Here is a 66,457-nt window from a genome sequence, read left to right on the forward strand (position 1 = left end):
TTCACAGAGGGCAGAGCTGCTTAGTGGAATATTTGAAAAAATCCAGTTGAGGTCTGGTGCCCATCAAATCCATGCCCAGTGCAATATCTCCGAGGTCATTGGAAAAACAATGAGAAATATATCCAGCGTTTACCTCTCAAAACAAAGGAACAACAAGGGAAGTACCATTTGTTTCTCCTGACACTTCTGTCCTGATGGACTCTGGCATGGCTCAGCTTGACACTTCAGTGGAAAACGAACTCTTCCTTCCAGAGTCTCCCTGCCTTTGCCCACTACAGAAGGAATCAGAATGTCCAGTTGAATTCAAAACAGGAGCCAGCACCTCAGGAAAAATGCTCTGTGTTGAAACTGTTGCTCACAGCTACAGCATTGGAGAAATAGCATGCATTGACACTGACCTTGCAAACACAACTCAATTTCCTTTGAATGAATTTCTCCCCTCTCTGGCTCTCCAAGGAAACACATTCACTTTGAGAGGAGTCATCCTCTCAAAGGCAGCGTTATGCACAGCAGACTGAATGCTGTGAATCAACACATTTTGGGGAACAAGTTTTGAGAAGCCCAGATCAAAAGGCAAATACATTTTGCCATTGTTTAATATTCCTGACCAGAAATAGGTTCTATGTTAATGTTTTTTGTTACAAGTTTGTGGATGGCAAACTATGCCATATTTTACCTGTGGTGATTTATGGAAAAGTTTTAGTTTGAGATGCTTTTTCAACTACATCTCACAAAAAGGAAGTTTGTATACCTGTTGTATACAAAACAGTAGAGATTCATCATTATCAAGTCACTTTTTTCCTTTTGTTGTGACCATAGAGCAGTGTGAAAAAAGGCGTTTTCATTTTTGGATTTCAGAATGTTTAATTGTTAACATAAAGTTAATTTTACAAATCATAAGTGTTTATTCTTCTTTGAAAGTATAATGTACAGGGGTTGGACAATGAAACTGAAACACCTGTCATTTTAGTGTGGGAGGTTTCATGGCTAAATTGGACCAGCCTGGTAGCCAGTCTTCATTGATTGCACATTGCACCAGTAAGAGCAGAGTGTGAAGGTTCAATTAGCAGGGTAAGAGCACAGTTTTGCTCAAAATATTGAAATGCACACAACATTATGGGTGACATACCAGAGTTCAAAAGAGGACAAATTGTTGGTGCACGTCTTGCTGGCGCATCTGTGACCAAGACAGCAAGTCTTTGTGATGTATCAAGAGCCACGGTATCCAGGGTAATGTCAGGATACCACCAAGAAGGACGAACCACATCCAACAGGATTAACTGTGGACGCAAGAGGAAGCTGTCTGAAAGGGATGTTCTGGTGCTAACCCGGATTTTATCCAAAAAACATAAAACCACGGCTGCCCAAATCACGGCAGAATTAAATGTGCACCTCAACTCTCCTGTTTCCACCAGAACTGTCCGTCGGGAGCTCCACAGGGTCAATATACACGGCCGGGCTGCTATAGCCAAACCTTTGGTCACTCATGCCAATGCCAAACGTCGGTTTCAATGGTGCAAGGAGCGCAAATCTTGGGCTGTGGACAATGTGAAACATGTATTGTTCTCTGATGAGTCCACCTTTACTGTTTTCCCCACATCCAGGAGAGTTACGGTGTGGAGAAGCCCCAAAGAAGCGTACCACCCAGACTGTTGCATGCCCAGAGTGAAGCATGGGGGTGGATCAGTGATGGTTTGGGCTGCCATATCATGGCATTCCCTTGGCCCAATACTTGTGCTAGATGGGCGCATCACTGCCAAGAACTACCAAACCATTCTAGAGGACCATGTGCATCCAATGGTTCAAACATTGTATCCTGAAGGCGGTGCCGTGTATCAGGATGACAATGCACCAATACACACAGCAAGACTGGTGAAAGATTGGTTTGATGAACATGAAAGTGAAGTTGAACATCTCCCATGGCCTGCACAGTCACCAGATCTAAATATTATTGAGCCACTTTGGGGTGTTTTGGAGGAGCGAGTCAGGAAACGTTTTCCTCCACCAGTATCACGTAGTGACCTGGCCACTATCCTGCAAGAAGAATGGCTTAAAATCCCTCTGACCACTGTGCAGGACTTGTATATGTCATTCCCAAGACGAATTGATGCTGTATTGGCCACAAAAGGAGACCCTACACCATACTAATAAATTATTGTGGTCTAAAACCAGGTGTTTCAGTTTCATTGTCCAACCCCTGTATATTACATTTTCAAACAGTAACCTGGTTATGCGTGATCTTAGAAGTCAAGGTTCATTACCTCTCTCAATTAATTAGAATAGAAAACCTTTATTGCTCCACAATAGGGACATTTGGGTGCGTCAGCACCAAACCATAAGGCAATGAAAGTACAGGTTCATGTTTCCCTAAAAAAGTAGGAAACTTACCCAAACTAAAAGCTATAAGAAACAACAGACTTATAGAAGATATGCAGCATCTTGCTGCAAACACCAAAGGACCTAAGCTTCCTCAAGAAGTACAGTCTGCTCTGTCCCTTCTTGTAGATGGCTTCACAGTTGCATCTCCACTCTAGTCTGTTGTCCAGGTGAACACCAAGATATTTATACTCTTCCACCACTTCCACTTCTTCTCCATGATACAAATAGTTTTTGACTTATTCCTGTTTCTCTTAAAATCTACAATCATCTCCTTTGTTTTATTCACGTTCAAAATGAGATGATTGTTTCCACACCATGCCACAAAGAGGTCCACCACCTTCCTGTACTCAGCTTCTTGTCCATCTCTGATCCACCCCACGACTGCAGAATCATCCGAGTATTTCTGCAGATGACAGGAGTCTGTCTTGTACTGGAGGTCTGAGGTGTACAGAGTGAAAAGGAATGGTGAGAGTACCGCTCCCTGTGGTGCTCCTGTGCTGCTGACTACCTGGTTAGACTCACAACCCTTCAGTCTCACAAACTGTGGTCTGTTTGTCAGGTAGTCTTTGATCCAGGAGATTGTTGAGGCCTCCACCTGAGTCTTCTGGAGTTTCTGACAAAGCAAATCAGGTTGGATTGTATTAAATGTTCTGGAGAAATCAAAGAACATGATCCTCACAGTGCTGCTGGCTTTGTCCAGATGACAGTGGGTTGTTGAAGCAGGTGTATGATGGCATCTTCAACTCCAACTCCACAGCGATAAGCAAACTGAAGGGGGTCCTGATGGTTTACTGTTTGCTTATTCAGGTGGGCCAACAGGAGTCTCTCTAGGACCTTCATGATGTGAGATGTCAGGGCCACAGGTCTATAGTCATTGAGGACTGATGGGTGAGTTTTCTTTGGTACCGGAACAAGACAGGAGGTCTTCCACAACACCGGAACCTTCTTCTGGGCCAGGCTAAGGTTGAAGAGGTGCTGCAGAATCCCACAGAGCTGCTCTGCACAGGCCTTTAGGACTCTAGGGCTGACATGATCTGGACCTGCAGCCTTATTCTGATTCAGTCTCTCCAGTTGCATCTTCACTTGACTTCTTGAGACACACAGGTGGAACGGGGAAGCAAAGGAAGCATCAGCATATTCTGATATGGTTGAAGGCAAACATGTAGAAGCAGAAGGTCCATGGCTGAGGTGGAAGATAAAACATTTGAGGTGTTACTGGACAGCTGTGGGTCCTGTGGGTCAAAGGAAGGTGGAATGTCTGTTTGGCTGTGAGCAGGAGAGGAGGATGCTGAGCTTGTTTCTGAACTGAACCTATGGAAGAATGTGTTCAGTTCATTGGCTCTGTCCAGACATCCATCGGTCTGATCGTCCTTCTGCTTGAAACCTGTGATCTTCTTCATCCCTGTCCACACATCTCTGATATTGTTTTGCTGGAGCTCGCTCTCCAGCTTCTTCTTGTACACCTCCTTGCTGTCTCTTATCTTGACTTTAAGTTGCTTCTGTAAACTCCTCAATAATTCTCTGTCTCCTTCTCTGAAGGCTCTTTTCTTCTTGTTAAGCAGGTCCTTCAGGTCACTGATGATCCAAGGTTTATATCAAACCATATTCATGTTTTAGAAATAAGTCTTTTTGTGGACAATCCATAAGATTTATTTGAACCATTATTACATCCTCAAACTGAAAGAAACATATTGACAAAACATTTGCAGGTGTAAAGAACCCAATGGTTCTATTAGTGTTGACTGGTGGGAGCTAAACACTTGTCTTTGAATCAACCACCCAGACCTCTCAGGTCTTCTGGCTCAAATCTACTCTGCAGAACCTGAACCAGAACCAAACATGGAGAAGCAGCTTTTAGTTCTTATGCTCCACTAATCTGGAATAAACTGCCAGAAAACTGTAAAAATGCAGAAACCCTAAGTTGCTTTAAATCAAGATTAAAAACCTTTGTTTAGAGTGGCCTTTGACTGGGCCATTTAGGCATAATTAGTTGCGTTTTCAGTCCAATTTTCCTTTCATTTTCTTATCCATCATTCTATTCTCTTCATTTTAATTTTTTAAATGACCTCTGTTGTTTGATTTTATCATTTGTTTTTCTGTCTGTTTATTTGCTTTGTGATTGTATTATAATTGTTTGTACAGCGCTTTGAGAGTCTTGTTGCTGAAAGTACTATATAAATAACCTTACCTTACCTAAAAAATGTAAAAAGACTTAAAATGGAATACAAAAGGGCGTGTCTCATTGATGTAATCTAGTAGCATGATTTACCATTGTTTTTGTTTCAATTGGTCACAAAACAAGGAATTATTTTTATTTTCCACGATTGTTTGGTTCGGAAACTTATTGACGGTCCCTAAGTGAACCACCGCGCGTCAGAAGGAGCAACAGAGAGCAGCTAGCCGAAATTGGAGTGCCTGAATCGGAACAACCGTGAGCTAGATGGCGCTAACTCCGCGGAGCTTGAATATCCAACTTCAAACTAACTTCACCGCGGTCCAATTTCTCTGCTAACCATCAATAAACTAAATCAAAAAAGAAGAAAACAGCACAAGCGAAAATTTCAACGACACAAACGAAGCACTAAAAATGAGACTCCGGTTCAATTTGGAGCAAAATGGGGGATGGCGACGTCGTCGGCCGAAATTAAAACTTATATCCCAGAAACTAAAACGGCGCAAACCTGCACAAATGAAGCACTAACCATTCTGTGTATTTGCCAGAATTTTTCATGTGGGTGGGCTGTCAGCTTCACGCAGCTCATTAACCATTGATTCAGGAGGGTCTTAATGCTCAGAAGAAAGAAGCACGTGCAACACAAAACTTGATCAGCAGTAACATCTTTACTTAAAAATAGAGTGAAATGACAAATAATACTCGTAAAGAATAAAACAAAAAGATGCATGCAAGCCCTGGGTTATACATTCAACACCCAGGATCAGACTAAATCTTTCCAGTGAAACAGAAACTCTCAAACAACAAGTGGAACAATTTAAACACATATTGACTCTTGTAAGGGATAAGTAGCAGAGTTACTCCCATTCCTCATCATCAGCTGCAGGCTGGGCCGCTGCCTGGCTCGGACCACCGTTATCTCGGAAGGAGCTCGTCTGTGGACCCAGATAACAAAGCAAAGATTTAAATACAGAACAAAGGCTAAAATAGTGTAAAAATACAATGGAAGGCAAGTCAGCTACCTTTCTGGAGTCTGTGGAGCCAAACGGCTTCCTGGAGGGATTGAAGTCAGACTTCCCATGGCCGCTGAATGCAGACTCCTCTAACCAGGCCGGCACCTCCTGCTGGGCCTGCCAATGGAGGAAATCAGAACATACGATGGTTTACAGGCAGACTTCATCGCTATCCTTCCACAATCTGACCTGGGAACAGGTGCGAAGGAGTCCTAACAGCAAACACAACCACTCACCTTGGACAGAACTGTGACCAGTGAGCGGGCCATCTGCCCATCGATATCCGGGTCAAAGAAAGACACCGCCCTCCCAACGTTCCCACAGCGGCCAGTTCTCCCAATGCGATGGACATATTCATCAATTTCTTTTGGGAGGTCGAAGTTCACCACATGCTGCACGTCTGGAATATCCAGACCACGAGCAGCTACAGAGGTAGCCACCAGAACAGGACATTTGCCAGAGCGGAACTGTGTTAGAGCCAGCTCGCGTTCCCGCTGCTCCCGGTCACTGCCAGAAACAGGATATCACCATCAACAACAACAGGTGATGTTAAAGAGAAGCAGCTGAAAGTGTTAAATACCCATGGATGCTGGTGGTTGGAACATCTTCCTGGCACAAGAAAGTAGCAATAAAGTCTGCTTGTCTCTTGGTCTCCACAAACACCATGGTGCGCTCCGTTCCTGCAGACATAAAGGGTCGTCAGTCCTCAGAAAGTCATCTCTGTAACACCAGCTGAAACAGTACATGTGATGGTTTAACTCTCTGGCCTCCAGCTGTGTTCCTTGGTCATAAAACGCCTCTTAAAGATTACCATCCAAGTGTTATGTTTGTCTGTATGCTTTCAAAATGGGTTTTTGTATGAACACCAATATAAAGTTCAGTCCCGGGACACAGGATGAATAAACCTGTTGCCTAATGACACCTGTGGTTTTGAGGATATCAAGAAGCTGCTCCCTCTTTGAGAACCTGCTGACTTGTACAAACGTCTGTTCCACATCACTGCATGCTCCGCCCACAATCCCCACCGCCAGGAACAGATAATCCGCCTTGAGAAAGTCAGCCGCCATCCTGTTTAAAGAGCAAAACATTACTGGACCCTAATCATCTCTGCAAACACTACAAGCCTCTGTTGTTCAGCAGACCTCTGGATGTCTTCAGGGTAGGTGGCGCTAAACATCAGAGTCTGTCGGTTCTCCTTGGATGGCATTCCAGGGGAGCCAACCAGACGACGCATGTCTGGCTCAAAGCCCATATCCAACATTCGGTCGGCCTCATCCAGCACCAAGTAGCGCACTTTACTCAGTCCCACCTAAAACACACCAACGCTTAGTTGCACTTTTAAATTTGAAGAACAGCAAAAACGTTTTCATATCTTTACCTTTCCTCTTCCGATCATGTCCAGCAGACGCCCAGGAGTCCCACACAGTACGTTACATCCTCTTAATATTTCCCTAATTTGGTATGCAGTGCTTACACCACCATAAACCACTACAGGGCGCACACATGTCCTGCAACACAAAGAAAAAGAGTTCAACCCCAGACTGCTCCTTTGAACTGCATTAAAGCCAGCTGGCTGCTAACATTCCAACAACATACCCATGAGCAAACTTCCTGGCTTCCAGGTAGATCTGGTTGATGAGTTCCCTGGTTGGAGCTACAATGATGGCTTCAGGTTCCTGCGTCTCACTGAAGCAACTGGCTGCCACTCCCCCCACCATCAGCTGCTGCAGAATTGGCAGCAGAAAAGCAGCCTGGAAGGCAGGAAGCTACATTTAGACTCTGTCCACATTTACACTTCAGCTTCAACTTCCAGTATTCCAAACTTTATCAGACTGTTTTATAGAGGTTTTCCTTTGGTTCTTTAGGACATTATAGACACAAGTACAATGCCATCTCCAAGGTTGTATTATACCCAGAAGCAAAAGGCTCTAGTGGTCCAAAAGAGATTTAACTGTAAAACGATCAACGGGTTGACCACAAGCTCAAGTCGTGATGAGACAAATCAACAATAAAAGTCCTTGTATAACACTCAGTTTTCATTTTCCCACACTTATCCAGACCTGGGAAATCATTAAATAAAATTCCATACTTTAAGACATGTGGGATTTCCTCTCATCTCACCGTTTTACCAGAGCCAGTCTGGGCGCAGGCCATCAGGTCTCTGCCTGCAGAGATGATGGGGATGCCGTGTTTCTGCACAGGGGTCGGCTTCACATACCCAGACTTGCTGATGTTGTTCCTTAGAGACTCACACAAAGCTGCCTCATCAAAGGTCTGAAGGGGGGAAAAGTCTTAAGGTTGACACAAAAGAAACCTAAGCCAGCAAAGCCAGAGTTCAGAGTTCATCATCAGCTGAATTCTGCCTGGAATTCTATTTCCACCTCTCACCATAATAGCCATGGGCGGGTTGGTGCCACTGACATCTACCAAGATGTCATCATACTTGTCAAAGTTGATTCCACTCTCATAGTGGGAGAAAATGGTGGCTTCATCATCAGGGACTGTTGGGGGAACATACGTGACCCTGGGTTCTGCGGGTCAGAACGAAAACACCAAGTTCTTGGTAGCAGAACATTCTGGGTTAAATACTATCAGGACGTTCACTTACTGTCACCATCAGCCTCCCCCTTCTTTGGACCTTTATCTTGTCCTGTTTCACACACTTATCAGATCAGTTACACTGAAAAACAGTTTCAGATTCAAACATTCTGATTTTTCAAACCTGGACTGAAGATCTCCTCATCTTTCCCACGGTAGCCTGCAATGACAAACACTAAATCAGCTCTTCCTCACAGATAACTCCTCAAGTTCAAGCTCTTGATCATGTACCTCCACCAAGGCCTCCTCTTCCAACCTGGTCACCATCTTCAACATATGATCATTGATTAATGTTTTCCTTCTAACTTCAAATTAAAACTACATCGGTAAGCAGAGACTCCAGCGGTACCTCGTCTGAAACCTCCTCTCCTACCCCGACCTCCTCTGCCTCGCCCTCTAAATCCTGTCAATCATAACAAAAATCAAGCAATCACAGAACAGCACATGAAAAAACTTTGTCTTTTATGTTCGTTCCTACCATTTTCATGAGCTCCATCAGCCTCTCCTGCAAATTAATCAGAGAGAAGATCAAGACAATATGAAACACTATGATCAACGCCCGCAGTTCCAACTCCTGACTCGCTACAGGGGCGCGTTTCTGAGTGAGATGGCTTTATATCTGAACTGTGACCTAATCATGTACCAAGCTGTACCCGTTTGAACCAATAGGAAAATTCAACTCCAGTAACCACTGTTCAACCCAAAGAGGGCAGCACTAAGACAGTTTCAGAACAAATATTGCAGAATAAAACAAGTTTACATGAAAATGTAAAAAATTGCACAGTAACAAAAGTAGGACCCTGAGGTTCCAATTTATACAGTTAACCTGGAAAAAAAAAGTTGATTTAGGGTTTAGTCCATTTTAAATACTTTGGAAGGGGAACCGAGACGTGAATACTGAAGGAACTGGGCTGTGTGTTACTGGTCTGAACTGGTCTAGAGAAGTGATTAATGTCTTCCACTGTGAATTAGTGCTATATAAATAAATGTGGACATTTATAAGTGGTTATATTTCAGCAGAGCGTTAAAAACTAAAGCTTACTTAATGTCTTACCTCCTCTGCCACTGAAACCATCTCTCCCGCCATCTGCGTTGTAACTCCAGCTGTCTCCATCTATGATGAAAAACCTGAAAGCTTAGGAACACTAAACAGTTCAATTACATCAAAGACATCTATGAAGATGTAGCTATGCAATAACTCTACATCCCAGGGTGAAGCTGCACAGACAATCCATAAACAACCCATTTTGCTCACTGATCCATGAAGATAGGCACCACCCTCCTTTCCCATGCACAGAATTTCTCAACTACTGAGAATGGATGGATGATCCAACCAGATTTCCAGTTGAAAATCTTCAGCAAATTTAAATAAAGTGTATGGAATAAGCACCTGAGATGGACGAGTCCCTAAATCCTCGGCCTCTGCTAAGGCCTAGAAGGAAACATAAAATCAATTCTCCGTAGATGTAAAACAGAAAGTTAGAGTTACACAACTTCCTTACTTCTTCCAAATTCACTGCGATCACCTTTCCACGAGTCTCTTTCTGTACCTTACATTCACCACAAACAATATAAACAGTTTAAAGCAGCAGACACTGATAACAATGAAACACTAGCTGACTATGTTTGCAGAGCATACCATCACTGGAGGTGGAGTTGGTTGCTGTGACAGTAGTTTCCTGTAAGAGGAGAGAAAACACGTTGATTGTCAGGAACCTCCACACCTGGCAGAGTTGGCAGGAGACGTATTGGTCCTCTAGGAGAGACATCGCTTACCTCTTCATCCCAGTGGTCCATATTTATGGAAATCTTTTAAATGAAACAAAGGGATAGTTTCACTTTTGTTAAACTTCCAGTCACATGTAACAACAAATGCTGCATCAGGGACATATTTCAATAAAATACAAATACCGTAAATTCCAGACTACAGAGCGCACCAGATTAAAAGCCGCATGCTCTAATTTTAGAAAGAAAACTAATGTTGTATTTGTACAGGCCGCACCGGAAGTTAAGCCACGGCTGTTCCACGTTGTAATATGATTTACACAGAAAGATATTACATGTGAGGAATTTTTAGCTTTTAATTTCATCCGTATGGTAATATAAATAAATGCATATTGCAAATGCTTTTGTTCTAACAGAGGCTAACACGGCTACCTTTAAATATACGTATGTTATCAGTAACACATGAATTTTGTTGCTAATGGTTTTTTACTGAACAGTGCAACAGTCCAATATCTCCTAACTGATATATACTGCAGCCTACCAGGTCAAAAGTCATTGATCGCCTTCTTCATCTTCTTCCTGCGCAATGAAACCATCAAAGTCCTCTTCTTCAGTGTCTGAATTAAACAGCCTCAGGATCTCGTCTCTCATTCAGCCTCTTCGTTGACGCTCTCACTTGAGCGTCCCTGATCCCCTTCATCACGCAGCCGTCCAGCCTTTCTAAACCCGCTGGTGATTTTCCATGTTGATGAGGGTGAATATAAATGTCCGATTTACAATACTGGTACCGATAATTAAATTGTGAAAGTGCTCTTGATTTATTGCACAAGTTCATTGGACCTCTTTGCAACATGTTTTTGGCAGCATGAAAAAACACATGCATTAGCTGCATCGTTGTAACCCCAGTGTTCAAAGTGTGGGAAAAAAGTAGCGGCTTATAATCTGGAATTTACGGTAGTTGATACTGCAGGTTGTATCAATTCACCTCATCAACTAATCATGAGTCTGCAGGATCATTTTCAAGCAACTGTGAGAAGTGGAAAGCACAGGAATGTAACATCTTCTATATTGTTGCACAGATGGCGGACAGGTTCTTTATTACTACAGCCCAGGGGAACTATCACCAAACACAGAACCTCACTTAAAAAAAAACCAAACTAACCCTTTAGGAGTCAGTACAAACATCTCTCTAGATGACAAACGACACAGATGATATGCAAGTTGACCAACTGTCTGATGGTCCAGTTCTCCTCAAGAGTCTGTTGCCTTCAAGAGGACCTGGCTGCAGACGCTGGTGCAGCTCAGCTTGTAGGTGGAAACGCAGGAGCAATTTACAATGTCTACAATATTATTTAGTCATAGCAGATGTGAGAAGGTGATCAGAGCACAAAATTCCATACAGCCAGAACTTTCTCTGGCATATCATTAAAAAGGACTTTAAACTGTGGCAACTTCTATTTAGTATACTTTAGTATACTGGCCAATGCCTAATCTAAAACACTGACTTCTAAAATCTGGATTGAAGGATCCCACATTAAATACAAATAACTACAATTATGGTTGTGAAAAAAAATAACGATCTAAGGCTTAGTTATCCAAGGACGGCCGGGGGCACCAGTTCCTAATCTTGATCCTTGTCCTGCATGTTTAAGAGGTTTCCCTGTTACCCACACACCTAAATTCAATAACCGCACCATTAACACACTTCTGTAGATTTAAGGGGCATGATGAGGTACGACTGTATTCATTTCAATCAGGTTAGCTGATACAGGATCACGTCTGATGGACTCTAGGGAAACAGGGCTTGGCCAGTGAGATGGCACCTTTTTCAAATTTACACATATTATAAGGATGTCAACTATATACATTTTCCAATGTTTTTTACACATACAGAAAAAAAAAATCTAGAAACACCATTGGAACATAAAATTGGACTCCATAATTTTTCAGACTATATGAAAGTCTGGTTCCATAGAAACTGAACTAGCCCTTTGCCCTTTGACCCAGCAACCACCGCGATAAATACACTACAGCTGTTCCACGGCGGGTTAGTTGCAAAACTTGAATAGAAATAAGAACCTGAAGCCGCCGACGTCTCACTGATTTGGCGGCACTAACCTCGCTGCAGCACCTTGGCGTTTTCCTGAGCAAGAACCACGGCAGCCATGTTGCTCCAACATCAGAGAGCAGCCTGCCGCGCCGCCATATTTGTTACAGCTCCACATGTTTCAATGCAGAAATAAAAAACTGCCAAACTATAGCTAAACGACTGACAAAAACGTCAAGTGGAACTAATTTTCTCAGAATCTCGTTAACACTATTTTTTTTAAACCAATATTTGAAGAAATTTGTCGTTTGCGCTTATTTTAACAGCAGAAACTGAAGAAACAAGACCTGTTTCCTAGCTAACGACATTAAATAAAAGGTAACAATTTTAAATATAACGTCTTTTTAAAACGAAGTGATAATGACATTTAAAAACGCTTAATATTGAAAGTTATGGCAAGATGCCATTAAAAAGACATTTTAACCGAGCCCTTCTTAAGACTATAGAAACTAGAGCAAAATGGAATTAAATGCCATTTTATTTCACTGCTTGAAAAAACGTACATTTTTCTGAACGTACCTTGGTAAAAAAGAGAAGAAAAAAGGATTAACTAACTAAATTTACCTTGTGCTTCTCGGTTAAAAATCTGTTGTTGCCGAAGCGTGATTTTCTCCACGAACTTCCCAATTACCTTTGAGACGAAGCGCTAACGAGCCGAGGTAAACTGCAGCAGGGTTGCCAGGTCTGCTGCTTACCCGCTTTACGGGAATATGTTGAACAGACACGGAGCAAACCGTAGCGTAAGCATCGTTGGCAGAGATTTTATGGATCAACAGGTCCTTCTCAAAATATTAGCATATTGTGATAAAGTTAATTATTTTCTATAATGTAATGATGAAAATTTAACTTTCATATATTTTAGATTCATTGCATACTAACTGAAATATTTCAGGTCTTTTATTATCTTAATACGGATGATTTTGGCATACAGCTCATAAAAACCCAAAATTCCTATCTCACAAAATTAGCATATTTCATCCGACCAATAAAAGAAAAGTGTTTTTAATACAAAAAACGTCAACCTTCAAATAATCATGTACAGTTATGCACTCAATACTTGGTCGGGAATCCTTTTGCAGAAATGACTGCTTCAATGCGGCGTGGCATGGAGGCAATCAGCCTGTGGCACTGCTGAGGTCTTATGGAGGCCCAGGATGCTTCGATAGCGGCCTTTAGCTCATCCAGAGTGTTGGGTCTTGAGTCTCTCAACGTTCTCTTCACAATATCCCACAGATTCTCTATGGGGTTCAGGTCAGGAGAGTTGGCAGGCCAATTGAGCACAGTGATACCATGGTCAGTAAACCATTTACCAGTGGTTTTGGCACTGTGAGCAGGTGCCAGGTCGTGCTGAAAAATAAAATCTTCATCTCCATAAAGTTTTTCAGCAGATGAAAGCATGAAGTGCTCCAAAATCTCCTGATAGCTAGCTGCATTGACCCTGCCCTTGATAAAACACAGTGGACCAACACCAGCAGCTGACACGGCACCCCAGACCATCACTGACTGTGGGTACTTGATACTGGACTTCTGGCATTTTGGCATTTCCTTCTCCCCAGTCTTCCTCCAGACTCTGGCACCTTGATTTCTGAATGACATGCAGAATTTGCTTTCATCCGAAAAAAGTACTTTGGACCACTGAGCAACAGTCCAGTGCTGCTTCTCTGTAGCCCAGGTCAGGCGCTTCTGCTGCTGTTTCTGGTTCAAAAGTGGCTTGACCTGGGGAATGCGGCACCTGTAGCCCATTTCCTGCACACGCCTGTGCACGGTGGCTCTGGATGTTTCTACTCCAGACTCAGTCCACTGCTTCCGCAGGTCCCCCAAGGTCTGGAATCGGCCCTTCTGCACAATCTTCCTCAGGGTCCGGTCACCTCTTCTCGTTGTGCAGCGTTTTCTGCCACACTTTTTCCTTCCCGCAGACTTCCCACTGAGCTGCCTTGATACAGCACTCTGGGAACAGCCTATTCGTTCAGAAATTTCTTTCTGTGTCTTACCCTCTTGCTTGAGGGTGTCAATAGTGGCCTTCTGGACAGCAGTCAGGTCGGCAGTCTTACCCATGATTGGGGTTTTGAGTGATGAACCAGGCTGGGAGTTTTAAAGGCCTCAGGAATCTTTTGCAGGTGTTTAGAGTTAACTCGTTGATTCAGATGATTAGGTTCATAGCTCGTTTAGAGACCCTTTTAATGATATGCTAATTTTGTGAGATAGGAATTTTGAGTTTTCATGAGCTGTATGCCAAAATCATCCGTATTAAGACAATAAAAGACCTGAAATATTTCAGTTAGTGTGCAATGAATCTAAAATATATGAATGTTACATTTTCATCATGACATTATGGAAAATAATGAACTTTATCACAATATGCTAATATTTTGAGAAGGACCTGTATTATGTTGGATATCACGAGTTAGCTTGAATACAAACAGCGAAATGAGAGCATTATATTATGAGCTTCTAAGTCTAAAATATTAACCGAAAATTATAATTGGGAAAAGAACTATCAGGTAGCTTAGCAAAAGTTAGAGTTGGACCATGTGAATGTATTTTCGGACATGTTTATTAAGGGCTTTGTAAATGTGAATAAATATTTTTTCCGAATACATTTTAGTTTAATAAATAAATGAATGAATATTAACAAAGACATAAAGCTTCATTAAATCGATTTATTAAGTCTACAACAAATAAAATATTCTTCTTGATTTTTGAATCTATTCTAGATTAAAGTGTTGGTGGTAAACTGGTTACGTTAGTTACCTAAAGGATCCCGCACGATGGAGCCATGTGATGGAAAGCTATTTTTCTATTAGCCTGACACTGTGAAAATTTGACAGTTTTGAAATTTGGAAGTAATAATATCAGATTTGTAAATAAATAAATACAAATCTGTAAAAAAGGGAACTTAGTATATTGATCCACAATTAGTTGTTGTACAAATACTGTCAAGTTAGCCCCTAATAGATAATAATAATAATAATATTCAGAACCATGCCAGGAATTAAACGTCACAATTAATATTACCTTCATACACTGCCTGGATTTAACTGAGCAAATAAGTACGAGTCTCCCATTGGATAATTACTGCATGGGCGATTCTGTTTCAGCTGGCAACAAGTTATTTAACCCCAACTGGTGCAATGAGTTGCTTCTCATTTCTTCAACAACCATGTAGAAAGCTCCATCCCGTGGTTGTGGAAAAGATGTCAGTCTGTTTCAGAAGGGTCAAATCATTGGCATGCATCAAGCAGAGAAAACTAAGGAGATTGCAGAAACTACCAAAATTGGTTTAAGAACTGTCCAACGTTTTATTAAAAACTGGAAAGACAGTGGGGACCCATCGTCTTCGAGGAAGGAATGTGGCCGGAAGAAAATCCTGAATGATCGTGATCAGCGATCACATAAATGTTTGGTGAAATCAAATTGAAGAAAACCTGTAGAACTCCGGGCTCCAGAAGGATAGTGAGGACCCATCGTCTTCGAGGAAGAAATGTGGCTGGAAAAAAGTCCAGTAGAACTCCGGGCTCTGTGTAATAGTGAAAGTAAGAGCATTTCCACAGTCACAATGCAAAGGGAACTCATGGGATTGGGACTGAACAGTTGTGTAGCCTTAAGAAAACCACTAATCAGTGAGGATAACCAGAAAAAAATGGCATCAATGTGCTAGGAAGCATAAAGATTGGACTCTAGAGCAATGGAAGATGGTCATAAGGTCTGATGAGTCCAGACTTACCCTGATCGAGAGTGATGGGCGCATCAGGGTGAGAAGAGAGGCAGTTGAAGTGATGCACCCATCATGCCTAGTGAATACTGTACAAGCCTGTGGGGGCAGTGCTATGATCTGGGGTTGCTGCAGGTGGTCAAGTCTGGGTTCAGCAACAGTATGTGTTCAAAGAATGAGGTCAGCCGACTACCTGAATACACTGAATAACCAGGTTATTCCATCAATGGATTTTATCTTCCCTGATGGCACGGGCTTATTCCAAGATGACAATGCCAGGATTCATCGGGCTAGAATTGTGAAAGAGTGGTTCAGGGAGCATGAGACACATGCTCATTCTCACACATGGATTGGCCACCACAGAGTCCAGACCTTAACCCCATTGAGAATCTTTGGGATGTGCTGGAGAAGGCTTTGCGCAGCGGTCAGACTTTACCATCATCAATGTAAGATCTTGGTGAAAAATGAATGCAACACTGGGTGAAAATAAATCTTGTGACACTGCAGAAGCTTATCGAAACAATGCCACAGCGAATGCATGCTGTAATCAAAGCTAAAAGTGGTCCAATGAAATATTAGAGTGTGTGACCTTTTTTTTCTGGTGTCGACTTTTTTTTTTTGGACAGGCAGTGTATTTTTGGTATGTCCACATACATAAGATTTTATTGTAAATATTTATTTCAGGCCACTAGCAGTTCACGAACACTGCCATTTGCTGGACAGGCTATATAAATGACCTCAAACAAGACTTAAACCTCCAACAAACCATGACATACATTAGTTGAACTACATGTATTTTGTAGGGGTTTTCTGGTCTTGCACAGAATACCTGCTGCATGTTTAAGACCTCGGTATCTAAAAACATGGTTTTAGGAGGCAAGTGGGGTAAATATTTGTCCCATAGTACTTCCATTAGAAATCACATATTTACATACATCACATATTGAAGACATACAGGAGACAAGAAGTCTAATGTCTCCTGTGTTATGTCAGTTAAGATCACCAAAATTATTTCTCTTTGTTAAATGCCATAATAATATTCAAGAAAATGTCATAGAGAATTTTTCTGTTTCTTATGTTTTAGTATGGTATGACATTGGACAAACATTTGTGGTATCCTTTGTGGAATTTTAACCCATCATAAATGTTCTGTGGGACTGAGATCAAGACTTTGTGACATCTACTCCAAAACATTGACTTTATTGTCTGTCAGTCACTTTGGAACTAATTTGGTGGTATTCTGAGGGACATTGACCCTTTGGAAGACACATTTGTGTCCAAGGTTTAACTTCCTGGCTGATTTCTTGAAATTTTGCTTCAATATCTAAATGTCTTCAGAGAGTGTTTTTTTACTTACGAGGCAGTAAAACACCTCCACAACATAATGCTGCCACCACCGTAGTTCACAGTTGGGAAGGTGTTCTTAGGCTTGCAACCTTCACCCTTTTTTGCTCTGAATGTAATGATGCTCATAATGATCAAACACTTCAGTTTTAATTTCATTAGACCAAAGGGCATGTCTCCAAAAATTAAGGCCTTTGTACCAAAGTGCATTTGCAAACTGTAGTTTCATGTTGTGTTTGGGGAAATGGCTTCTTCCTCTCCAAGTGGCCTTTCAGCCCATGTTGGTCCAGAACTGGTCTCACTGTAGATAATGATCACAAGGTCTTTAGCTTTTGTTCTGAGGTTGATTATCACATTTCACACCGGAACCTGTTTATTTCTGGGCCAGAGAACTAATCTCCAACCTAAACAATATGATAGCTGGACATTTATATTTGATTGTTTGAACAGATGAACGTGGAACCTTTAGGTATCTAGAGATTGGACCCAAGGATTAACCAGACTTACGGAGGTCCATGATGTCACCCAAACAAACAGTGTGGTTTAGGTGTTGCCTTAAGTATATCTATGGGTGGGCCTAAAATAAATTCAAACGTTGTTGTGAGGGGGGCTGGGAAGCATCCCCCTCACTAAATGAAGCACGCACAAACACTAAGAGCAAGTTGGTATTGTTATGTTTTATTTTGATGATTATCTTTTTTCTTTGAGGTCCACTTCCTGAGGGCTAGCTTCATGGAGTGCACACATAATGGCAGTCTAATGAGTTCACCTGGAGGGACTTCCCTAATCATCCATCTCATTGGGGCAGACCACTGGGTGAAGCGAAGGGTTGAAATGGACTGAAGCTTTTGTTTTGATTTGCTCTTTTTTTTGTTGACTTGTATATTTAACTAAGTTGTTAGTCAGGTGTGTGTATGTGTTTAAAATGACTTCTGAGCAATTCTGATAGCTTATAGCTGTTTTGCTTAAGGGAAATCCCCCTTGAATTTGAAGAGTGGTTGCATCCCTATATATTTAAGCAGGATTGCAGAGTAGGAGTGGGTGTGGGGGAGCCGGGTGGTTGTCGGTGGTGAGACTACGTCGAAGAAGAACGGTTTTGGTGCGGCGCGGGAAAAACAAAAATAGAAAATTATCGGATTCGGAAAAGGTGGATTTGGGCATAAACTGGTATGTGAATGGTTCGGTTGGAAATGGAGACCGGAAATGAGGAAGACATGGATTTTGAAGGGTGGATGCCAGCTGGGAGAGGAAGAGGGAAAGGACGTGGAAGAAATAAAATAGATGAAGGAAAGGGAATTGGTGATATCCAAGGTAGCAAGCGAGAATTGGAAGGAAGCAGTTCAGAAGAAGAAAGGATAGTTAGGAGGAAAGTTATGAGGGAGGAATTTAAGATAATATTGAAACTTAAGAACGAGGAAGAACAGGATAACATCAGCCCCATTGTGGTGTCAAGAGAGATAAAAAAGAAAATTGGAGATGTTGAAATGGTAAAGATTTTGAGAGATGGAAACTTATTGGTAGTTTGTAAAAATGAAGAACAAAAGAACAAGGCTTTAAAGGTGGATAATATCTGCAAGAAAACGGTGTTGGAGAAAAGAATCATGGGAGAAAATAAAAAAATTAGAGGAGTGATTTATGGGATCCCTCTAGATGAAGATCTTGATAAAATTAAGAGAAGTATTATTGGTGCAAAAGTGAATAACTTGAAGAGATTGTCAAAAACAATAAATGGAGAAAAAGTAGGAAGTATGTCAATCTTCATTGAATTTGACGAAAAAGAGTTGCCACAAAACATTAAAATAGGTTATCTCAGCTTTCAGGTTAGACCTTATATCCCTCCACCACTTCGTTGTTTCAAATGTCAAAGGTATGGACACATAGCAGCAGTTTGTAAAAGGAAGCAGAGATGTCCAAAATGTGGTGAAGATCACAAGTTTGAAGAATGTAAAGAAGAAGTACAAGAAAAATGTTGTAACTGTGGAGGGCAACATAGAGTTACGTATGGAGGATGTGAAGTAAGGAAGAAGGCAAAAGAAATCATACAGATTAAAATGACTAAAAACATAAGCTATGCAGAAGCAGTTAAAAATGTGAAGGAACAGAAAACAAGAAAGATTGAACAAATAGCGAATCAAATTCCACAGCAAAGCAAAGAAAATGTTACAATATCAGTAGAAAAACTAATATTATTCGTAGCATATGTTATCAACTGTACTGACCAAGCCAAGCATAAAACTGAGAAGATTAAAATAATAGTGAGAGGAGCTGAAAAGTTTTTGGGGTTTAAGGAGGGATCGTGGGAGAACATAAATAAAAAGTTGGAGGTAGATGGGAGACAAGGAACATCTGGTGAAAGTACATGTTAATATTACAATGGAATGCAAGAAGTTTAATCGCTAACGGACAAGAACTTAAAGGTTATATTGATAGTCTTGAAGAACAACCAGAAATTATTTGTGTTCAGGAAACCTGGTTAAAAACAACATTGGATTTTGTGATAAAAGGATATGATGGTGTAAGAAGAGAAGTGGAGGAAGATGTGGAATATTTATTAAGCAAGGGATACAATATCAGGTATTAGGGAAAGGGAAAGAACTTGAATATATAGTAATTGAGATATGGGAACAAGAAGGTAAATTTAAAATGATAAATTTTTATAATCCATGTAAAACATTGTCAATTGAAATAATAGAGGAGTTAAATGAATATTTGGAAGGGAAAGTAATTTGGTGTGGAGAATTTAATGCAAATAGTACATTGTGGGGTAATTGTAATGATAAAAATGGACAAGTTATAGAAGAATTAATGGAAATAAAAAATCTAGTATGTATTAATGATGGGAGGGGAACAAGAATCAATGTAAGAACAGGGATGGAATCAGTTATTGATTTAACAATGGTTTCAAATGGTTTAGCTGGTAGTTGTGAGTGGTGAAAAAATCAACTACAGGTAGTGATCATTATCCCATTACAATAAGAGTAGGATTAACTTTAAATAATAGGAATATAAGTGTCAATAAAAAACTAAATTTTAATAAGGCAGACTGGACTAAATTTAGATACTTGAGTCAAATAAACTTAGAGAAAGTAGATATGAGAATGGATATAAATGATGTAAATTAAAAAATTTGTAAGGTAATCATGGAAGCAGCAGATAATTCTATAAAGAAAGCAGGGTGTAAAAGTAATAAGAAAATGGTACCATGGTGGACAAATGAATGTAAAGAAGCAATAAAGTTAAGAAATAAAGCATTTAAGGTACTAAAAGGAAATCCAATTTATAAGAATTTAATTGATTATAAAAGAAAGCAAGCAATAGTAAGGAGAACTATTAAGAAGGTAAAAAGAGAATATTGGAGAAATTTCTGTAGCACAATAGGGAAAGAAACAAAAATAGAAAAAATTTGGAAAATAATTAAAACAATGAATGGCATAAAGAGAGAGTTTGAATATCCTATTTTAAAAATAAATAATATAAATATAGTAAAAGATGAAGATAAAGTTGAAATATTGGCAAGAATATTTAGTAAAATTAACAGTTCAAATAATATTAGTGAAGAGGGAAGAAAAGGAAGAGAAAATACAAAACTTATATATAAAGATGTATTACAGAGTGTTGAAGAAACAAATAATCTGTTAAATGTTGAATTTACAAAAGCTGAATTAAATTATGCACTTAGGAAGACAAAAAATACAGCACCAGGTAAAGATCAAATTTGGTACAGAATGATAAGGCAACTTGGTGGAAAATCGAAAGATATAATATTACAATTATATAATAAAATATGGGAGGAGGGAAAATGACCACTGAGCTGGAAGGAATCAATTATAGTACCAATAGCTAAACCAGGAAAAGATAAATCAAATCCAGGAAATTATAGACCAATAGCCTTAACATCAAATCTATGTAAAATAATGGAAAAAATAATAGTAGACTAGTATATTAGTATATACTGGTATATTATTTAAATAATAAAGGATATATGTCAAAGTATCAAAGTGGTTTTAGAAAAGGGAGGAGTACTAATGATCCAATGCTATGTTTAGAGCATGAAATTAGAAGAGCACAGGTAAATAAAGAAAGTGTAGTGGCAGTATTTTTTGATATAGAAAAAGCATATGATATGATGTGGGTGGAAGGATTATTAATTAAATTACAAATACTGGGCATTAAAGGGAAAATATTTAAATGGATCAAAGACTTTTTAACAAATAGGAAAATACAAGTTAGAATTGGGGAAGTGATCTCAGGAAAATATATAGTAGAAAATGGAACTCCACAGGGGAGTATTATAAGTCCGTTATTGTTTTCAATTATGATAAATGATGTATTTAAAGATATTGGAAAAGTAATGGGATGTTCACTTTTTGCAGATGATGGAGCTGTTTGGAAAAGAGGAAAAAATGTAGATTTCATTGTAAAGAAATTACAAGAGGTTATTATTGAAATAGAGAAATGGGCGTTACAATGGGGATTTAAGTTTTCAGTTGAAAAAACCAAAGTAATGATATTTAATCAGAGAAAAATAAACAGGGAAATAAAATTAAAATTATATAACCAAGAATTAGAGCAAGTAAAGTATATAAAATTTTTAGGATTATGGTTTGATGAAAAACTAAAATGGAATATACATATTCAAAAAGTTGTTGATAAATGTAAGAAAATGTTAAATATTATGAGATGCTTGGCTGGCAGTGACTGGGGAGCAGATAGGAAATCACTAAAACAGATTTACACAGGAATGATAAGATCTAACATAGACTTTGGTTTTATAGTTTACGGTTCAGCAGCTAAAACACATCTGGTTAAATTAGATATTATCCAACATCAGGCATTAAGATTATGTACTGGAGCATTTAAAACTACACCAACAGCAGCAATAGAAATAGAAATGGGAGAAATGCCGTTAGAGTTAAGAAGAATAAAACTAGAAATAAATTATTGGTTAAATTTACAAGGTAATAACTTGGATCATCCAATTTGGGAAATTTTAAATCCATGTTGGGAAAAAGAAAAGAAAGAAATGAAGAGTTTTGGATGGACAATTGAAAATAAAGTAAAATAATTTAAAATGATTGATTTAGAAATTAGTCAAACATCACCAATATCAATTATACCACCATGGATTCTACCAGAAGCAACAGTAGATATGTCAATAATGGAAAAGAAGCAAGATAAATCTTCCATAGTAGATAGTTATTCAGTACAGATACATTTAAATAATTATTATAGATATATTCAAATATATACAGATGCATCAAAAATAAATGAAAAAGTAGGAATAGCTTTTGTAGTACCAGAATTCAATCTAAAAATAGGAAAATGAATTACAGACAGCTTATCAGTATACACAGGAGAAATATTGGCTATATTATTAGCTTTACAATGGGTAGAAGATATAAAAACATTAAAAACAGTCATTTGCTCAGATTCAAGCTCTGCATTATTAAGTTTAAAATATAATCAATCAGATAATAGGATGGACATTTTATTAGAAATATTTCATACATTATACAGAATACAAAAAATGGGCTTGATAGTTATATTTGTGTGGGTTCCAGCACATATTGGAGTAGAAGGAAACGAGAGGGCAGATAAAATAGCAAAGAGGATAACTCAAAATCCTATTAGTTTTATAGTTAAAACAAGTAAATCTGAGGGAAAGAGTATTGTTAAAGGAAAGCTGATGGAAAAATGGCAAAAAAGGTGGGATGAAGGAAAAACAGGAAGATGGATTTATAAAATTCAGAAGATAGTAGGAGAAAGAAGAAATGGAAGACGAAATAGAAAGGAGGAAAGAGTGATAACAAGGTTGAGATTTGGGCATACAAGACTTAATTATACACTTTTTAAAATTCAAAAGCATGATACTGGTAAATGTGATTACTGTGGAAAATATGAAACAATAGAACATGTTATATTAGAATGTCATAAATATGAAAGAGAAAGAAGATATATGAGGAGAGAGTTTGAAGGTATTAAGGAAAAGGTTAATTTATTAGATATTTTGAGGAAGAATTTAGGGAGTAAACATATACAAATAGTGATTCGTTTTTTAAAGAAAACAAAATTATTTCATAGAATTTGATTATAGTAGATAACATTCTGAAAGTATGGAGGATATAGAAGGGTAGAATACAATGTAATGTGTAAGTATGTCTATTTGTATATATACATATAGGTAAGATATATTTATTTATTTAATTTGTAGAATTAAATATATATATATAAATAGATAGACCGACACGAACCACACTCCATACCAGTAAGTGGCGGTAATGCTACTAAACGTTTGTTGCCAACCGCCAATAAAACCAACAAGAAGAAGAAGAAGGAGTGGTTGTTTTTTTGTTGAGATGGGTTGTGCCAAAGTTATTTTGCTGCCTGACCTGTGATGCAAGAGCCCTGTACCAGAATGCACTGGTGAGCTGATGGTGCACATTTTATTATGAAAGAAATTAAATTAATAAACACAGAGCTCTGGAAAACTGATGAAGTCTGTTGTTGCCTTTTTTTTCATCTTATGGTCCTCCTCCTAACTGCTGGGTTTTGTCATCCTGTCTGAGGGTTCTACAATGCTAAAGAGCCCCCACAATTGTGCATCATCAGAAATTTTCAAGGCTATGACATCATCATCTTGGCTTTCCCAAATTGTTTAAAGCTATAGTAATCTTAGTGTAAGTAAACGTCTGACTTACAGGAAAGTAATAAAAAAATGCATTTAACATATTGATCAAAATACTCATCTGGGAATTTGTGCCTTGAAGCTGTTTGTTGAAGGTGCATACAGCACTTTGTCATCGGCCCCAAACCCTTGAATGAGCTTTGCTTCATAATCCTCTCAAGGCTGCAGTTATCCCTGCTGCATGAGGACCTTGTCCTTACACACGTTTTTCTTCCACACAACTTTCCCCTAATATTCTTGCTTACAGCACTGTCCACGGCCAGCGTCTTTAGCAATGAACTAGTGTAGCTTACCCTTTTTGTACGAAGAGTCTGCAGTTTTGTCTGTCATTGTGTAGAACACTGTGAGAACCAAACATTTTCTGAAAAACTGAATTTGGAGCTAAATTGACAAAACCACTCATTTGAAATATAAATGTGTTTCATTAACCCTTGCGGGTCAAAAGTGACCCACTACCATGTTTAGCTGTAGAAAAAATACCTTAAACTATCTTTGTCCAACTTGAAATTTGAAGACTTTTCTTAAGGGGACCCTATCATTAGATAAAGTGATTCTTTGTTTTTGTTTATGTTTCCATGTGGGCTTTACACCACTAGGGTACAAAGATTGTCTTATGGATCATTTTGACCCATGAATTATAAAAGTATTTAAACACCAGAATAAAGTTCAAAAGTCACACACAAACTCTCTCTATTACACAGTCATACAATGCAAAACTGCATGGTCCTTATCAAGTTCAGACAGCAACCAGGGAAGAACAGCAGCACCAAACATCATAAGGATGACTCCAGGGCCAACAAGGTATTCGGCTGCCCATGTCCAGGACATTTCATCCACTCTTCTCCCGTTCATCATACCAGCCATCGAAAAAATCATCCTGGAAAATTCAAATTTGGAGGGTTTCTGGAAATATGGAGAAAAATATGGATGAGATTGACCTGCGTGGCTACATAGGGCTTTTGGTATAAGTGGGTGTATATAGGTCCTGTAGTGAGGCTACATATAGTTTCTGGGATGCAGAGAGTGGAGGGGCAATTTTTTTGTGCCACAATGCCGCTGAAAATCTTTCACACTTTCTCAAGAATGCTGAGATTTGACAACCATGAGTCAAGACCAGCAAGGCGTGTGACGACAAACTGGCAGCCATCAGAGAGGTCTGGGACAAGTGGGTTGAGCGTCTGCCATACTTCTACAACCCTGGGCCTGAATTCACAGTAGATGAGCAGTTGGTTCCATTCAAAGGTAATTTTTTATTTTTATATATGCAATGTTACTTACCTGAAATATTTTTTATTTTATTGTGATGTAACATCCTTCATTCATGCAGTTATCTGTGACACACTGAGTGATTGTAATCTCTTTTTTTTTATCAACAGGTCACTGTCCATTCCTGCAGTATGTGCCAAGCAAGCCAGCAAAATATGGATGGCCTGTGATGCAAAATCCAGCTATGCATGGAATGTGCAAGTGTACACAAGGAAGCTGCCGAGTGGACCACCAGAGAAGAACCAGGGGATGCGGGTTGTGCTTGAAATGACAGCTGGACTGAGGGGGCACAGTGTCACATGTGACAATTTTTTCACCTCCTATGAACTTGGCCAGCAGCTCCTGAAAAGGAAGATGGCCATTGGTTGGCACTGTTCAGAAGAATAAGCCTGAACTCCTCTGAGCAATCTTCTCATCAAAGTTTGTGTCCACTCCCACCACCACTCTTGTTTCTTATCTTCCAAAAAGGAACAAGAATGTGGCCCTGCTGAGCACACGGCACAAGACAGCTGAAAGCAGTGATCGTGAGGACAGAAAGCCAGCCATCATCCTTGACTATAATTGCAATAAAGGAGACGTGGACAACCTCGACAAGGTTATTGGAACGTACAGCTGCAGAAAGATGAGTGCACGCTGGCCCCTGGTCATCTTCCATAAGATCAGTGATGTGTCCTCATATAATGCCTGTGATGTGGCAGGAGATCAACCCAACCTGGATGTCAGGGAAGAAAAACAAGAGAAGGATGTTCCTTGAGCAGTTGGGAAAGGCTGTTGTCAACCCGTGTATTGAGAGAAGGGAGCGCCTGCCCCACATAGAAGCCTCTGCAGCCGTTGTGGAAGCTGTTCAGGGAGCTGAATATTGTCCTGATCCACCTGAGGCTGCAGCTGGGTCAGTCAAAAGAAAAAGGTGCCAGTTCTGCCCCTGGAAGAAGGACTGCAAGGACTGTTTTGTTGTGTTATGACAGAAGTATTTTTCACATTTATATAATGGCAATAATAAACCTTAACTGTGTAAAGGAAAACTGTTTTGACAGATGGTTTGTGGTAAAAAAACAAAAACGTGTAATACTGGTGATCGTCTTTTTGTATTGTGTAACAAAAAAGACATGATAAAAAATGAATTAAATTGAGTTGAACTGACAAATAACAGGTTGTTTCATCATGCAAAATAGATTTTGGATTTAAAATTCAAATAAGCTGCTTTATTTTGGGGCTTTGGTAGGGCGGGTCATTTTTGACCCGTAGGACAATTGGAGTGAACAGAATGTTAAGATCGCACACGGGTTAATATATTTAACATGGATTTAACTTTTTTCATTAGATTACAGAAAAAAATAAACGTGTTGTTGATATTCTGTTGATTAAGAAACTTTCCTAGTAAGTGTTGTTCTCTGGATCCCAGATGAGTCCGGTTCCTGGAGCTGTGATCCAGGCCAGCAGGTCTTGAAGCTGGAAGCGCAGAGCATTGTGGGACGCTGGCTAACCGTGAAGTCAACATGGCTGCGGCTCTCAGGCAGAGGATAGCAGCTGCAGGAAGAAGGCCGTGAATGAAGCCCGGTACACACACAGCTCTGTCGCCTCTCGAGTGGGCTTAAAACCGCCGTGTTCGCCGACGTCTACGCCGCCAGCGGAGGGCCGAGACACTCACAAACAGCAGCAGATAACAAACAAGAGAGGATAGAGTCTCGTATGAATTCCGACGAGAAGGAGGACTGTGAGTGTGCGACACCACAGGCCGAGACCAGCCCCACCAGAGGAGCTGCTAGGTGAGGAAGGCGAGAGGAGGGAGCCGGGGCTGCCGGGAGGAGCGATCTGATCAATAGCTAGCTAGCTAGCTAGCTAGTCTGCTGCTCATGTTCTCTCTCAGCATTGGCTGCTTTATAATGACTTTAGGTCGACCAGTTATTGGACAGACCAGTTCTGCATGCGATGCAGCGGGAAGCAGGCAGGTAGGCTTGCTAATGTTTGCTATATTAGCTTGGTGGGTCAGCGTCAGAGAGATTCTGTCCGAGACATTTGTCTGACTGACTTCTAACAATGGCTGCGAGATTTTTTACAACATCACAGCACAGAGAACACTTATTAATCATGGCACAGCGGTGATATAGCAGCATAAATGATTCTACCCAAGCTACTCTAGAGCTAACCCAGTGGGTTCTCCTAGTGCTCCAAGACCCACTCTGGTTCCTCTTTTTAGCCGGTTACGTTGTGGTTTTTAAGAAGGATCTTGGTTCTGCATCAGAACTTTACCGTTGTTACTCAGATTAATCAGTCAGTGCAGCTAATCTTGACTTTAGGTGCAGTTCTGATCATTTTTCTCTTCTTTCCTTAGAGATCAAGAGGAGTCTGACATAGAAAACCCAGAAGCAAGCCGGATGTAAGTAAAACTGCTCCCAGAACACATCTGGAATCACACAATAAACGCCTCTTCATCGATTCTTCTCCTTTCCATTCCTCTGTTCTAAAATCTGTTTTTCAGGACATTGTTGCTCTACCAATAACCTATAGCAGATGATCTCAGGTGTTGCAATGTCAGGTTTTTGTAAAATGTGAAAAGAGAAGTTCAACATGAATCATTTCAAATCGTTTTTGTTGTCACATTTATTCTGTCCCATTGAACTGGAAGAGAGCTACATTAATGTGGAGACCCTTCTTCTGTGCTAGCAGTGTTCCATGTGTTGTTCTTGGTGGATTGTGAGGACATATCTTTATCCACAGCAATGTTTAAGTGACTCCACAAATATGCTATTAGGGTTCGTGAACTCGTTCTTTTGTTGATTTGGGTGTTTGCTTGGTATCAGAGTGATGCAGAAAAATATAACCCTTTCTCCTCTTAGGTTTTCCAACAGATAACTGAAAGTTTTGGGTCAAAACACACTGCTTCATAATTTCATCCATCTGGACCGAAGGTTTAGATCCATCTGTAGAAAAGTAACCCCCAGATCATGATGCTGCCAACACCATGTTTCAGTGTTGATTCTGTGTAGGACCTACCACTTGGATTTGTTCCTAAAAGCAAGTTTGCTTTCATTTCCACATATTCAGCATTTTCTACGTAATAGGGAGAATTTAGGTTGGCATGGATGTTTTCTTTGGAATAAAAAGCTTCTCATAAGTTGTACTCATAAGTCCAGATATATAGATGATATTTATTTGAGCAACAAATCCAAAACAAAACTGCTCATACAGTGTTGCTGTCAGGCTTGGCAGGTTTTATCAGCTGTGGAGAACCATCCCAAGTTTTATTGACCTCCTACTTGGTCCATATGTTTTCCACTTATTGACGACTTCCTTCTCTGGTCCATGATGTCTATATAATGTTGTAGGTTTTCTGTAAAAATCCTACCAGGAAAGCTGTTTGCAGAAATATTCAGATTCTGTTAAACTGATAGAGGGCTTGATCTCCAACAGCAGAATAATGACTTCTGGGATTTGATCAAAAGCTTCTTCAACAAATTATTAGTTGAAGGATGTGCAAACTTTTAGATTTTTTATTTAGATTTTTTTTTTGGTGTAATAATATAGACTAAATGTCACATTAAATGTAACAAAAGGTAATACATTTGTCATTCCAGCATTTAGCAGGTAATCCGGACTTAAAGCTTTAGTCAGTGTTTTTTTTTTTTTTTTATTCAGTGTAAGTAAAAATCTGGTTTCAACTTCATTTATTTCCTGTTTCCATTTATTTTGGTTCTCATTCTTCCCTCTTTGGCCAAGTTGGTTCTGATAAAATGTGGTGATTATGACTCTTGATGAAGCCAAAGTGACTCCTCATGTTGGTTGATCTTATTTACTGGACGTGTATAACCACACTTCCTAATGGGTGCGTCTAGATGCATGGTCTGTGCCAAAGGAATCGGTTTCACGCTCAGAAGTCATCTGTAACCGTACCATTGTCATCATCGTCTTCATCAGTTCATGTTCATCGGTGCCGTTTTGGTGATTTCTACATGTTCTAACGGCTGTTTCTGTCCTCTGAACACAGGAAGCGTGCAGCTGCCAAACATCTAATAGAGCGCTATTACCACCAGTTAACGGAGGGCTGTGGGAATGAGTCATGCTCCAACTCCTGGTGTGCCTCCTCAGTGGGATTCAGCCGCATGGACAACAACGCGGCGGCGGTCAAAGCTCTAGAGCTTTACAAGGTCAACGCCAAACTATGTGACCCACACCCTTCAAAGAAAGGCACGGCGTCCACGTACCTGGAGAGCAGCACTCACAGCAACTCGGCCTGCAGCAACAGGAAGATGAACCATAAAGATGTTCATGCTGTGAGAGACAATTTCAAAGGTGCGACAGACGGAACGTTTGCTAACATCAGGTTACGTTTTCTCTTATCTTCACAGTGAATTGTTTGTCTCTGTGTGCAGATATAAATTACCTGACAGAGGAGAAAGTGTACGAGATCTTAGACATCTGTGGGGAGAAGGAGGATTACTCCCCTCTGATCCGGGTAATAGGCCGTGTGTTCTCCAGCGCCGAAGGTCTGGTGCAGAGCTTCCGGAGGTCCAAACCTCACACAAAGGAGGAGCTGAAATCCCTCCAGGGTAAGGACGAGGACAAGGATGAAGACGAGAAGGAGGCAGCTGCGTGTTCTGCCACAGCCATGGAGGAAGACTCCCCCACCTCCTCGTCTTCGTCGCGGCTCGGGGAGGGCTCCTCAGGAGAGAACGACGTCCAAAAGCTGGCGCCCGATGAGGTTTCGGTGGACATCGAAGCCGTGCGGCGGGTCTACGAGCGCCTCCTCTCCAACGAGAAGATCGAGGCCGCCTTCTTGAATGCACTCGTCTACCTCTCGCCGAATGTCGAGTGTGACCTGACATACCATAATGTCTATTCAAGAGACCCCAACTATCTGAACCTCTTTGTTATAGTGATGGAGAACAACAACCTCCACAGTCCGGAGTACCTGGAGATCGCTCTGCCGCAGTTCTGTAAGGCCATGAGCAAACTTCCTCTGGCAGCTCAGGCGAAGCTGACCCGCCTGTGGTCCCTCTACAGTGCCGAGCAGATCCGCCGGATGATGGAGACCTTCCAGCAGCTCATCACATTCAAGGTGATCAGTAACGAGTTCAGCAGCCGCAACCTGGTGAACGACGACGACGCCGTCGTGGCGGCCACCAAGTGCTTGAAGATTGTTTACTATGCAAATGTGCTCGGAGGCGACCTGGACACTGAAAACAATGAAGATGAGGACGAGGAGCCCATTCCAGAGTCCAGCGAGCTCACCTTGCAGGAGCTGCTAGGCGAGGAGCGGCGGAACAAGAAAGGCCCTCGGGTGGACCCCCTGGAGACGGAGCTGGGGGTCCGCACCAATGACTGCAGACGGCCACTCATTCCCTTCGAGGAGTTTGTGAACGAGCCCTTGAACGAGGTGCTAGAGATGGACAAGGACTACACTTTCTTTAAGGTGGAGACTGAAAATAAGTTCTCCTTCATGACCTGCCCCTTTGTCCTGAACGCCGTCACCAAGAACCTGGGCTTGTACTACGACAACCGCATCCGCATGTACAGCGAGCGGCGAATCACCGTGCTGTACAGCCTGGTGCAGGGTCAGCAGCTCAACCCCTACCTGAGACTCAAAGTGCGCAGAGACCACATCATTGATGATGCTCTGGTCAGGGTACGTGTGGACAATGTCTGTGCTCGTTAGCTCATTCAGCTAATGTGGCGTTGTTTCACCAAACTTTTTATTGTTCTTGCAGCTGGAGATGATAGCGATGGAGAACCCTGCAGACCTGAAGAAGCAACTGTATGTGGAGTTTGAAGGTGAGCAAGGTGTTGATGAAGGAGGGGTTTCCAAAGAGTTCTTCCAGCTGGTGGTGGAGGAGATCTTCAACCCTGATATTGGTAAGAAATCCCAACAAGCAGTGAACATGTTGCCCACATGATTCTATTTTTTCAGATGTTTTTCAAAGTATTGTAGAAAGTTGAAATGCTGCACATTGATCCTTTACAACTGTGATGGATCTAAAACCAGCCTCAGCATCATATTGCTTCATGATCTGTGGAACATGAATAAAACTCTATCAAAGGGTTTTCTACTCTACTGAATGACAGATAAAGATGGCGTCATGTTTGTGCCGCCAACCTGAGACTGATGGGAACCCTTAAATAAATCTGTGTGGTGTGTGTGTGTTTAAATCTCACCCGCTCGCTCGGTACGTGTTCCACTAAATTCTGACAAAGTGTATGTAAATGAACCACGCGACCAGCCGATTACACGCAGCTCTTTTTCGTCCAATTAGAGTACTTCTTTGTGACTACAGCATTCGTTTGGAGAAAACAACCAATCACAGCCAGCAAATCAAAATACTGCAACAAGCGGCAGAAATTCCAAAGCAAAAACACCACAGAACATAATCAAATGAACATTTGAACTTTAGTTTAGTAATAGTGAGGAGAAACATCTGAAGGAAACATAAGGTTTATTGGTAAAGATGTTAGAAAATCCCCTAATAAGCTACAGATTAATGCTGACCCATCCCTTTGCTTGTTTACATACCTTTACTGTAGAACTGGAGCAGAGCATCCACACAGCAGACAGATTGGACTAAATGGATTTAAATGACTGTGGCAGAACCAAAGCCATCATCTACAATCAGGGATAAAGTCTAAATATAAAGTCTTGATCACTGGGATAAACGTTCCAGTGGTTATGATCACTTGGTATCACCATTGGATCCACACATGATAACCTTGATGAACCTCCCAAACAAATTATACCCGGCTGTACTCTTAATCAATAAACACACTCGTCATTCGCTTGCCTACCTCTTCTATACTCCAGTTAACAATCATTCCATTACTAAATTAGTTGACTAGTATTTCAAAAATTGATTAATCACAATGAATTGTTTCAGCCCTAGTACAAAGGAAATGGGAAGAATGAAGGGCTGCTTCCATATTCTGTCAACTCAGATAAGTGGCTGGATGGTTGAAAGTTGGACACTGTTGGTTGGTGTGTTCCAACGGGACAGTGATCCAGAACCCACATTGCAATGGGTTTGGACATGAACCTTCTGGAATGGCCCACAGCTCCAAACCTCAACTCTGTTGACAACTGGACTACGCTTGAAAGCTAGTAGTGAGCCAGAAAACCAAGCAGTTTAAATGAAGTGGAGAAGTTTGGTCTGACATCCAGCCAAGGTGCGCCTAGCTAGGGGACATTTGACCAAACATTAGTGGGTGGATTAGAGAAAGTCCACACCAAGCTCAGACCTGTGTGCCAAATAATTGTCTAGAAATACCAGTGATGATTGAATGTAAACCTCCACATATCTTCGATTCTCACTCTGCTGATCCATGTTCATGTCTGCTGTTTCTCCCCATTTTAGGCATGTTCACGTACGATGAACACACCAGACTGTTCTGGTTCAACTCGTCGTCGTTTGAAAACGAGGGCCAGTACACTCTGATCGGCATCGTCCTCGGTTTGGCCATCTACAACAACTGTATCCTGGATGTGCACTTTCCCATGGTGGTGTACAGGAAACTGATGGGCAAGAAAGGAACCTTCAGGGACTTGGCTGATGCAAACCCAGTAAGCATTACTCCACCCTCATTTCTAGCAGCTCATTGGGTGGCTGGCCAGTGTGTTTCTGAGATTCAGTTGTGTTTGAAAGGTTTTGCACCAGAGTCTGAAGGAGCTGCTGGAGTATGAGGGCAACGTAGAGGAGGACATGATGATCACCTTCCAGATTTCCCAGACAGACCCGTTTGGTAACCGACTCATGTACGATTTGAGGGAAAATGGGGACAGGATTCCAGTGACGAATGACAACAGAAAGGTAAGCCTGTCTGACACAAAACGCGAAGCGATCTGAAACTGTCCTGCTGCTTTTCTCAGCATCTTGTTTGTCACTGCAACACTTTCTGTTCTCTGATTGGACACCTTCCATGCTGAGCTGCTGTCCTGAAATGTTTGAGGTTAACATTTAATAGTTTGCCTGGAGGTCAAGAGCCCTGTGGCTGGCACCCTGTTATTCCTCCTAATAAATTCAATTCAATTCAAAGATACTTTATACATCCCCGAGAGGAAATTAGAAGTCCAGTACAACCCATCCAAACATACATCATGATACAAGACAAGGGGGGACGGGTCACCGAGGCTTTGCTGCCCACTCACAGGCGCTGCCCTTGTTAGATGAGAAAAGAGGGCACATTAGGTAAGTAGAGGAAAAAAAATTATATTTCACACTTTATCCTTAGCAGGATGCAGTTTGAGATTGTAAAAAACCTCAGAACAACGAAGCAACAAGTTGACAAAACAACATCATACCGGGAACAGTGAAGGTGGTGTGAGGGGTGCATATGTTTATCTTGAGCATGTGTGTGTGTGTAAGTGTGTGTGTGCAAGTGAGTCCATGAAGCACTGTCACAGAGGCCATTGTCCTTGATGGTTCGTTGGAAGGTTCATCAACCGGCAACTAAGTTCTAAGCAGGTCCACAGATGTCCTCAGGGAAGGGAGGGGGGCAGAGGGAGCAGAGTGTCATGGTTACATAACTTCCAGGAGAAGGTGAAGATAACCAGCCATCAAGGCCGTGCAGGGGAGCCAGATTCAGAAAAACAATAATTATTTGGGTTAGGCTGACTCTTAATTTTCCGTCAGCCTTGAGAGTCTCATTGGTGCTTCTCAAAGGCGAATCCAAATAGACAAATTCCTGGTCCTTTCCGCTAGATCTGAGCGAAGAACTTTCTCCAAGATTTATCCCATTTCACCCCTGAGTCCAGGAACCGCAACCTGCCTGCGATCCTGTGTATGGATCACATCCAGTCTGAGTGCTGATCGCCCTGAAGATCCCATCATACATGCCAGGCAGCCTTACAATGGCCAGAACAGCTGCTGACATTCTCCGAATTTCTCGATATGCCAGTTGACCGCTGACTCCAAAAAGCAGAAATCCTGATATCAAACATCCAATTATATACACATCTTCCACATCCTCGACTGACATTATCGACAGACACACAATCCTCCACTTCTGCCAGGAGTCCATCGTGTATCCGGAGAAAAATGTCCAGTCCGGACAAGTTGGTCTCTCCCGATCCCTGTCTTCTCGTCGAGAAAATTTGATCAATTGCATTGAGAGACCAGCTGACCAAATCCATAACTCAGAATTTGGAAGATGTGCAAAAAGAGGACGACGATGCTACAAATTATTTAGCTAATATTCTTTAAAATGATGTTGTTGTGTTTCTGCAGGAGTTTGTTGCTCTGTATTCTGAATATATGTTAAACAAAAGCGTTGAGAAACAGTTCAAAGCGTTCAGGAGAGGCTTCCACATGGTCACCAACGAGTCGCCACTGAAGTACCTGTTCAGACCCGAGGAGATCGAGCTCCTGATCTGTGGGAGCAGGGTAAGATCTGTGAACATCCACCAGAACTCGTTTTCTTTGTGTTTAACAACCTGGGTTTAAGCTTGTCTCTCTTCCACTCTCCAGAACCTGGACTTTCAAGCACTTGAGGAAACAACAGAGTACGACGGCGGTTATAACAAAGATTCTCGAATTATCAAGTAAGAAACCAGCTTTTGTTCTAGCTCTGGATTACTATGGATAAAGAAAAGAGTGTGGATTTTTTTTTATTTCCAGACTTCATTCCTTAGTGTTCTGTCCTTTTGTCCTTCCTTATTTGTGTCCTTCCATCATTATACAGGTCCTTCTCAAAATATTAGCATATTGTGATAAAGTTCATTATTTTCCATAATGTCATGATGAAAATTTAATATTCATATATTTTAGATTCATTGCACACTAACTGAAATATTTCAGGTCTTTTATTGTTTTAATACGGATGATTTTGGCATACAGCTCATGAAAACCCAAAATTCCTATCTCACAAAATTAGCATATCATTAAAAGGGTCTCTAAACGAGCTATGAACCTAATCATCTGAATCAACGAGTTAACTCTAAACACCTGCAAAAGATTCCTGAGGCCTTTAAAACTCCCAGCCTGGTTCATCACTCAAAACCCCAATCATGGGTAAGACTGCCGACCTGACTGCTGTCCAGAAGGCCACTATTGACACCCTCAAGCAAGAGGGTAAGACACAGAAAGAAATTTCTGAACAAATAGGCTGTTCCCAGAGTGCTGTATCAAGGCACCTCAGTGGGAAGTCTGTGGGAAGGAAAAAGTGTGGCAGAAAACGCTGCACAACGAGAAGAGGTGACCGGACCCTGAGGAAGATTGCGGAGAAGGGCCGATTCCAGACCTTGGGGGACCTGTGGAAGCAGTGGACTGAGTCTGGAGTAGAAACATCCAGAGCCACCGTGCACAGGCGTGTGCAGGAAATGGGCTACAGGTGCCGCATTCCCCAGGTCAAGCCACTTTTGAACCAGAAACAGCGGCAGAAGCGCCTGACCTGGGCTACAGAGAAGCAGCACTGGACTGTTGCTCAGTGGTCCAAAGTACTTTTTTCAGATGAAAGCAAATTCTGCATGTCATTCAGAAATCAAGGTGCCAGAGTCTGGAGGAAGACTGGGGAGAAGGAAATGCCAAAATGCCAGAAGTCCAGTGTCAAGTACCCACAGTCAGTGATGGTCTGGGGTGCCGTGTCAGCTGCTGGTGTTGGTCCACTGTGTTTTATCAAGGGCAGGGTCAATGCAGCTAGCTATCAGGAGATTTTGGAGCACTTCATGCTTCCATCTGCTGAAAAGCTTTATGGAGATGAAGATTTTATTTTTCAGCACGACCTGGCACCTGCTCACAGTGCCAAAACCACTGGTAAATGGTTTACTGACCATGGTATCACTGTGCTCAATTGGCCTGCCAACTCTCCTGACCTGAACCCCATAGAGAATCTGTGGGATATTGTGAAGAGAACGTTGAGAGACTCAAGACCCAACACTCTGGATGAGCTAAAGGCCGCTATCGAAGCATCCTGGGCCTCCATAAGACCTCAGCAGTGCCACAGGCTGATTGCCTCCATGCCACGCCACATTGAACCAGTCATTTCTGCCAAAGGATTCCCGACCAAGTATTGAGTGCATAACTGTACATGATTATTTGAAGGTTGATGTTTTTTGTATTAAAAACACTTTTCTTTTATTGGTCGGATGAAATATGCTAATTTTGTGAGATAGGAATTTTGGGTTTTCATGAGCTGTATGCCAAAATCATCTGTATTAAGATAATAAAAGACCTGAAATATTTCAGTTAGTGTGCAATTAATCTAAAATATATGAATATTAAATTTTCATCATGACATTATGGAAAATAATGAACTTTATCACAATATGCAAATTTTTTGAGAAGGACCTGTATACTTCTATCCTTGTGTTTCTTTTTCCTTTCTGTCTGCCATGGCCTTACTTACTTCTGCATTCCCTCATCACCTTCCTTCTTTCCTTTCTTTTTTTTCTGTGCCCTTCTTTTTTTTATCTCCTTGTTTTTTCTTTCTTCATTCTGTCCCCCTTTCATCCATGTGTCCTGCTTCCATCCGTTCCTTCTTCCTTCCTTCCTTGTTTAACCTCCTTTCCTTCTGTACAGCCGTTCCTTCCTTATGTTCAGTCTACCCTTCCGTTTTGTGCTTGCTTCCTTGTAATCTACTCACTTCCTTCCTTCCTTTTACTTGCTCCCTCCCTCTCTCTGTGTTTTGCCTCCACCATGTGCTGCCTGTCTGCTGCAGGCTTTAATACTGACTGTTTGAATGAAGTCTATGAAAGTAAAGAGTTTCTACATGAAGAAATGTGGAGGCCCTCTGGGTCCCCAGCCTCATGCAAACATGTTATAATGATGAAAAACTAGACTCAGAGTTTTTGAGCTACATGCACAAGTTGTTTTAAAGAAAACTTGTAACATTAACATGTGAGAAGAACCAAGTGAAGAGTTCTTACAGCGACTGGTGCCCAGTTGATTTTGTGATGTGAAGACAGCATCTGTTTTGACTGTGGGACGTGTCTCTTGCAGGGAGTTCTGGGAGACGTTGCATTCTTTCAGCGAGGAGCAGAAGCGCCTCTTCCTGCAGTTCACCACCGGTACTGACAGAGCACCCGTGGGTGGGCTTGGCAAGCTGAAGATGATTATAGCCAAGAACGGCCCGGATACAGACAGGTGAGCTGGGTCTCTGGTAATGGTCCCGCTCCAACAGGTCATCATCACTGTCTGTAGACGCTCCCATCACCATTTAATATTAAAAGCTTCCACAGATTGAGGGCTTCCTGTCTCATTGAGTAATGTGTGACCAAATGTCCGCTTATAAAACAGGAAACGGAATCCTGTTTCCTTGAGTTAGCCATGTCTGTCTGTGTTGGTACTAAATACAAGGTGACAAGGAGCAGATTCCTTCACCGCTGCACTGATTCCCTGCATGTCACATTCAACACTGATTTCTATTCTAGGTGAAGATAACAAAGGAAGCAACATCAGGGTATGTCCGACTGGCCATCACACTGATTGTCTATGTTTAATAGAGAAATATGACCAGATTTTTCGCTATTTACCTGCAGCGTTGATTGAAACTTCTACCACTTCCTGGAGATATTACAAGACAGACTCCATCAGAAATGCTGTTTATGGATTCAGGAGAAAATAATCAGTTGTGTTCTTGTTTCTTTCCTTCCCAAATTTCTTGTTGTGTTTCTTTCTTTGTATCTGTCCTTTTTCCTTTTTGACTTGTTCTTTCCTTCCTTTTTTACTCGTTTTCTTCCTCTTCCTTTTTTGTGACCTTCATCCTTTCCTTCCTTCACTTCTTGCTTCCTTGTGTCCTATCTCTTTATGCCCTTCCTTCTTTTTCTCCTCCTTTTTTTCTTCCTGTTGTCATTTCTTCCTTCCTAGTCTGCAGCATTCTAAACGTCTGTCTTCAGTTTTTGTCTTGTCCACCTACCAACCACTGTCTTGCTGTGTTGTCCAGCACCCCTCAGCTCCTGGCACACATTTACAGGATGTCGTCCCTTCATTCCGGCGTGTGTTTTTGTCTCGCCAGGTTACCGACATCCCACACCTGCTTTAATGTGCTGCTGCTGCCAGAATACAGCAACAAGGACAAGCTGAGAGAGAGACTGCTGAAAGCCATCACCTATGCCAAAGGGTTTGGCATGCTCTGAGCCCTCGCTACTAACGGACTCTTTCTCAGAACGCCCATGAAGCCCTGCCCCGCCCCTTCTTTATCAGACACAATCCAGACGGTGACAGAACACAGACCAGGAGGAGAAAAAGGTCCGTCTTAACGAGAGGACACATGGTTCCAACTGAGCACTCTAGTAGTTCTGCAGCTGTGCCGCATCATCGTCCATCAGTCAGTGTAAGCACAGAGGCCTCCTGAACTTCCCACTCCCACATCCACAGTATGTGAATGTGCTGCAGCCTCCCTTTGGTTTTTCCATGTACAGAGAGGATGGTTTTCTTATTTATTTTTAACATTTAAATGAGTTATCTCATGGCTGCCTGTCGTGCTAGATTCCCTAATATGGGAATATGGGGGGTCACTATGGGACAGTGTCCATTCAATAAAAACAACAGGGATGCTAAGATAACCTGCTCTAACAGATGATTGAAAGGTTCCCCCTGAATGATGCTCCCACTAAAGAAAGAGCTTCACTGACCATTCCACTCTGCTGTGACTTAAACATAATTCAGATCAAGGTAAGCATTGGGAAAATTTAATGTCGTTTGGTCCAAAATGGCACATCATCAGAATTAGTCTTGTTTCTGGGCATTTGTTCCCGCTCTGGGGGGGTTTACACCACAGGTTAGAATCAAATCTTGTCAAATCAGAGCTGTGTAAAGTGCACTTAGACATTTTCAGAATGTTTTTATTTTTTGTCTCGGCCACAGGTCGATTGTTTGGAGCATTTCATTTCCTCGTCTTCCTGTGTTGACAAATCCAAATAAAAACAGTGTTTATATATATGAGTGCGGTGAAAACTGCACCACCATATTCTACAACATCTACACATGTAGACCGAGGATGTTCTCCTCTACGTGCCAACCTGCAGCTGGAGCCAGATATTTCCATACACTATACGAAGACAAGCAGATTGTTTTTAATATTTATGACATTAAATGAAACAAACCGCCTGTTTTAGGTTAGTTAGATTCCAGTTTTCTTCTGTTCTTCAAATTCTCAAATTTCCATCCATTTCCTCAGTATTTGCTAGTATTGCTCTTTAGACTGGTCAGATGTTTTAGCTTTCCTTCAACAAGCTCCCCCCAATAGTTTCCTGGAGTTTTGGCCCGTTCCTCCTGACAGTACTTGTAGAACTCTGTCCTCCTTGCTTACACACACCTTGGACACTCCAGAACATTTAGCCGCTTTGGAACCGATTTGGTGATGTTGATGTTGCTTCAATATTTCTGCATAATGTGCTTCTTCATGATGCTGCCACTACCATACTTCACAGTTATGATGATTTTCTCAGCCTTGCTAATGTCTCCATTTTTCATATAAATGTTACCATGGTGATTATGGCTTAGCTTTTCGATTTTAGTTTTATCACATCACATGTCCTCAACATCTAAGGTCTTTGTCCCTGGGGACATCTGTAAACTGTTACCCACGTGGTACAGGTCTGGTCTCCTTGTGGATAATGACTCTCTTAGCAGCTTCAGCAGCATCTTCACAAGTTCTGGTTTATAATTGTTAGACCAGATAAACGTTTTCAGGTACCTAGAGGTTGGACCCAAGAATGAGCCAGATTTATGGAGGTCCTCAGTTCCCTTCCTGATATCTTGGCTGGAATTCATTTATGTTTCCATGATGTCACACAAGGTAGCAGAGTATTTTGGGTGTTACCTACAAAGCCGTGGCTTCATCATCTGGACTTGCCCAATTAGTTCAAAGAAACAGGAAAGTAATAAAAATGTGGTAATTCTTGTATTTAGGAGAAATATTGATGTTCTCCTGACGGACCTAAAACAGAACATATTTGGTGTGATTTAATGTCGGACAGGAAGGAGAGCAGGTTGTATGTAAATATCTGGTTCCAGTTGTGTTCATTTAGTAAACATTTGTCAGTTATGTAAAAACTCATCCACTTTTGGTTTAGTGTTAAACAATGAGGAGGTCCCACTGCAGCAGTTTACCTGGAACCTTCTCCACAGATGGAGTCAGGGAGAACATGTGCACTGCTACTGTTCACATTAGATCTCAAAAGTTTGGCTTCTCTGGTACTAAGTTCTTGGACCTTAGTCTGCAGCGTGACAGCTCAACACTGTCCTTGAAGAACCCTCTCCCAACGGTTTGCTCACCTGTCAGAAAATCAACAAGTCGCTTAGTCTCAGGCAAAGGTCCATGATGACTTTCTTTCCAGTTCATCCGGGCGAGGCGCTCAGACCTGTACTTGGATCTCTGTGATGTATGCTGTGGGAAATGCAACATCTAAACAAACTATATGAGCCACTTCCCTATGAACCATTAAAGATTACTATGAATGTAAATGTCATTTTGTTTGCATACAGACCAGGCAGAAACAATAAAAGGAACTATGAAAAAGAATTTGTTCTATTTGACCAAACAGTATGAGGATCTGTTTCCAGTACATACTTTTTCTCTAATGCACACAAGCTCAAATATATACATACACCCCCACCAATATTTGGTTGAATGGTCCCCAGCAGGTTCTGCCTCACCACACATCTGATTGAATGTTTGACCCCCCCCTTGCTGGCGTTTGGTTGGAGCTCTATGAACTTGGACTCTGTTTTGAAGATTAGTCCATAAAATTTTAGGTTGGAGCTCTGGGAAGGCCATTCCAGACACTTAATATCCTTTCCAAAATCCTGCTTAGATGTGTCTGGGATCATTGTCCTGTTGGACCACCTAACAGTGTCTAAGTTAAGCCCAGAACTATTCATACACCTGGCAAATTTAAGTTTTAAAGGATTTTCACTTTATCAAGAAATTTGTTCCCAATAGGAAATCAGACAGGCATCCCTCTAAACCTTCCAAAACAATGTAAAAGTAGGACCATGTTTATTATAATTATCTACAATTAATTGCATTTTGTTAAGAAATGACTTGTTGAGTATTTAGTCCCTTCTCAGTAATCAGTTGAAAAATCTCCATAAGTTCACAGCAATCAAGACCTAACAGCTGAGCAACTCTTTCCATATTTTCTCTGGTATTTTGATCGTGTATCTTTGGTAATGAGCTCCAACTCTTTAAGGTTGAAAGGCCTCCTTACCATCACCCTAATGTTTAGCCTTCTTCACAGATTCTCGATCAGATTTATGTTAGGACAGTGGCTGGGCTGCTCAAAGTCAATCGTATTACTTCCAGTCAGAAGAAACACGTTGGTCGGCGGTCTCATCTCACCATAAGACATTTGTCTCGTCCATGTGGGAACCTGGAAACTTCCGGAATCACCTATTTTGGAGCATTAGTTTCATTTTTGGTTGGTACATTTTGTCCGTGATGGTGGTTTGGTTTCACTGTGGGTATGGCACTGGTGTTCCAGAATCTTCCAGTTGATGGCAGGCTAAGCCTTGGTAGTTGGGGAACGTTCCTGAACAGTTTGGGTCTTCGTTCAGTCTTGGTCGAAGGTTGACACATCTTACAGACGTTTAATTCAATCATGATGACTTACGAGAATTTAATAGGATTGGCCTTGTCATGGTACGACTTGCTGGAACCTTTTGTATTGCTTCTTGGCAGATTTCTGCTAATGTATGTTTTATTTTTAGCCTGGTTGTATAACCATAAAGCTGTGTCTATGAAAGAAAATACACAGTACTTTCAAACTTGTGCCCCCGATTCTTGTTTTTGCAGTAGTTGTATAGTCTTTCCACCTTGACAAAAGAACCGTTTATCTTTAAAAACCTGAAACGTACATTTAGAGATGGAACCAGCTATACTACTGGTTCTAACTTTGAATACACTGCAAATGACACTTATTTCCTCACGGTCGGACATTAAATCAGAATAAACCTTTCCAGTAACTAATTTTGTGGTATGCTGGGGGACATTGTCCATCTCGAAGACCAATTTGTGTCAAAACTTTAACTTTCTGACTGATATTTTAAGATGTTAGTTCAATACCTCATAATGTCTTCTTAATGCCTGTTGTTACTGAAGTGCACTGGTCATTCAAGCAACAAAAACACCCTGACACCATGATGCTACCACCCCTGTACTTCACAGTTGGGATGGTTTTCTCAGGCTTACAAGCTTCCTCCTTTTTCCTTCAAATGTACCAAAAGTCACTATTTCCAAACCCATCAGTTTAAATTTAATCAGACCACAGGGGATGTCTCCAAAAACCAAAGCCTTTGTCCCTGAGTGGATTTGCAAACTATGTAGCTAGAGGGCTGGTTTACCAGCCTTACTTCCAGCTGTTGCTGAACCTACATCTGGTTCAGATCGGTAAACATCCCTTGTACTTCTGCTTTGAAATGAGAGTTGTGCTGCTCACTCGGATGTTAACAGAAACTACGGACTTCCTGAAGAATAAACCTAAATCATAGGCTCTTTTGTTTGAAATAGTTGAAAGATTTGCTGAAATCGTTCTGTGTTATGTAAAGATAACCAATAAACATTGCCATCTTGATTGGAGTCAGTATTTCTGCTTATTCCAGCATTGATCACACTTCGCCAAACCAGATGTACAACTTCACTTTGCTGAAGGAAACAACAGGATGTTTTCTGAACGTTCTTAGTTTGAGACATTAGGGCAGTATCATCTGAAACTGCTGCTAGTGTTATCATATTTAGTCAGATGACTGTAACAGACTCTAAAGACCATCTTCTAGGTCTTTCTCACTCTCATGAAAAAATGCTCATTTTAAATACAGTTCAGGTTTTGTTGTCAAAGGAATGTTTGTCAAGCTATTTAACTCCAATCCAATAGTTATTCAGGTGTAAAAGACTTCAGAAGTCATTGAGACAAATGTCATCTTCATTTTTAACTTTAAATGAACTATTTTACCTAAATGCAGCTGAAGTTATTTTTAAAAACAAGAATTTAACATTTGTTGTGGATTTTTTCTAGAATCCATACATGCCTCAATACTATGGTAAAATGTCGTATAGAAAATTACGCCTATGTTGTTCCTCAGCATTCTAATTAATTTCCTGTCATCTGGAAAGCTGGGTGTTGGCAGCATCGTGCTGGGGGACGGGTTCACTTCCAGTGGTGCGGGAATTTTACACAAAGTGAATGGACTACCTCCAAATTCTTCACTTAAAATCAACAGAAATATGGTCGAAGTTTGGACCCAACTAGGAGTTGCAACAAGACGATGACCCCTATAGATTCTGCAGAAGAAGAATGGTGAAATTGTCAGAATTGGATCAGAAGCTTGTTGATTTGTTCAGAGTCAACCTGCCTGGTAATGATGTATCAAATATTCGTGGGGGTTTATGTCCCCTGTCCCTGCTGAAGAAAAGCATTCCTACACCATGTTTGACAGTGGGAGTGGTGTGTTCAGGGTGATGTGCAGGATAAATGTCAGTCACACACAGCGTGTTTCATGTGGGAAACCTCACCATAGTGAGGAGTGGTTCAAATGCTTTAATAAAAGTTATGATAAAGGATTTATGCCCACGTTGTCCTGGTAACAGAGAATCTAGCAACTAACTTTAATCTGTTGGCCTTAATTAAAACCCCACTAGATGGCAGTATTAAGTAAGAAGTTAAACGTCATCCTTATGATAAAGGCTATTTCTTATAGTTTCTAATTATACAGTTGGAACCAGATATTTTCACACCATGTATTAAAAGACACAAACCTGTTTTTTGTCACTGTTTTAACATTAAATAACCGTTTCAGATCAGTTAGGATTATAAAAATTAATTCTATTCATAAAATGCCAGAATAATGAGAAAAATTATTAGGGCATTTTTTATCAATGTCTTCAAATTCAGACGTTTACATACACTAAGATTACTATACTTTTAAACCGTCTAGGAAAGCTCAGATGATGATGTCATGGCTTAGTAAGTTTATTATAGGTCAAATCAGGAAGAGAACTGTAGACCTCCATAAATCTCAATCATCCCTGTGTCCAATCTCCAGGTACCTGAAGGTTCCACGCTTATCTGTTGTAGCAGTTGTATGCAAGTATAAACAGCATGGGAAAGTCCAGCCGGCATAAGGTTCAAGGCAGTACAAGGCAGGTTCTGGTGTGAAATGTGAGAATCAACCTTAGAACCAGAGCTACAGACCTTGTGAAGCTGCTGCTGAAGCTGCTAAGAGAGAATCTCATTATCTACAGTGAAGCAAGTCCTGTACCAACATGGGCTAAAAGGCCGCTCAGAGAGGATGAAGCCATTACTCCAAATGCAACATAACAAGCCAGATTAAATGCACAAAGGAACAAAGACCTTAATTTTTGAAACATTTCCTGTGATCTGATGAAACTAAAGCTGAAAGATTTGGTCATAGCTTGAAGCCTGAGGATTCCATTCTTACTCTGAAGCACAGTAGTGGCAGCATCATGTTGTGGGGGGTGTTTTGGCGCTTAAAGGACTTGTGGAAAACAGATGGCATGGCATCACAATGGAAATATAGAAACATCTTAAAACAATAATCAGGAAGGTAAAGTTTGGAGACAAATGGGTCTTCCAAGTGGAAAATGTCCCTCAGCATTCCACCAAATTAGTTACAAATTGACTTAAGGCAATAAAGTCTATGCAGCCATCACAAAGTCCTGATTTCAGTTCCAGAGAACAGTAGTGAGCAGAGATGAAAAGGTGTGTGTGAGCAAGGAGGCCTACAAACCTGACCCAGTTCCACCAGTTCTGTCACTTCTAAAAGAAGTTGAAAAATATATCTTATTTTATTATCTTATTATATATCTTATTATTTTAGCAAGTAAAACTATTTCTAACTGACCTCTGTTAGCATTGCTTTGTGTTCAGTTCCTCCTTATGAACCCTTTTGGAAAGAAACAACGGACAACTTTCAAGGCAGTCTTTTTACTTTAATATGTATGGGAATATTGAGAAGAGACACTGTCCAGCTGTTCCATTTGATGAGTATAAAAGTTCTACAGTCCCAAAAACACAGAGCTCTTCACTACCTTTAGGCAGTAGTGATCCCCGGCAAAGTTCACTCATCAACTCTGAGGCTCCTGACCTGATTTGATAAATTTGTGAGCCGCTGCCGGAGTTTACGCTGAGAGGATTCATATTGATTGCTAAGCTTTGTGAGTTTGGTCATCATGACTTCCACACTGCCTCCAATCTGGTTGACTTTATCCTCCAAATCCTTGGCATCAACTGCAGCTACCAGTGACTCATCTATGAGATTATCTTTCATCAGAATGGCCCTTCCCTTGTCCTCCAGAGCATATTTAGCATCAGGATATTCAATGAGTGCCTCCATTAGATCATCTTTGGACAGTGCAAACAGATCAGAGTAGCCAACACTTCGGATGTTGGCTGTTCTCCGGTTTCCTGCTTTGCTACCCTTTATCCCAAGGATACTGATTTCTCCAAAATATGCCCCATCACTGAGTACAACAAACTGGGTCACCCCATCATCTGCCACGACAGCTAGCTTTCCTTCTTTGATTATGTACATTTCCCTGCCAATGTCCCCCTTTTTACAGATGTAGTCACCAGGGCTGAAAACCTGAGGTTGAAGCTTCAGAACCAGCTCCACAAGTAAACCTGCTTCACAGTCTTGAAAGATACGCACTTTTCTCAGGGTCTCCAGGTGGACGTTGATGGCTATCTCAGCCTTTAGTTTGTCAGGTAGATTCTTTAGTACCAACTTCTCATCACAGGACTTTCCCTCTGTCCACAGGTAGTCAAACCACTTCACCACCCTAGCCTCCAGGTCTTTTGTGACCTTTCGAAAGTGCATGTACTGCTTGATTGAGTCAATCTTGGCCTGAAACTCTACTCGTTCTGCATTCATGTTGGAAATCATGGCACCGACATTACCTACGATTGTTGCAAAGATCAGAACCCCAGTGAGAAAGTCAGCTACAACAAAAAAGTATTCTATGTCTCTGACTGGAGGTGGAGTCTCTCCAATAGTTGTCAAGGTGAGGGTGGACCAGTAAAAACAGTAGATGTACTGTCTGGCCAGTTGAGCATACAGAGGGTTGTTTAAGTCTGGATATACCCAGGTGTCTGAACCAAAACCAAGTACCTTGGAGACAGCAAAGTAGAGACAAGCATTCCAGTGTATGATGATGATAATGTAAAGTACCAGATTTGCAATTCGGAAGATGTTTGGAAAATTGGTTCGAGTTTCAGTCCGGTCAAAGAACTCAAAGAGTCGAGCCAACCTGAAGAGACGGTTGAACCTCCACTCTGGGTTGTTAATTCCAATTTTAAGGAACACAAGGTCAGTAGGAATGATGGATATGATGTCTAACTTAAACTGCAGTGTCTTTGTGTACTTTTCTTTCAGGAGCTTTGCATCCTTCACAAGCAGTCCTTGCTCCAGAAAACCTGTTGGCACATCAGATTATTACAACCTTCAGAACGTGTACTGTCTGGGCCAAGCTGACTGAGATAACTCTGCCTTTGCTTACCTGTCCTGGCTCTCACAAAGGTGTCCATGTAGTAGATGACATCTGATATGTAGTCCAAAACCATCCATACTGTTGTGTTGCCGTACTGTAGTTCATTGAAACATGATCTACGTGGAAGCAAAATCATCACTAGGTCAAGAAAAAGTTAAGCAATAAAGTGAAATATTAAACTGATTTATAAAATTCCATAAACCCACACCTGGCCACAAGAAACATCAGGTTGTAGAACACCGGAACAGAAGTTGTACATAGCCAGTTGTAGTACATATCCGTAGCAGGATCCATGATCCACACCTCCTTCCTGTTTGATGATAAGTGAGAGTAAATAGTCAACAACACAACCTCATCATGTTACTTATGACCAGAACCACAAAGCTGCTTGAATTTCACCTACAATTGGAGTATCAGTAGACATAGAGTAAATATCTTAAAAACCGTTTTGTTCAGTAAAATTTGGAGGTATAGCATCCAATGTCATTGAACAGAGAAAAATGCAGTAACATTAATTTGCAAAGCCTTTAACAGCAATGACTCCCTCTGTTTGGGTGCTGGAATGATCTAGCATCTACCACCCATGTTAGTTGGTTCTTGGTTTATATTCTATATTGTCAACATTTTCAACATAAATGGGTATTTCATTCCTTTATGGTGTACAGAACTAACAAAAGTAAATACCATCCATCAATTGATAGTGTATGAATATGGATAAATTCTAAACTGTTTTTGATTTTTTTGCTGGGAATGGCAGATTATTGTCTAATGACTTGTCTGGCATAAAAGAAGTACTTTGACCATCTCCTTAATCCAGTTACAATGTCTTTTAAGGAGGAGGCTCTCTGAGGACTCATGAGAGGGTAAGTCCATAGTAAGTCTATTACCATACCAGAAGTTGCTATTGTAGTATAAAAGCTTCCCAACTGCAGAGTTTGGACATTGTAGGGCTGTTGTCATTGACAGGCATCTGTATTGTCCCATGGGGGACTGGGACAACACCTTCAGAGTGGGCTAGTGGTCCTAATCTTTAATAAAGGAGACCAGAGAATGGCCCTGCGATGGACTGGCGACCTGTCCAGGGTGTACCCTGCCTCTCACCCATAGACTGCTGGAGATAGGCACCAGCTCTCCCGTGACCTTGTACGGACCTTGCTCTTAATTACTGTTGAAAATGTTTTGAGACTACAATGGGTTCCGATATGAGTCTTTTCATACAAAAGTTAAAGGTTTAAAGTCAAATCTTCAAAGTTTCTGTCACAAAGTTATGATTTTAAAGTTATGGCATCCAAAAACAAAGAATCAAGGTACTTACGGTGGCTCTTTTTTATCATCCTTTTTGTCATCCTTCTTTGCGTCTTTCTTCTCATCTTTTTTCTCATCTTTCTTGTCATCCTTTTTATCATCCTTCTTTTCATCCTTTTTCCTAAAAATCATACAGAGAGGCAAGTTAGGTGACTTGTTTTGCCTCGTCATTAAGGAATATCACAGTACAGTGCAATAGAGTGGTGATACTGGTCTGTGCCAGAACAGTAGAGACCATGCCTCTAAGAGTCTGGGCTGGTTTGTTGGTTAAAGGGACACCAGTTTTAGACAGATGGACATTAAGTTGTGATTCTAAGCATCTTTTGTTGAGCAGAACATGGGAAGGATAGATGTAAAAAAAAAACAAAAAACTTGAGTTAAAATAACCAAATGTAAATAATATTTACCGTTTTAAATGTTAAAAAGCTGAAGGCTTTATTTTCTATTGCATATCATTGAATTATCTCTAAAAGGTTGTCTACATGACTTCAAGTTATTGATGTGATGTCATGCTATTAAGATATGATCATGCATATGTCAAATTAGGTCTTTATCAAGTCATTTCTGAGTGTTAACGCCACAAATTTTCTGTCCTCATTTTTAAGTGGAGATAAGGGTAACAAACATGCATTCCAGTTTGTTTAAGTAATGTGAGACACTATGGTCATAATCCCAATTAGTTTTAACATCCATGGTGCTTACTGATTTCTTCTGTTTTTGCTTTCATCAAACAAATTTTAATGTCAAACAAAGTTAACCGTGGGCTGCACGGTGGAGCTGTTGGCAGCAAGAAGGGGTCTTGGGTTTGACTCCTATTTGGGGGTCTTTCTGCATGGAGTTTGCATGTTCTCCCCGTGCATGTGTGGATTCTCTCTGGGTACACCAGCTTCCTCTCACAGTCCAAAAACATGACTGTTAGGTTAATTGGTCTGAATGTGTGTGTGGTTGTTTGTGCTGTGTGTCTTTTGTTTTTGGCCCACTCTTCTTAACTTGCAAAATTTCATTAATTCAGCCACATTAACGGATTTTTGACAATAACCAGCCTGTTTAAGGTCTTTCCAAGGTTTCTAGATTTAAGTCTGACTAGGCCACTCCAAAACTCTCATTTTAGTTCTGTTGAACCAATCACAGGTGGGCTTGCTGGTGGGCTTTAGATAATTGATCTGCTGCATAACCCAAATGTGCTTAAGCTCAAGGTCATAAACTGATGGCCGGACATTCTCCTCCAGGATTTTCTGCTAGGGAGCAGAAAACATGGTTCCATAGATTATGGCAAATTGTTCCTGGTTCTGAAGCAGCAGAGCAAAGATTCCACTTTTGTCTCATAAATCCACAAAATATTTTCCCCCAAATTTAGGGGAAGATTGTTTTTAGGTAAATATGAGTTGGCTCTGCGTTTTCTTTTGGAACATTTTTTACCCAGTCTCTTATTTGTCTGTGTTAAGAAGGAACAGTGGTCGGTGCCTGTTGACACCAAAATCTCTATCATTCTTGGCCTAATTTCTGATACATGTATCTATTGTTGGATCATGAGTATGTGGGGCCTGCAGAGCTTTATGTTATTCTGGGTTCTTCTGTGATCTCCTGGCTGAGTTGCTGGTGAGCTTTTTAGTTTTTTTGTAGATTATTCCAACCACTCCTTGGAAGGTTCCGTAGTGTTCATGTTTTTCATTTGGTTTTTGTGGAAATGGCTTTGGGACTCCAAATAATCTTATTTCTATGTGTTGTAACAAAAAAGGAATGTTGTCAGAAATATAGACTGTGGAGTACAATGTGTGCCATTGGATTAATTAGAGACAAAGCATCAAAAGGGCAAGTAAACAGAGTATTCCTGCAATGTTCTTGGTTTTACATGCACTGCTGCAGACATGTTGAACCTGAGGACTGCAGACCTTCAACTTTCCCAGTCAGAATTTCAACATCAGGGGGCATTCCATCCAAATGATTTAACTTGAATTTATGTAATAATCTGTAACTTACCCATCATTATTGTTGGAGTTGTTTGTGTTTTGTGGAGCCAGGGGGCACCGGTTCTCCCTGCAAGAGGAACCAATGGAGGAGTAGAAGATTAGCTTCCATTATTTGGAAATTCAGGCCAAGTAGTCCTATTTCATTCAGTGTGATAAAGTCCCCCAGCATTATCTGTAGGGAACCTTACTTTGCACATCTGATTTCTTCTTTTTAACCTTCCCTCTCTTTACATGGTGGCTGGAGAATAGTTTGAATGCTAAACTTATATGAAGGACTTGTGGTTATGGATGCACAGCTCACCTGCTGCTTTCTGTCTTCTGGCAGCTGAGGCCGGGCTCTCCAGGACCAACGCTGCTTCTACCAAACTGCCTCATGTGTGGAAGCCTTTGAGAGGAGATTAAATTCACCACTGGTTAGAGTTTCCTGATAAAGAATTAATAGCTTTAGATTGACTTTAAAGACTAATAACAGAATAATATATTTTTTATTTATGAGACTAATAGAAATGTTCATACCTAAGTGCCATTAAGTATCTAATCAGTTACTACAGTTTAGTGATCCACTGTTTAGTGAAACTTGATCCATTCTGTGCACCCACCTGGACAGCAGCCCTGTTCCTACTGAAGAAGCCAGGAGTTGGGGCTCCATCCCTGAGACAGAATGCAGCACAGTTAGACTGGCTCACATGGGCAATGATAGCAAATAACACAAACATTAATTATGGGTCCATGCCTTATAATAAATTTGTTATAATAATACACTGCAGCTTGTCCTTGGGATGCACCAAATCTCTTGCTTTACTGCTTACTGTTGCTATTTTAGGAAATAATAATTAAAAGTACCAACTAATCCCACTAATATGGAATATTTGAAGTAACTGGTGTCACTGGTGTATTGATTATGGAACTCTCAGAAGTATTGTTATGTATTTATAAGTAATATAATCACCTAATCCAATAATCCCAGAAAGTAAACAATGTTTGAGTTGAGATTAAACTCTCAGTGAAGAAGACAGTATGAGGCAGACCGTCCCATTCCATCATTCTTGGGTAGATTCTGCATATTTGACATGGTCGTGTTGGGGACGTCTCTGCTTGGCCCAATCCTGTTAGAGTAGGAAAGCAGCATTCATGGTTCACTATTTCTGTATCAGCCTGAAACTCAGTTTCTCCGAAGGAACTCGTAAACCAAATGTAAACTGTTAATTCACAGAAGCTGGACATGACAGAGCAATAGATACAGATTAGGCAGTTGGTTACCCCAAAAATCGAAGAGAAGAGAAATACGGTGTACTTGATGAACAGCAGAGGACAAGCAGTAGAACCTAAAGAACTGAGCTCTATAGTGAAACCCTAGGAGAAAATCGGCATCAACAGGGCTGGCCATAACATTTTAGTTTTTTTTTAAAAAGGCAAGTGAAAAAAATGTAGAGCGGTGCAAAAATGTTAGTTGGAACTTCTTAAAGTTTTCTGCAAATGAACACTTTCAGTTCTGAACATGGTTGGAATAGTATTTACTTCCAACTATTCGTCTTTTAAACTCTCTGACTGGGGTTTCCTTCCACTAGCTTCACACAATAGTTTGTTGGTATTTTGGCCCATTCCTCCTGACAGAAATGGTAGAACTGGGTCGGATTTGTAGGCCTTCTTGCGCGCACACAACCATATAACCAATAACTAATTTGGTAGTATGCTGGGGGACCTTTTCCATTTGGGAGGCCTATTTGTGTCCCAGGTTGCTTTTCATTATTTTCCACATAGTATTTTTGCCATCTATTTTGTGAAGTGCACCACCTGGACATCATGCTGCTGCCACCACAGTATTTTACAGTTAGATGATGTTCTCAGGCTTACAAACGTCCCACTTATTCTTCCAAAAGTAACAATGGTCATTATATCCAAACGCTTTAGTTGTAGCTTCATGAGACCACAGGACATGTCTCCAAATATTAATGTATTTTCCCTCATTTTATTTGTAAACTGTCATCTGGCTTCTTGTGTTTCTTTTTGAATAATGACTTCTTCTCTGAGTGTTATGTTAGTTTTGGACTGTTTCACTTTGAACAATGACACTCAGCTGTGCCAATCAGAAGCTAGCAACCCAATGAAATAATCACTTTCCAAATTATTTAAAGGCATAATAATCTTAGTGTGTGTAAACTTCTGAATTTAAAGAAAGTTATAAAAATTCTTAACTTTTTTTTTGTCCCGTAATTCTGATGGTTGGGAATGATGGTTTCAACCGTTGTGTCAAAGCAGTCCAGATCATCAATATCACGCCAGTCCAGCAGGTACTGCCGAGCAGCGCAGTGATCATCAGGGATTTTTGAGTTAACTATAGCAAATCTGACACATTTCAGCTTTTACATTTGAAGCCATGTCTGCACACTGACAGTGTGACAGATCAATGACTATAGGAATTAGAAATAAAACCACCATTAGTTTGTGTTTAGTTCCATTAGTTCATTAAGCTTCCACAATACGGTTTACTTAAATCCTTTTCTCCCAGATTAAAGCCCCTAAAATTAGATATTCAGGACAACGTGACTTACTAAGCCTCATACCCATGAGTAATTTTTCACTGGAAGCGACACAGCAGTCACTATCCAGTGTGCAAATGAAATTTACCTGAATGTGAGTAATGATGATGATAATAATTAGCTCCTGTTATTGTAGAGCACTCAGGATGAGCTCCGAGTGAATCCCATGCTGCTCCTTCTCATGTTTGCTCTTCCTTCACATCAACCAGAGCCACACTCTCCTCTCCAGAAAACAAGACTTGCACCTAGAAGGAGACACAATCTGTCCTCTAGCAAAGCTCAATAAATAAAACTATCTTCATGCTTTCCTGAGGTCATCATCTGCTGGTGGAGAAGATCCTTGTGTTCAGTCACTTCAACACCTCCCAGCAGGAGACGAGAGGAGGGGGGAGGAGATAAGAAACTAGCCATTTCTCCGCTCCCTGCTGTGACCTGTGACACAGCAAGTCCGCACATGGACTGTAAACATGGTTCAGGTCATTGAATTCTGGTATACCGGAGTCATTTCATTGGTCAGTAACATTTATATCTTTTTCAATGAGGGGGAAACACAGTAAGTTATTTTTAAACTGGATATAATATGTACTGTAGCAAAGAGACTAAACCTATAGAAATCCCAGAACATCAGTAACCCATGATTTATTATATGTAGCCTGAGCTCTGAAAACAAACTATTATTGTCAGTAGCACTACTAATCTTTGGGAGTTATTCTGGCTCTTAAGTCTACACACCCCAGTTAAAATGTTTCTGTAATGTAAAACATGAGAGCATGATCGGTGGTGGCTTTTTATATGAGCCATACAGGCAGTTGCCCAGGGCAGCATTAGAAAGGGGTAACATAAGCACCAGATAGAAATTCTATAATGTAGAGTTTTCTATTGCTTTTATGCATGTGCAGCCAATGGGGAGTGGTCGTCCACATGTGTTGAGTTGGATTGTTTTCATCAGACTACAAAACATATTTTCCTCAAGGGTTTTTTGCCAGTTATTGGTAACTGCCTTCACTGTTCCATGGTGTATCTATAAATATTTCTGTAGATCATTTTGGCTTTCACTGCAGACGAGAAGAGGTGAAAAAATCCTGCTAGGTCAGCTGAATTATTTTATAGGTAAAACATTTTTTATAAAGCAAGTTGTATTTTTAAACATTGTTTGCATGAACCACTATGAGGGTTATCACATCATCATCAAATCAGCAATCATCTATACTCCTTTCTTGCCTTTAGTTTAAGCCTCTAGCACAAACAAATCTTGGATTATGCAAAATGAAGATGCTGAAACAGTTCTCAGCAGTAGAAAAAATAAAAACTGCTCTTGATGTATCCACAAGCATCCATCTTCCATTTAAGAACTGAGATTGTGCTTTCGCTGCATGCTCAGTGAAGAATGAGGGCCAGATACAGCCTAAATATTTGGTTTCAAAAGTGATTTTAAAGCATCACCTGCACAAACGGCTACATGCAGCCTGAGCTCCTTTAGTATTTATATCCCTCCAGTCTGAGCAAATCCTCTTACTGTGTGAACAGCTAAAGCAAAACATCAGACTCCATCTGCAGCTCAAAAAGGAGTGGTACAATCCTCATGTATCCTCAGCTAAGCTAAGATGAGTTCCCTTAGCCTGCCTGACTACAAGCTGTGGGTGTGAAAACCAGGACACCACGGAGCCTGTGCTGGAGGGAAGAAGACAGTGCTGGGATCTGTCACAGAGTTTCCTGTAGTCTTCCTCCAGTTCACTCTCAGTTCAGTTTAATTCAAATGTAAATGTATCCCTTACCCCCAGCAGCCTCTTAATTTTTTGTCTTTTTCCCTGTCATATCTCTGCTTCTGGACTCCATATCACGCAACACCAAGCACTGACTACGATTTCACTGGGGTCTATCTGTTTCTGTGGTGATATGTGCTGTACAATTTTAGCGACACACGCACAACTATGGGCACACCAACGTTTCTCACATGGAATGTGCATGGAGCTGGCACCAGAGAGAAAACGTAAACATTTTTAATCAGCTTAAAAGACTACAGGCAGACGTCTCACTTCTTCTTGGGGGCGATCTCGACTATGGTCTAATGAAGAATTAGACAGGTTGACCACAACAGGGACTCAGAGCAGTTGGCAATCAATAAATACAGTTAAACAGTACATGAGTGATTCCGGACTTTGTGACACATGGCGATTTCTTCACCCTATTCACAGAGAATATACTTTCTTCTCACATGTCCATCAATCTTACTCCCGTCTGGATTATTTCTTAGTCAGCAGCTCGTTGTTGACTGACATTTCAGACACTGAGATACACCCTATAGCTGTCAGCGATCATGCACCCATCTCCTTAACTCTAGTAAATAAGAAAGAAAACCCACAAAGCAAAAACTGGAGGTTTAATACATCATTGCTTAAGGACGAATAATTTATTAAATATTTAAAAAAAGAATGGACTTCATATTTGGAATTTAATGATATCCCGGGGACATCAACATCTGTTCTCTGGGAGGCAGGGAAAGCAGTGATGAGAGGTAAAATAATCTCATTCTCATCACATAAGAAGAAAAAAGAAAACAAACGTATACAGGAATTAGAAGAAACCATTAAACTGTTAGATGCTTCCCAGGAAGAGGAAAAGCAGAGTAAACTACGTAAAGCAAACTTGAATTAAATTAAATCAACGACAAAAAAAACCAATTCTTAGTATAAAGACTCTGTATACAAAACTTTGAACATGGCAATAAATCAGGTAGCTTTTTAGCTAACCAACTAAAAATAAATAAAGAACAACGATATTTGCTGTAAAAGACTCGACAGGGAATACAGTTTATGATCCTGAAAGAATAAACAGCACTTTCAGAGATTTCTACAAAGCTTTATACTGACCACAGATAGACCCGTCAGATAATGACATTGATCAATTTCTGGATAAGGTAACAATTCCTAAACTATCAGATAATCAAGCGATGGCCCTGGATGTACCATTGACTTCAGCCAAAATCCAAGAAGCTCTAAAAAGCATGCCCAATAAAAAGGCTCCCGGGCCAGATGGATTCCCAACAGAGTTTTACAAAGAATTCTGGAATATTTTGGCCCCAATATTCCAAAGAATGGTGCAGGAAACCGAAAAAAATGGCAGACTTCCGCCATATATAAATTCTGCCAACATAAGTCTCTTGTTAAAACCAGGAAAAGACCCAATACTCCCTACCAGCTACCGTGCCATATCCCTTATTAACGTCGATCTCAAAATAATCTGTAAAGCCCTTGCAAAAAGACTAGAAAAGGTTACTCCTCTCATAATACATCCTGACCAAACTGGATTTATTAAAGGTAGGCATTCATCCACTAATTTACGCAGATTACTTAATTTAATAGCTTATTCCTACAGTAAAAATATTGAGACTAATATATTATCTCTAGATGCAGAAAAAGCATTTGATAGAGTTAACTGGAAATTATTGTTTGCAACCTTGACTAAATTTGGTTTTGGAAGATCTTTCATAAACTGGATAAAAATATTATACCCCAGCGGCATGTATTAGAACAAATAACCAAACATCTTCCCGCTTCTGTCTTCAGAGGGGCACCAGGCAGGGATGCCCACTTTCACCCTCATTATTTGCTATTTTTATTGAACCACTAGCAGCAGCAATCAGACAATCTAAAGGTATTAAAGGCATAAAATGCAGGAATATTGAACATAAAATATGTCTTTATGCAGATGACGTATTACTCTTTCTCCAGCATTCGCAAACCTCTGTCGCTCAGGTAATTGGATTGATAAATTCTTTCTCAAGAATTTCAGACTATTCTATAAATTGGTTAAAATCGACAGTTCTTCCAATTAATTGTTCTTTCAACAATTTTCCTAATATACAACTACAATCAGGGAATATTACATATTTGGGCATTAATGTTTCTCCTAGATTGGCAGATTTAACAAAACTAAACCACATCCCGCTCTTAAAAAAAGTAGAAGATGATCTCGCTAGATGGAAATCTCTACCCATATCACTCATGGGCAGGTTTGTTTCAATAAAAATGATGGTCTTGCCAAAAATTAATTACTTATTCTCAATGATTCCAAATAAACCATCATCTGACTGGTTTAGATCTCTGGACTCCTAAATCACAAAATTTCTCTAGAAAGATAAGCCCCCACGTATTAGCCTAAAAACACTACAAAAGACCAAAGATAAAGGAGGACTAGATCTGCCTAACTTTCATCTTTACTTCTTAGCTAACAGGCTACATTACATCTCAAAATGGTTTAAACACAGTCCTCTAGATGAACCCTGGCTAGACGTAGAACAGACACTATGCAATAATATAAAGATTTCCGATCTACCATTTATTAGTTCAAATATAAAACGGCATGTATGCTTCAAAAGCCTCAACGTCAGCAGCTCTGACAGCATGGTGGGAATATCTAAAAATGACAAGGTCTTCAGTAATCCCATGCAGACGTACACCCATCTGGAACAACCCTGACATCCCACAAAAAATAATATGATAAGTTTTCCATATTGGAGGAGTAAAGGAATTGAATACCTGGAACATATATTTGAAGGAATTCAGTTCATCCCATTTAACAGATTAATTATACAATATGGGATGGACAAGAATACATTTTTAGAATATCAACAAATTACATCTATAGTAAAAAATAAATTTAGACTTAAAAACATTGGGTTACAAATGCCATCAAGTGTACTAGAGTTTCTAAAACTCAACCCCAACAAATTAATTTCAAAAATATACAGGATACTGTCTAATATAGATGAATCAATTTCCCTTCCTATTATGAAATGGGAGGTGGACTTAGCAGTTAACTTTGACCAAACATTCTGGTCTCAGATATGTTCCAGAACTTTTAAGCTGACAAGTAACCCCGGTTTGCAATTAATACAATATAAAATCCTTCATAGAGTATACTATACAGGTCAACAGATGTTCAGGATGGGCTTGACACCTTCTAATACTTGCTTACACTGTACAAGTAATATACCACACAATTACATCCATGCACTATGGTTATGTACACCCGTTCAGAGGTTCTGGTGCCAGATATGTGAAGACTTATCAAAGTGTCTGAGATGTAATATTTCACCTTCCCCTTCAATTTGCTTGTTGGGCAACTTAGATGATGTCATCATAGAGACAAATTCAGTTCACATGGTTTTCACTGCCTTATGCATTGCTAAGAAAACTATCCTCATGAACTGGAAAAATAAAAACCTTCTTAATATTAATCAGTATAGAAATTTTCTGTTGGATTATATAAGCCTTGAGACAGCCTCTGCCTCAAAGTCAGATCAATCTCTTTGGGCTCCTTTAATTGGCTACATCACCTAGTCGGGGTGGGGCACCCTTGTCTTCATCCTGTTGGGCGTTGTAGCGGATTCGGGGGGGTGTCTGAGTTGGGGCGTTTGGGGTGTCCCTGGGCTGGGATCGCTGGGGGTTCTGGCGCTGGGGGCTGTGGTCCCGGCCGGGGTGGGGCTTTTGTGGCTCTTGGGGGAGACATCTGGTTGCTTCATGCAATACTCTCGGGGGGCCTGCGCCGACGGACATAGGTCACTGGCCTGGTGGCCGTGCTGCTCCTGGGTGGGTCTGGGGTGGGCTTGGGGGCTCGGGGTTCCTGGGGCGTATCGACCCCCAGACTGGGCTCCTGGCTGGGCCTTGGGGCTCTTGGGTCCTGGAGGGTATGTCGCCGGGGTTTTGGGCTAGTGCATTCCTGGGTGCCCAGCCCTGGCTCGGGGGCCTTTGGTGCATCGTCGGGCATAGGGGCCCCCAAAACTGGCAGGTAGGTCCCATCTCATGGCAGGTGCTCTTTCCTTCAAGGAGCACATTCTGCTGGCGGGGCGGAGGCTCTGTGGGAGGGGGTGGGACGGGGTCAACTTGGGTGTCCAACGTCTTATGTGCTCTGGGAGTTGTTCAAATGTTGGGGTGGGTGTAGGTTTCCTTCTGGGGTGGGGATAGATGGTTGGCCATGGCTGGGTGTGGGCGTCGTTTGGTCCTGGGTGGTTCCGGCTCGGTTTCTGGTTCCTTGTCTTGGTTCCGGTTACTGATGTCGGTCCCTTTTCTATCTGGGAGAGGGGGTTCTGAGGGGTCTGCATGGTTTGAGTGAACGGGCTGGCCGGGGTTGGTCTCGGGGTGGATTGGTCTCGGCTTCCGGATGGGTTTTGCTTTTGGCTCTGTGGGCTCATTTTGTGGGCCTTGGGGTGGGTCTTCTTGCGGGGCTGCTTCTGGCAGGTGTATGGGTGTTGGGCATGTTCTAGGACCTGGATGGTGCAGGTCTTCTTTTCGTGGGGGGCTTTGTTTTTGGGGGCTGGTGGGGGTGCATTTGCGCAGTGTGAGTTTTGTGTGCAGCTTTTTGGTGCTCTTTGCTGCATTCCGTCCTATGCTGTGGCGTGCTGTGGTGTTGGGGTGGTGGTCCTGTGCGTGGCGGCTCTGACCTCCGGGCGTGGGTACAGCAGGACGGGCGTCGCTGGGCTCTGCGCTTGCGTCAGGCTTCTCGGCCTCGTACTGGGGTGGGGTTTTCTCATTTGCTGGATGGTTCCTGGTGTGTGTGCTTGGGGTTAGTGGTCTTCGCCGTGCCCCTACGAATGCAAAGGATGTGTGGTGTTCCTGTGGCGCTGGCTCGGGGGGATCTGCGGTCTGGCTCGGCTCTATTGTTTTTGCTTGGCTGACCTGGATGTAGGTGGGTCTGCGTCTCTGGATGGGGGTGTGTCCTCCTTGCTGCATGTGCTGAGGCCTTTCTGTGGCATCCTTCGGCTTGCTGGGCCGTTGTCTTTCACTTGGGCATGGTAGTGGGCGGGGTGGTTTATCGTGGGGTCTGCTTGACTGCCGGGTGGTCTCGGTTCGCCTGTCTATGGGCGGGGGGGTGCATGTACCTATCCTGGCCTGGAGCTTGCATTTGGGTGGGCCTGCTGTTTTGGGTCGGGAGCGGCTTGTTGCTGGCCTCGGTGTTGGAGTGGGATGTGTTTTGTTGCCCTGCTTGCCTGGTTGTGGCTGCGGTGTGGTGCTGGGCATCGGGGGCTGGGCGCTCTTTTGGCTGTGCCCCTTGGGTTCGGGGGTGGCTGGGCGTGCTGGTCTTGTGCCCTCATTTGTGTGGCGTATTTTGGTTGCGCTGGGCTGGCTGGTCTGCTCCTTTGTTTGGAGTGGGGCCGCATTCTTGGGCGCTTCTGGCTGGCTCCTTTCTGTTGGGGGTCGGTGGCTACTTTGGGCGGCGGACTGGGTAGCGGGGCTGGGGATCGGGGTCTTTCTTTTTAAATGGACACTACAACAACACGCATCAACACCACATTTGAGCTGGCGGAGGCAGGCTTGGGGTCTTTTCACACCCCCGTTTGCCATTTCCCATCTGTGGTCGGAGGCCGGGAGATGGAGTGGGCCCTCTAGTCAGGTCTGAGCAGGGTTTGGGGGTCTGCAGCCTGTGGGGTGGAGTGTTTCTCTAGTGTTTCTCCCTGGGCGGTCGTTGCAGTGGCAGGGATGTAGTGTTTTTGTAGTGGGAGGCTCATGGGGTTGGGTATCGGAGCTCATGGGTTTGGGATCGGAGCTCATTGGGGGGTCGTGACTGCTCCGTCCTGCGGCGACTCTGGTTGGCGGGCTGGTTTGGGCCATGTGGACCCCTCTTTTGTACATAGCCCCCTCTACCGGAGGTGGATGGGGGTTGTTGGGGACTGGGTTCGGGGCGGGGGCCGGGCCAGGCCGGGGCCTGTCTCTGCCCCAGGAGGGAAGGGGACCACCTCCTGCATCCGAGGGCTGGTTGCCCCTAGAGGGTACCGGCGCCTGGACCTGGGAGTATAGAGTATGCATGGGGAGTGTGAATGAGTGTATGACGTCCATTGTTGTTTGTCTTTACGTTGGGTGTGAGTGATTTTATGTGTATGCATGAGGGTGGGAGTGGGTGATTGTGACTGTGAGTGCCTGTTTTTTCTTTTTTTTGACAGGTTGTGTCTTGGACTGCTCCCTCTCCTGGATCAGCTTAGGTCCCCCCCATCTTATGGGGGGCCTATTTCCTCCTCGCCACACTACTTGCCGGTGGTTGGAGTCTCTGCCCGCTGGTGTACCTGGGATTCTCGGTGTCCGGGGCTGGGTGCTTTGGTGTGTGCTGGCTAACTCCCGGTGGCTGCTTGCCGGGGCCTGGCCCCCTGGGCTCTGTCGGGCCTCTGCTTGGGGGGTGGCCTTTGGATGTGTCCGCCCGGGTACCACGGGGCAGGTCGGTGGGTCCTCAAACTCTCTATTGCATATTTTTGTGGAGAAACCTTGTATACAAACGCGTCCACACTCATACTCACAGGTGTTAAGCTTCAGGTGTTGACAGATACACAGATGTTCTATATTGGCCTGCACCTCTCACTAAGTACATTTTATATTCAGAATTACTGTGTACTATTTTGTAAAAAAAAAAAAGAAACAGCTGCAGGTGTTTAAGCAAGCAGGGTGTAATCTTGTATTCTCTTTATCCTTCTTTCTCTCCTCCACTCTTTCCTCCTTTTCTCCCCTTTTTCCCCCATCTCTCTCTTTTTCAAGCTTCTTTTTTCCTTTTCATTTCAGTCTCCGTGTCCGTAACAATTGAAATATTCCCAAAGAAGTTTATAATAAAGTTTCTTTTATAAATATCAAGCAGAGCTTTAAAGCATTAGCTGTGATGCTCCACCCGTGAAAGTAAATCTGTTGGGCAATTTCTTGGCACTCAGACAACAATTCTGAGCGATACTCTGCCGGACAGGAAATGGAAAAAAAAAAAAAAGAAAGTGAATGTATCCCTGGGTCAGTGTTTTCTCTCAGAGATCTTTGCATTCCATGAACTTTCTAAGAAGTACATTGCTGGGATAAAGTATTTAGACCCTTAGAGGTTTCATCTGTTTTTGTTTTGTCACACTTTATATCATCATATTTTGGATCATCAAACTAATTTTAACATCAGATTAAGTAAAAACAAAATGCCGTGTTCAGATCATGTTTTCATTTATTCAGAGAAAAGCTACCGAAACCCATGTGGTTCTATATGACCTAATAACTGGTTGGGCCAACCTTGTCAGGAACAACTGCTGTCATGACAAGTTCAAGGCACAGCATCTCAATCAGATTTATATCCAGACTTTGACTAGGCCACTCCAGAACCTTCAATTTAGGTTGTTAGAACCATTCAGAGGTGGACTTGCTGGTGTGCTTTAAATCGTTTTTCTGCAGCATAATTCAAGTGTTCTGGAACACAAACTGGCCAGCCATTCACGTTTGGGATTCTCTGCTAGGGAGAAAATATGATGACTATGTAACTGCTCATGTTTCTGTGTCTGAGGTCGGTTCTAGTTGGTCTCCAGGATGCAAGAAAAATGTCATGAGAATGTTCAGGTGTTGTACAATGAAACTGAAACACCTGGTTTTAGACCACAATAATGTATTAGTATGGTGTAGGACCTCCTTTTGTGGCCAATACAGCATCAATTCGTCTTGGGAATGACATATACAAGTCCTGCACAGTGGTCAGAGGGATTTTAAGCCATTCTTCTTGCAGGATAGTGGCCAGGTCACTACGTGATACTGGTGGAGGAAAACGTTTCCTGACTCGCTCCTCCAAAACACCCCAAAGTGGCTCAATAATATTTAGATCTGGTGACTGTGCAGGCCATGGGAGATGTTCATCTTCACTTTCATGTTCATCAAACCAATCTTTCACCAGTCTTGCTGTGTGTATTGGTGCATTGTCATCCTGATACACGGCACCGCCTTCAGGATACAATGTTTGAACCATTGGATGCACATGGTCCTCAAGAATGGTTCGGTAGTCCTTGGCAGTGACGCGCCCATCTAGCACAAGTATTGGGCCAAGGGAATGCCATGACATGGCAGCCCAAACCATCACTGATCCACCCCCATGCTTCACTCTGGGCATGCAACAGTCTGGGTGGTACGCTTCTTTGGTGCTTCTCCACACCGTAACTCTCGCGGATGTGGGGAAAACAGTAAAGTTGGACTCATCAGAGAACAATACATGTTTCACATTGTCCACAGCCCAAGATTTGCGCTCCTTGCACCATTGAAACCGACGTTTGGCATTGGCATGAGTGACCAAAGGTTTGGCTATAGCAGCCCGGCCGTGTATATTGACCCTGTGGAGCTCCTGACGGACAGTTCTGTTGGAAACAGGAGAGTTGAGGTGCACATTTAATTCTGCCGTGATTTGGGCAGCCGTGGTTTGATGTTTTTTGGATACAATCCGGGTTAGCACCTGAACATCCCTTTCAGACAGCTTCCTCTTGCGTCCACAGTTAATCCTGTTGGATGTGGTTCATCCTTCTTGGTGGTATGCTGACATTACCCTGGATACCGTGGCCCTTGATACATCACAAAGACTTGCTGTCTTGGTCACAGATGCGCCAGCAAGACGTGCACCAACAATTTGTCCTCTTTTGAACTCTGGTATGTCACCCATAATGTTGTGTGCATTTCAATATTTTGAGCAAAACTGTGCTCTTACCCTGCTAATTGAACCTTCACACTCTGCTCTTACTGGTGCAATGTGCAATCAATGAAGACTGGCTACCAGGATGGTCCAATTTAGCCATGAAACCTCCCACACTAAAATGACAGGTGTTTCAGTTTCATTGTCCAACCCCTGTAGGGCACCCAGAGCTAATCACCTGCCCCATGTGCATTTATACCTGTTAGGGTGTGCTGTTTTCAACAGGTTGTCTTCAGGATCTGCCACCAGACTGCGTTCATAAATCCCATCGCTGCTGGTGCGTTGTCAGTCTCTGCAGGTCCTTCAGAACTACCATGGGCCTCTTGGCAGCTATACTGATTAATGCTGTCCTATCAGTTTTTAGGTGACTGAGTTAATTCCCAGACCTGCTGATGTGCTAACAAACTGCTGACAGCGGTGTGACTCATCAAATAAATTCATTACTGCCACAGCTCTGTCAGGCTCCCCACAGGACCTCATGTGATGGGACATGACGGTCCTGTGGGGAGCCTGACAGAGCTGTGGCAGTAATGAATTTAAAACCTCCTGTGTAAATGATGTTTGAGTTTCATGGAGACCTCAGTGAAAAATCCATATGACCCCAAGTGCAACATCTCCAGCCAGCATACCAGAAGTAAATCAGGACCCTTATTTACAATGATGTGAAAATGTATTTACAAATTCATTCTGCTTTTGCTTTTTGTCATACTTCAGTGTTTCAGGTCATCCACAAACTACTATCAGACATATAATAGATAACCTGGTTATATGCAAAATGCAGATGATTTCATTTATTAGGGCAAAAAGTTATCCTCAGCAAACTATTGGAAAAGAAAATCTCCCTACTATTTAAATCATGAATGAATTATAAATAATCAGTTTTTGGTTTAAATCTCTTGCCACAAGCCTGATTACTGCTAGAGCTGCAGAATCAATTAATCACATACATAGAACCAGTCTGACAACATGAAGTAGGCTACAAATCTCAAAAAGCAACTGATCTAAAGAGCATTAATAGATGAATGGTTGGTCTACCAACCTTACTCCAGGAGCTCATCAATGACTCATCCAGGAGGTCACATAAGAACCAAGATCAACATTGTTAGGGTTTTATGACTTTTTATATTGTTTATTACTTGTGTCTGCTCTAAGTGCTTTGTTCCCCCACATGTCATAGACAAAGAGATAAGAGAGAAGGGTGAGTTATACTATTATCAGCAACATCTAGGGACTGGCACCAATCCTCACTCCTTTCTCTAAAATCAAGACACATGAACCCTAACCTTTCTGACCCCGCACACACACACACACACACACACACACACACACACACACACACACACACACACCTTGAATGTTGTTTGAACTGTGTGTGACCAAGCATGTATAAATAAAGAGGGAGGAGTGATAAATGTTAGGTATTATTTAGTCAACTCAGAGGTAAGAACGATACAGTCATAGTTACTTGCAGCAAGGGTAGCCCACTTTGCAGTGAAACTACAAAGTTTTGACACCCTATCTCTTTATTTATATGCACAGTTCAACAGACAGTTCAGACAGGGTGTGTGTGTGTGAGACAGAAAGGAGGCTAGTTCACACAGAGATAACAATGATCTCACACACACAGGGAGGAAGGCATAGTGCAGGTGCCTTGCAACACAAAGTTTTTACATGAGTGATAACAAGTTTTTGCACCCATCCAACAGTCCCTCCTTTTATCACAAGTAAAAACATTTAATATAAAAACGAATAAGAAAAATACTTTGTATGAGCGAAAACCCACGGACGGTAAACAGATTATATTTTGTGGGAAATACTCATACGGCCCCGCCGCCCTCGGCAACCATTAAAAGTTAAATGTTGATTAATACTTGAAATCATAAAAATAAAAGAATGATACTTGAAATCATAAAAATAAAAGAATAATACTTGAAATCATAAAAATAAAAGAATAATACTTGAAATCATAAAAATAAAAGAATAATACTTGAAATCATAAAAATAAAAGAATAATACTTAATGAAAACAGTGAAACATAATAAAGGAATTAAAACATCTGCCCTGTTTATGTCATCATTGTACTTTTTCTCATTTCACTTAAGCAACAACTTCTTTCGATTTTCTGCTGTAAGGTTATTTTATGAAATACAATGTATGAGTACACTCAGGCTTTCGATGGGATTTATTTACAACATGTCATCATAATCGTCCCCTTCATTTTCGTGCATTTCTACCTGGTTCAGTGTTGCATATCCCACCATGAACAATACCAGAAATTCTGTAGGAATGGATGTGTGTCATGTTCTTCCGTCAGTGTTCTGAGATGGGTCCCGTCTGATGTCCATCTCTTCTGGTTCGGTATCACCTCCTGTGGATCCTGCTTTAGATAGAGAAAGAGTCCTGCTACCAGAATTAAGCTCAGGCTTATCAGTCCTGTCCACATGTTACAGAGAGCCATTTTATAATTGGGTGCAGATCAGATGTTTTCTTCACCGGTTTGAGACGCTGGGCCATCTTTGAACCCGGACTTCCTCTGCTACCCCGTCGGTTGATCTGGCTCCTGTAACGGCAAAACTGGCTTACAGTGGCTTTTATGGATCCAGGAAGACCTCTCTGCTATTTTCAGAGCTGTGGGCGTTGTCAGGAGTATTTGAAACGGCCCTTTCCACCAAGGAGTACTCCAATCCTTCCGGTGGAGTGTCTTAATCAGGACCAGGTCTCCAGGCCTCAGGTCATTCTGTGGGATAGGAGCAGAGATTATCGGCAGACCACTGGACATTTGTTCTTCTTTTGTCTGCAACATTTTATTCATCCACTCAGCTAATGAAGTTTCCTGTTGTGCTTTCTCTATTTCATTCATGTCAGAAGGCAGAGAAAACGGTCTGCCATGTACTATTTCTTTGAGAATACGAATTTACATCAGCGACTTGGTGTCACGTGATCTCAGACTCAGAATATAGTGGGTGGAGTTATACAATGATGTACAGTAGGTGGCAAATGGAGTAAAACCAGTTTGATTTGGAGTTATTCTCATCCATAATTAACCAGGGATAGGCATTCGGGCCATGGCCTCCCTGTTTCTTCCATTGTTTTCCTTAATCTTTAACTGAAACCCTAATGCATTAGAACTTAGTTCTATTAATTTATTTACAAAATGAGTTCCATTATCTGACATTATAATCTGTGGGATACCATATGTGGGGAAGAAATGTGTCACTAGGTTCATCTATTACAACTAGGCAATATTTCTTCCCCCGTGTTTGCAACAAATTATGCATGATCTGCAAAGATTCTTTGCATAGTCAGAAACATTTATAGTGTAGCATTAATGCTTTACCAGATGTGACATATTCCCCCCTTTGACACGTGGGTCTTCCCAATGTGTCACTGTAGCCGCTGTGTTGTATACATTTTTGGGAGGATTGGTTTATCTTCTATCTGATAGATGTCATCTTTTTTCTGTGCTCCTCTGTTTAGCCAGGCCTTTATTTCTGTCTTGGTTGCTGACTGTTGGGCGTCTTTCAGCACATCTGTGTCTATAAATAGCAGATCTGACATTTTCTCTTTAATAGGTTGAAATGAGTTAGTTCTGTCCCTGATGATGTTTTAAAACCTCTATTTTGCCAAATCTTAGCATGGTGATGTACTGATCCGAAAACGTATTGGCTGTCTGTGTATATAGTAAGTATTTGTCCCTCATGTAATTCACATGCTCTTACTAAAGCATATAATTCTACTGTTTGGGCTGAGCATGTATTG

The 66,457-nt window shown here is 41.5% G+C and overlaps 3 protein-coding genes across 6 annotated transcripts; 1 reads left to right on the forward strand and 2 right to left on the reverse strand.

Annotated features, from left to right (window-relative positions):
- Positions 1 to 5,201: 5,201 nt before the first annotated feature.
- ddx4 (DEAD (Asp-Glu-Ala-Asp) box polypeptide 4) lies at positions 5,202 to 12,708 on the reverse strand. Of its 3 annotated transcripts, XM_047355812.1 has the most exons (22): positions 12,560 to 12,698; positions 10,874 to 10,915; positions 9,940 to 9,972; positions 9,803 to 9,842; positions 9,666 to 9,713; positions 9,554 to 9,595; positions 9,206 to 9,277; positions 8,642 to 8,668; positions 8,513 to 8,566; positions 8,395 to 8,430; positions 8,288 to 8,323; positions 8,174 to 8,215; positions 7,954 to 8,096; positions 7,687 to 7,839; positions 7,162 to 7,316; positions 6,944 to 7,073; positions 6,708 to 6,874; positions 6,488 to 6,633; positions 6,146 to 6,245; positions 5,802 to 6,072; positions 5,575 to 5,682; positions 5,202 to 5,487 (listed from the first exon to the last, which is right to left on the reverse strand). In XM_047355812.1, exons 3-22 carry the CDS (start codon positions 9,958 to 9,960, stop codon positions 5,410 to 5,412), a joined length of 1,869 nt encoding a protein of 622 aa, XP_047211768.1. In that variant the 5' UTR covers positions 9,961 to 9,972; positions 10,874 to 10,915; positions 12,560 to 12,698; the 3' UTR covers positions 5,202 to 5,409. The 3 variants fall into 3 exon arrangements, with proteins under 3 accessions (XP_047211768.1, XP_047211767.1, XP_047211769.1); XM_047355811.1 differs by lacking the exon at positions 10,874 to 10,915 and having other exon boundaries at positions 12,560 to 12,708; XM_047355813.1 differs by lacking the exon at positions 10,874 to 10,915 and having other exon boundaries at positions 9,218 to 9,277; positions 12,560 to 12,707.
- A 13,704-nt stretch (positions 12,709 to 26,412) lies between these two features.
- On the forward strand, positions 26,413 to 40,443 carry LOC124861586 (ubiquitin-protein ligase E3A). 2 transcript variants are annotated; one of them, XM_047355431.1, is made up of 11 exons: positions 26,413 to 26,768; positions 27,335 to 27,379; positions 28,988 to 29,292; positions 29,373 to 30,625; positions 30,708 to 30,852; positions 32,340 to 32,545; positions 32,628 to 32,792; positions 34,209 to 34,364; positions 34,449 to 34,522; positions 36,918 to 37,061; positions 37,933 to 40,443. In XM_047355431.1, exons 1-11 carry the CDS (start codon positions 26,692 to 26,694, stop codon positions 38,051 to 38,053), a joined length of 2,691 nt encoding a protein of 896 aa, XP_047211387.1. In that variant the 5' UTR covers positions 26,413 to 26,691; the 3' UTR covers positions 38,054 to 40,443. The 2 variants fall into 2 exon arrangements, with proteins under 2 accessions (XP_047211387.1, XP_047211388.1); XM_047355432.1 differs by lacking the exon at positions 26,413 to 26,768 and adding an exon at positions 26,794 to 26,951.
- Positions 40,444 to 44,847: 4,404 nt separating this feature from the next.
- On the reverse strand, positions 44,848 to 52,594 carry LOC124861724 (cyclic nucleotide-gated channel cone photoreceptor subunit alpha-like). Its single transcript, XM_047355651.1, has 8 exons — positions 52,329 to 52,594; positions 50,300 to 50,351; positions 50,002 to 50,085; positions 49,711 to 49,767; positions 47,741 to 47,851; positions 46,634 to 46,735; positions 46,435 to 46,541; positions 44,848 to 46,351 (listed from the first exon to the last, which is right to left on the reverse strand). Exons 2-8 carry the CDS (start codon positions 50,347 to 50,349, stop codon positions 44,997 to 44,999), a joined length of 1,866 nt encoding a protein of 621 aa, XP_047211607.1. The 5' UTR covers positions 50,350 to 50,351; positions 52,329 to 52,594; the 3' UTR covers positions 44,848 to 44,996.
- Between the last annotated feature and the right edge of the window lie 13,863 nt (positions 52,595 to 66,457).

This window comes from Girardinichthys multiradiatus, chromosome 24 (genome assembly GCF_021462225.1).
Source record: "Girardinichthys multiradiatus isolate DD_20200921_A chromosome 24, DD_fGirMul_XY1, whole genome shotgun sequence".
In the NCBI taxonomy this organism is placed as follows: Eukaryota; Metazoa; Chordata; class Actinopteri; order Cyprinodontiformes; family Goodeidae; genus Girardinichthys; species Girardinichthys multiradiatus.

Coding starts and splice junctions, on each gene's coding strand:
- ddx4 (XM_047355811.1), bottom strand. CDS start 9,960: ATGGACCACTGGGATGAAGAG. Junction 9,843..9,939: donor TGGACCACTGGGATGAAGAG/GTAAGCGATGTC, acceptor CTCCTCTTACAG/GAAACTACTGTCACAGCAAC. Junction 8,431..8,512: donor GAGAGGAGGTTTCAGACGAG/GTACCGCTGGAG, acceptor CATATGTTGAAG/ATGGTGACCAGGTTGGAAGA.
- LOC124861586 (XM_047355431.1), top strand. CDS start 26,692: ATGAATTCCGACGAGAAGGAGGACTGTGAGTGTGCGACACCACAGGCC. Junction 29,293..29,372: donor TGTGAGAGACAATTTCAAAG/GTGCGACAGACG, acceptor CTCTGTGTGCAG/ATATAAATTACCTGACAGAG. Junction 34,523..36,917: donor AAAGATTCTCGAATTATCAA/GTAAGAAACCAG, acceptor TGTCTCTTGCAG/GGAGTTCTGGGAGACGTTGC.
- LOC124861724 (XM_047355651.1), bottom strand. CDS start 50,349: ATGGAGCCCCAACTCCTGGCTTCTTCAGTAGGAACAGGGCTGCTGTCC. Junction 46,736..47,740: donor GATGATAAAAAAGAGCCACC/GTAAGTACCTTG, acceptor ATCATCAAACAG/GAAGGAGGTGTGGATCATGG. Junction 46,352..46,434: donor CTTTGTGAGAGCCAGGACAG/GTAAGCAAAGGC, acceptor ATGTGCCAACAG/GTTTTCTGGAGCAAGGACTG.